A 72,089-nucleotide genomic window follows, 5' to 3' on the forward strand; every position below is an offset into this window, starting at 1 on the left:
AGCTATTCCTTCCCTCCTGCAAATTTAGTAGCACTTCTAAGAGGGCAAACATTGCAAAATCACTGTAATCCCATTGCAATCATGGCCTATGTTCTCCCCTGAACAAAGTGGAGGGAAGGGGAGAACAAATTAGAACCAAAATCCTGGAGCTGTAAAAGTATCTGAGAATCTGCCTATTCTCTCCCATAGTCTGTGGAATCCGGGATCCCAACCTTTATCTATTATAAGTCAGCTACATGTGGGTACTCTTTTTATGGTTTGCCTTGCAGCCCCCGTCACTTTTTGTGGTTTGCTTTGCAGCTAAAACAATGCTGCCATTGGCAGATGGATTTCTGCTGCACTATGGGAAACTGGTGGAAAGTCACTATACATAGAGAAAGTTAATATCACCTTAGAGGTTATTAGCTTTCGAAGTGTGCTCCTACAGAGCAGCCTGCAATTCCACTTCTTGTGCAGCTTTTCTCACGTGGTCCTAGGACCAGTGATACTTTCATTTGGGTTTTAGATTTGCTTCCCCCTGAACTGTACTTCAAGGAGGAATAAATCATTGGGATTACTCACTTGAGTAAGAATTTGCACAATCAGACTTTAAGTGCAATATGGCAGTCTTTTGAAGCAGCATGAGTTTCTACTGAAAGGCATGTTAAACTGCATAAAACAGTGGTAATGGGAAGCAAATCACTCTTCTACATGGACTTAGTAGTAATATATTGGGTTGATATCGACTGATGTCTCTAGCATCACACTTACTAAAAAACATGAGTCCCTGTGTTTGATGTAGCCACGTTCCACCGCAAATATTATGCTCAAAGGCTACAGCATAACCAATAATACGGTACCATACATATAAGGTCTGAAACATCATGGGTCACATCATATTCACGCAACAAAAGAGATGTGGACGAAAGGTCAAATGAGATTCTAGGGCAATTGTGTTCTTCAGGTGATACTTCTGTGTGCTAGCTTTTCCTGATCTAAATCAGTGATATCAGGAACATATATCATGTATAAAAAAAAGCTATGACAAAAAGCACACAATTAACCAGTTCCAAGAGTTAAAGTATTAGTCTGGGGATATGCTTCCTTTAGTGCACAGGCCACAGATTCTTTCCCACTGAGTAGGGTCCTATATGACTAAACAGCTCCTAAGGTTAATACATAGAACTATTTTGAAGAAAACAATGAACATAAATGTACAATTGACCTGTTTTATATTTGTTTCAGAAATGCGCAACGAGTTGCTTAATGATTCCATGACATATCATCACTGATGTTCATGGAAACATTTCTAAAACACAAGCGAACTGGAAGAAATGAATTTGAATTTCACATCTCTTGGTGAAATGTTAAGTTGCATAAAATCATCTGCTTATTTGTTGTGTTGCTCAAAGGAAATACTTGAATATTTACTTTTGAGTTACTAGTCTAATTTGCAGCCAGGGCAACTTCCACTATCAATTGTAGTTATGGTCTCCCTTACTCATCACACAGTACCTTGTAAATGCCAAATTGCAGCTCACTGCAATACAAAAGATTTTTATTTAATGATGGAAGAGCACTGACTAATAATAAAGTCTGGCATTTATTGTTATTTGTCTTAGAGAGAAATTCAATGCATAAACATAGCTAGTAAAGTTATTTAGAAATTCAACATTTATGTATGATCAAGCATTAGAGAATGTTATATTTTCTTTAATACTTTTTGAAGAGAATTTCTTACCAATAGTGTTTCCCATATATATTAAAAGGACTTTCTGACAAAGTTTCTAAAGCATTTTTAATAATGTTTTCAGTACAATTTATCTGTTGGAACATCCCTTTTTGAAGCTATTTAAATAAACATAAATGAGTTTGTTATTAACATATGGTGCTGATACAAGACGAATATTTAATCCACTGTGGTGTTTGTGTAGCAAACTTTCTTAATTGTTCCCATACTAAGATGAAAAGCTGTTGAGGCACCATTTGTGTATTAGATAATGTCTTTGCATTTTCCCTGTTATACAGTTATAAATAAATAAAATGTGATTAAAACAGGGTGGTTGGGTAAAGATGCAATATGCCCAACAGATTGATGGGGTTTCTATGCCATTCAGTGTGAAAACATGCAAGACGGGAACACTTACCTGAAAGCACATGCGGTTGAGAGCGGAAGTCCTGTGTAGCATCCCCTCCTCCATGTCTGAGAAGTGTATATAGACTGGGAGCAAGATAGCTGATGTAGCAGGGGAAAGGGTTGGCAAAAAAAAAAAAAAAAAAAAAGGAACTGTTATGGCAGTGTCTGAGGGCCCCAGCCCAGATTATGGGCCCATTGTGTTAGACCCTGTGTACACAAAGTCAGACACAGTCCTTGCCCCACAAAGCTTAAGTTTAAATAGAAGAGACAGGTATTATTCCCATTTCACAGATAGGAATCTGGGCAGAGACCAATTAAGGCTCCGATGTTTAAAGGTATTTAGCCATTGCTTCCCTCAAGGTTCCAAGGTTTAAGTGATTTAAATGGCCAAATCCCATTTTCAGAAGTGACAGACACTGAGGCGCCTAAGCTCATTGAAAGTCTTAGGGTGAACGACATTGAAGGGAGCAACACCTAAGTACCTTTTAAAAATCAGAGCCTAAGGGCACATAAGAAGTCAGGGGCAGGGTTGGAAGTTGAATCAGATCTCCTAGTCTCACACCATTGCCTTAACCACAAGATGATCTTTCTTCTGGGTGAATGATTATGCAAAAAAAGTGACTCTTCAGCCCATTTGAATGGTCTGTAGAGCTGGCTAGAATACTTTTAATGAAAAATAATTTCATCAGAATATGCTGTTTCATCCAACCCAAACTATTTTATGGAGAAGTGTCGATTTTAAGGACATTTTCAATGGAAAAGTTTGTGAGATCCTGGGCTTTCTTGTCACTTCTGATGAGGGAGAAGAGAGAGAGAGAGCTGAATCAAAAATCTAACCTTTTTGATTAGAAATGAACTGTTTTCATACAGTTCTAGTACATTAAAAGATTGGAAAGGTTTTATTTTTCTTCCAATGGAGAATGAAAACAAATTTTGAAACCTTGACAGTTGTCACAAAATGGAATTGTCATCCTCCAGCCAGCTTTAGGTGTTGGGAAATGATAGTTTTGAAAGATAAGCTACTCCATTGTGTGCTAGCTCCAGATTTTTCTAAGAAGATTTGAAAGGTGGGTGAGTGTGTGTGTCGGGGCTTGGTGTGGGAGTTGCAGAACCATGTGATAGAGAGTGATATCAGCTTAATGTGTCTGTATCCATTATTATTGTATTGATTTATATAGCAGTTTAAGTGTTTTGGAGAAATAAATAGATCCAAACCCGGTGATCATAATGTGCAAATAATGTAATGAAAATGCTTTCTCTTGGTGAGGACTTAAGATATTTATTACAGGAAACATACTGCTGCAAGTAAAGAGCTTATTCCAGGGGGTACTTTTCAGTTAGAAGTAAAACTATCCCATGCATGGAAAACTTTGTGCTAATGTCTATATATGTTACCATGGGAAATGATCTAGATACATTTTTTCCACTGGAAAAATATATCCCATGTATTTAGAAGGTTATTATTTCATATTGCTATCTAAGCCCACCTTGGACAACTTGGACCATATGTCTCTCTCTCGTTTTGCAATTTCCTTTTTCTGTCCCTAACAGTTATTGTGAGATTTCTTGAGGCTTTCTTGATCCTTCCGATTGAAGACAGTGAGTGTTTTGCTACTGACTTCAATCAGGACAGAACTGAATTATAAATTTGTAAAGAATGCAATGAACAGAGCTTGCCTTGTGGTGATACATGCTCCTGCTCAAGCAGGGCCCCATCAGCCTTTTCTTGTTTTATGCATTGTGTAGGGGAAAGAGAATCAAATATTAGGTTTCATGTTCTATGTGTGGTATAATCAGTAGCACCTTCTGACTGTTTGGTTCAGACTAGGATTTAGAGGGGTCTGTGAGGTTCCATTAGGTAGCATAGGTAGGATTCAGTTAGTTTATGTGTGAGAGAGCCAGAGAGAACTACAGGGTCCTGTCCAGTGGTGCTCATAAGGAGTCCCCTTTGTATTCAGTACAACTGAGTCGTGTTCATTCTCTGCCACAGTGGACACCGTACTGTACTGGTGTGTCCACTATCAATTGGACACACAGCAAGCTAGTCTCCTGCCTACACACTTCCTCCATCCCACCAACATATTGCTGATGTATTTCCCCCTTCACAACAGTCACTCAAACTTGCGCATGCTCATTGATATGCTCTTTTCCCTTCCTCCTTCCCCTCCAGCCCTGCAACTGCCCATGAGCACATCTCATCACTCAGATCTAAAGCATATATGCTGTCACTCAAGGTGTAATCGTCATATGCAGATGTTGCCATAGCTCTGGTACACCTAGTTACCAGGAACTAAAAGTGCTTTCTGGGTCTAGTATTTCTAGTGGGCAATACTAGCTGTCTTTCTGTTCTGTGTTTGTGCAGCACCTACCACACTAGGTTTTGGTCCATAACTAGGCTTCCTAGACACTATGGTGGTTCAAATAGTACTAATAAATGATAGTAATAGCAGTGGGAAGCAGACTGACCTATGGGCTAACATCGGTCTACACTACAGCTTTTAACCAAATTGATGAGTAATGACTAGCTACCCAAATTGTCCCACAATGCACAAATAAATTAGATGGACAAAATAATGTAAAGATGCACAAAAATCAGCTGTGCAGACATAACTCAGTCAAGTTTGAGATCTAAGGTCATATGAGCCTGCCCTTATCTCATTATAAAAACAAGATCAGACTACAGTGTAGACAGCCCCTAAGCCTGAATGAGCCTCGTTCACTGGCATTCAGCAGTAAGGATTCAAGAACTATATCCTGAAGGGAATAGAAGCCAAGTTGTTCATTTTCCCTATTTACCAATGGCTTAAGGTTCCTGCAAGGGCAACACATTGCATTGCTCTGGCTATTGCTCAGTGCTTTTAATGTAAACTCATCTTAAAAGTGAACTTTAATTAGCTTTCTACTTTCAGCCAGAACTGTATGTTAATTAAAGGCCTGGAGCAAAGCTGTATTTAAAAGGCTCATAATTCTCCCAATAGTGCTCGAGCTGTGATCAGCTCCTCATGCAGGTGCTTTGGCCAGCACATTTCCATTGCACCATTCAGAGTGATTTTCTTCTAATATTCTAATAAGAACTTTTGCTTGACAGTGGACGTTTCAGTGTTAGAGCCTAGATAGACAGCTTCACATGGAAGATGGTTTTATTGACGCAATATCCTTTGATTCACTCCCTGCTATCCCTTCTTCCCATATTTAGGAACAGGGTGAATTCAAAGTGAATGTGCAATTGTACATGTTATTTCACGTTTTAAAATGCAGTATTTATTCAGATTGTTCAGATTGCTAGAATAGTTAAGCTTAGCATTCTCTCTTGAATACATTACTCTTTTCCTTTAGGCAAAAGCATAAAACTTGCAATTAAACTAATAACTCTCTTTTGACCTTTTGGGTTACGTGCTATTAATTAAGTGCTAGACTGTGGCTCCTGGACAGAGTTCTGCACTCAGTGTGACGGGGTGGGGCAATGCTTCTAGAAGCAAAGTCCAATGGCAAAGTGCTAACTGGCGTTTAGAGAGAGAGCGCACTGGCAAGCAGACCAAAGCCTTGATTGCTGGCATAATCACTCCACCTTTCCTGGCTGCCCATTCCCCTCCGTCTCTCGAGTGCGGGAATTGGCTCTTTTTTGTTCTCCTAACTCCTTTGCTGGTTCCTCTCCAAGGCCGCCAAGCTCCCAACAGGGACGAGGAGGAGATTTACACAGGACCAGCAAGAGAATTTTCTAGCCTAGACTGAGTGAGCTGATCAGAAGCAGTGAGTTCACTGATGTCGGTGTCATGTGCTAGAAAGTAAATAGGGCCCTGGCAGCAATGCAATGGGCCCTGTGCGAATGCAATGGTAACAATGCCATGTTCGGTTGTCACTATGCTCTGCGATTTATGCAGTCTTCCAACTCCCTCTCTGTAAAAGAGAAAATCTGGGGTGAGTAGATAGAGAACCTGCAGTGCTGATGTACCCACTCCATCTTCCTTGGCACCTTGACAGGCCTGCTTTTCCCCTAGGATGCACATGGAGGGCTATTTACCTCTGCAACCTTTCAGATGAGTGTCATTGGCCCATCTTCGTCGCCCTTCCTCCTACTCCACTGTCTCCTTTTATTTATTATCCTTCATGGTGTGTCTCTCTCCCTCTTTCTGCACTGCTGCTTATGCATCTCCTCCCCTAATCCTCCAAATCAAAGGCTAAAATGGTTATCAGCTGGTGGCTATAGCCACCTGAAATGAGTCTTGCCCATAAGCTCCAAAATCACTTCCACTCATCTAAATAAAACTTTGCTCACCTGACTGTTCATGAAAAGCAACTAGAAACAAGGTGTGAACATAGCAAATGGAAATGTGTTTGGAATGTTTCTCCCCCACTGTTCACCCATCTCTAACAGCTATGAGCTACTTCATTGAGACTACCGAACGTTAAAGGGTCTGATAAAAGGCTACACATATCTGCAAAATGTACATACCAATGAGGAACAGGAACTGGCATAACTAACGAGTATAAAAAGAAGTCCTGGGATCAAAGTAAGAAAGGTAACACTTTAGGCTGAGTTATCAGAAAAAAACTTGCTCATAATGTAAAGTGGTCTCCCAATGGAGGAGGAGGTAGAAGCCTAGTGCTAAGCACAATTAAAACTAAGCTGGACACAACACTTTTAAATGTACGGATGGGAGGGAGCAATCCTGCAGCAGCACAGAGTTAAAAAAAAGGCTATGCTGTTATAAAAAAGGAAGGACAAGGAGAGGGACTGACTCGGGCTTGCTGGGAAGGGGAGGGCTGTGCAGTTCTGGTGGACCTTCCATGTGTTTACAAGTAAAATTTTGAATAAAAATCCCAATGTTTTTTGGGATGTTGTTTGACTCAAACAAAACCTCCGTATTCCTTATTACTATTTTTGAGCCAGTTCCAGTAGTCATCTAAATAGCAGAAATGTGCTTTCAGTGTGCTGTGTGCTCTGAACAAACACTGTGTTTTCCATTGCTGAATGTGTGTGGCACACCTGTGAAAGGGGGATCTTAACCACACCATTATATGTTCTCTCTGTGCCCTGGCAAATGTAGAGCAGAAGGAACACCATTCTGGCTCACATTAAAAATAGACCTCAGGATCTGGGTACTTTCTGTGGCCACCTGCATGTGAATTCATCCATTGCCATCAGATTTAATAAGATGGGGAGAAATATTCAGCATTGGAGCTGTAGTTTTTTGTTTCAAAGGAACACATTAATGAAACAAAATTGACTTAAAAATTGAATTTAAGTTTAGCATAACAACACCATAAAAATAGTAAAACTAGAAACTATTTGCTTAAGACCTTAAGTCTGACACTTATCAAAGGTATAAAATACATCCAGTGAAAACAAATCTCATGTGTAGAAATGTGATTAATCCATGACTCAGTTTAAATTTAAAACATAAAGTAAAATAGTTACTTCCCCACCAATCAACTTTCAAGGAAAAGAAAAAAGTTGAGATCTCTTGCCTAAGGATCTCCTGCTAGATTTTTAGAGGGCAGAATTGCTGTGGAAAGAACAGAGGCAAACTTAATAAGCAAACACACACTAAAAAAACCAAGCCCTGAGTTTTCAAACATTTATGTGTATACAAATCCCGTAGGCTTAAAATTTGGTATTCATTTTTTCAAGATGGGAGCAGCAACATCAGTGACTGCTGGAGGTTTTTGGCCCACAGCAGGTGCAGGCAATTAGGTGATGGAAAATAAGGTGCTACAGGACTTAGTTTGTACCAATGAAAAGATGGTAGGGACTGGCAACACGTAACTAACCCAATATGCTCAACCCAATATGCCAGAACTGAGTTTTCCAATATTTGCATGTATGCAGATGCCATGGGTTTAATTGTAAGCCAAGATGTGTTACAGTGCTAAAGTTGTTTAAAATATCCCATAGTTCCCCTGTGTGGCCTGTCTACACTGTAACATGTTTTACAGATGGAAAACAGACAATGGGGGCCTGCTGCTCTTCCTTCTGCATGAAAGGGTGTGCAGGAGAAGGGATGGGCATGCCCTTTCGCAGCACAGACCCACAAATGAGATAAAAACATCCACTAATCTTACTGGAAGGATGCAACATAACATGACTTTATTTCTTAGAATCCAGAACAATAACACCCACTAAATCAGAGAGACAAAGCAGACTGTTCCCTAAGGCAGAGAAGCACTACTCACCCTATCTTGTTTGAGGTTGGTTCTTTCCAGACTGATTCCGATCACACACTATCCTACAGTACAGAGCACCCAAACCTGCAAGTAGGACCAGGAAACCCCCCCCCCCCCCACACACACACACACACTCTCTCTCGCTCTAAAAATGCTAGCTTGTAATTCCAGTACAGTCCTTAATACATCCCATGGGCATGTCCCCAATGTGCTGGTTAGCACAGCTGTGCTGGGTCAGAGAGGGAAATAAACTATGCCTGGAGAAAGACTAGTGCAGTTTACCTCTCCTATAGAGCACAGGAGAAGTGAGGATTGAGTCACAGCTGGCTCCCTGCCCTGCTTCCTGGGAATGCACCGCTGTGTGTTGTCCATTGATTGCAAGATATCAAGCCAGCTCCAAAGGAGCACTTATTTTGGAGCAGTATTTTATCCCCTGAATTACTGTTGCATGTGAAGGCTGTAGATAATAGCAACACCCACTTGGTGCAAACATATACAGCAGGTTTTGCCTTTGGAGAAATGCCACTGGTAAGTGATATTTCTAATGGAGGGGCAGAGGTTTTTCTTCTGATAAGTTAACTTCTATTGTTATAGTGCATGTGCCTGTGGCTAAAGACTTGGGCCACAGACCTGGTATCATGTAGCGCATATTTATGGTCCATTTAAAAGCATGATGAGGGTTGTGATAGTTTGGGGTAGAATGGAAATAATCTGAAAATAGTTTTAAAAATAAAGTTAGTGAATTTTAGTTACTTGAGCCAAAAAAAGCAGATGTCATCTTAAAAGCAATGCTGGAGAAGGTCAAAGAAGTGAATCTAATTTTTAAAAATGATAATACTGGTTCCAAGTTTTCCGTGTTCTAATTCCAATGGGATCCTCATCCAACATTTCAGTAAAGTGTTTAGAACTGATCAACACTTTCTTTCTTTTCCACTTGTCTTCTTTAAATTCATTTTCTTTTAACAAATAGAAGAAACTCTAAAAAAACAACCAATCTACACAGTAATTTCTGTACTAGCTCAAGCCACTGGTCTGTCTAGTCCAGGAAAGAATCCTGGCAATGGCTGGATGTTTCTGAGGAAGTGGTAACCCCTGCAATCTCTATAAGGGACAATTTTTCAATAGGGAAGTTTTTTTTCTCATCCCAGGCAGCCAGTTGGTTGACTGAGTCTTGATGCCTTTCTCTAGTTTTATGCTCTTCAGCGCAACTGTGGACTACACTCTTCCTATACTTGAATGGGCCTTCATGCCACTATTCTTGTCTTCATTCAAATCTTTGTTTAAAGACTTACACCTTCCATGATATTCACAAGAAGAGTCACCAATAATAATATTATTAATATAGAGACAGAGCTTCAATTAATATGAAGTGGGGTAACTCTGTTGACTTCAATGTATTTAATGCAGTGAAATTCTAGCTGGTTCCTCCTTTTCCCAGTGTATCCTTTCTATTTTGTGTCTGCCTCTTTTCTGCTGTAAGTTCTTCAGATCAGAGACTCGCTGTATTTTGTGTCATGTACAAGAATCAATGATGCTAATGATGCTTATCAAATAGTAAAAAAAATAGAGAAAAACAACAGCGGAATTCTATATTAATAGTATTTCTCTTAAAAATAAATATGCCTTTCATCTGATTTTCTTCTCTCTTTTTTGTCTTGAATTGAATTCAGATATTTTTTTGTGGTGTAGTAAATTGAATGCAGTTATTTCTGGGCTGTGAAGTCAATCAGGCTGCTTTTATTACTGTGATGAGCTAGGCCTGCAGAGTAAGCCTGGGAGTGTTGGGGGTGGGGGCAAGGAGGCAATATTCCTGCAGCATCCACAAAGCTAAGGGTTGCTTTCCAGGCGATTATAAGGATTCATGAGTTTGGGCGAGGGATGGGGTTCAACTCTGCCTTTGCCAAAGGCTGCAAAACACAACCACTCTGAGGGGAATGAGCCTCCTGGGGGATTCAGCCCTTTCTATCCCATTTGTGTTTGTTTTTCCAAGGGAAGCTTTATTTGGCCCACTGCTATTTATTATCACATCCATCAGTGTGATAGCTGCTCTTGTGCTTTTTTGCCTGCATTTGTAAGTTGAGTAGGTTTTGGTCCTATGTCAACAACTGTTTGTTTGTTTTTCTTTACTGGGTTCATGGGTATAGATTCTCTTAGTTTTGTTAACTACAGTATGTAAACTTCGGTTGCAACTTGCGTGGTTATTACATTTAGCCGCAGAAGATAAGATACAATATTAATTCTTCCTTTGATAGATTTGTCCTATCTGCCTTCTGTCTACTTATGTGGCCCCACCACAATAGTAACTGAAAGCCTCACAGTCATTAATGAATTTTTCCTCATAACCCCTGTATGACTAGGTTGGGGGGAGGAGAGGAGACAGAGAGAGAGAGAGAAAAGAGAAGGATTAAGGAAAAAAGTTATCAATTCACTCATCAGAGGTAGATGGGGGAATATCTTTGTTTTCATAGAACTGATTTACTACTGCATTACTCCACTTTTACACCAGTGTAACTCATCAAAATCAGTGGAATTACTCCAGCATAAAAAGTGAGTAGCACAATGATAAATCAGACCTCATAATGTCTAAATATATGTGTGAAAATTAAATAGAGAGCATAGTTTCTGTTCACCAATAGATGAGAGCTGCACATAAATGTGAGGGTTCTAGATCGTCAATACCAAGGAGAACACATATTGCAAATATAGCTTTTTGCCAAATTGCTCCCTTCATAATATGAATATCTGCCTCCTCTTGGCCCCACCATATATAACCCAACCCTTTTTGTAAATGGTCCATATATAGTATTATCAACTCTAGTTTACAGTAACTTCTTATATATCAAGGAAACATTGTATTCTGCTTTTCTTCTTTATGTCTATGATAAAGGATATTAAAACATGTTAAAAACAAAAGTTCATAAACTGTATTTTGCAAACATTTATACCTTTTTAATGGTCAACTCAGTGGAATTTGATAAATGTGGTTATTTTTTTAGCACAACCCACTAATCTCTGTTCATCTATCCTTGTGCATATATAACACTATCATATTTTTAAATCACTTTCATGAAGAAAATTAGTACAAATTATGTCTCCTAAATATAAATATGTAATACCCATTTTAATACATCATTTATTTTATTATTTTCATATTTTATTATTTTAATTATTTTATCATTTTCATAATGACTTGCATGTTTTAATTTGTGCATGTGTAATTTGTGTCTGGGAATTATGCAACTTTTGCCATTTGGAAAGAATACATTTAGTAACATATTATAGGGAAAATATTACGAGCATATGACAATCATGTCCCATTATATATTATCCAGCTCCTGTCTACTTCATTTATTAATTTATATAACTTTAATTGTTTATAATCTGTTAGATATATATTATGTATATTTTATTTGTATATTTTTCTGGAAATAACCATCATTGTTATCAACTGTACTGTTTTATTATTAAAAATACATACTTGTAGAAACTGTCCTATGTAGGATTTTTACTCTGCTATCTAGGTATCCAAGTATCTAAAAGCACTTCAGAAACTGTTACAGCTAAAACTTGCCCTGGTTTAAGTGGCTGTAACTCTTTGATTTCAGTGGAATTACTCTTGCTTATAACTGACCGTATTTTTCCTTCAGGGATAAGTCCCACCTTCATTGAAATCAATGTGAGTTTTGCCATTGCAAAATGGGTTAGGATCTGGCCCTAACTGATTAATCATCACAGCATCCCCAAGGTAGGGGCATAGTTGAGAGAAAGTCCTGTGGTTAGAGCACCCATTTGGGATACAGCTAGCCCTGATTCTATTTTCTGCTCTGCTCTGTGTGACCATAGGCAAGTAACTAAGCCTTTCTCTGCCTCAGTTTGCCATCTGTGAAATGGAGAGAAGAGCACCACCCTACCTCACAGGACCATTGTGAGGATAAATACATTAAAGTTGTGAGGTGCTCAGCTATTACAGTGATGGGGGCCCATATAAGTACTTTAGATTAAATTTATAAGGAAAATGAGGTGCAGACAGTATTTTTCTCCACTGCTTTGCATTTTGTGTAGTCATTTACACTAGTCTAAAGTAAGTGTGAGTCTACTGTTCTGTTATGGTAGCTTTTCATAGCCATTGGCATTTACTGTTCACAGCTGTAAGTTACTATGCACAATATAGACAGTGAATCATAGAATCATACCCCGACTAAATCATCACAGGCAGGGCTGGGAAGGCTCAGGCCTAGAAAATTTAAGGGGCTTTCCTAAAGTCACACAGCAAGTCAGTTCAGAGTTGAGAACAGAATCCAGTCCTGAGCCTTAATTAGATCACACTGTCTCCCTGAATGTAATGTAAATGTGTGTGTGTGTGTGTGTGTGTGTGTGTGTGTGTGTATATATATGTGTATATATATATATATATATATATATATATATGTAATGTAATATAATAATGTAAACATTCCTTTGTTTCTTCCATGGATTCTGGATTATCTCTTGATAATTAAGGTCCAGATCCTGACACTGCCACTCATAGCGAGTAGTATTTTACTCCCTGAATAGTCTTATTGAAATTCATTAGACTGCTTCTGGAGTAAGGTGTGACTTAGCATGAGTAAGGGTATTAGAGTCTGGCCATGTGTGAAAAAGACTTCAATTCTGCACATAGGCATGCACAGCACATTTCATTAGGGAATTTTTGCTAGGGTGTGCACATTTTCATTAGGATGTGCACTCAGGTAATCTTTGTCAGGGGTGCCAAACTGAACTCCGCCGATGGGCAACATTTAAATTACCCGCCGGCGGAGTTCTCGCAGCGACAAATGCCACGAGACAGGGTATTTTGGCAGGAGGTTGCGGCATGCTTTCATCCGCCGCAAGATCGCGCAGCTCAGTCCACAGAGAAACCATGCGCTCTACACACTTTCGGCGGTGGCTTTAAACTGAGAGAGGTGGCTCCGCGGGCAACATAAGAAAAGTTCGCAGGCCTGATAAAAAGGGTATGTGTGAGAACCCGGCACACCCCGTGTGCATGCCTATGATTCTGCAAGCTTCTTTGTGCAGGCCAACACCCCCTGACTTCAGTAGGACTCTGTGTCAGTGCAAGGGTTTGCTTGTGCAGACCACTTGAGTGTGACAGGAAGAATGAAGAAAATAAATCTTCTTTCCCCCTGTTTGAGGTCGCACCTTTTGTGGACCAGATCCTAAACTGGTATACATCTATCTAGCACCTTTGCCTTCTATGAAGATGAGGACCTTGCCCTATATCTCTATCGTCCTTGATGTATAATTGACTACTTTGCATTAGTGATTTCATATACTGTGTGTCTAATAGTTTTAACCATGCTGTGTCTATAAAAAACACAATTCTGAGAGGCTGCATATGAAAACAATGTCCCACAATGATGGTATGTACAATTTTCTGTTTCCCATTAATATGCACTTTTGTCTATGATTAGTTCATTTAAATTCAGACTGTAAAAATCACTGATCTAATGCAAAATGATTTTGCTGCTGACTGAATCTCACACATAAGTTTAATGCAAACATGTAAATGTGAACTACTAGGAATCAGTTTTGCCTTCATGCAGGTCTTACAAGTGGCTGATTTCTCTCAGTTCTTTTGTTTTTCATTTGGTTATATTAAAACCCTTTGGCATAATATCTTCTTTCGATACATCAGAGTCCTTGAGAGAAATGCCTGGAAAATTAGTTCCATGTACATTTTAGGAAATCTTGCTAACAGCTGCATTTTTCCATTAGAAATGGTTTCAAAGGCAACATTAAAAAAACCAAAGCCAAATGAGGCAAAGTTTAAGTGAGAAAACATGTGTGTAACATTAAGCCAAGTCTAGGGAACAGAGTCACATTCTTTGAGAAGTACAGAAACTCTCTCTCTTTCTGCAAAACTTTAAAAAAAAAAATATTAAGAACCCTGGGCCAGATCCTCAGCTGGTGTAAATGTTTGCAGCTCCTTTGAAGTCAGTGAAGCCAGGTCCATTTATGCAGGCTGAGGGTGCGGCCCATTTTTGAACTTCTACTGCCCAAGACAGAGAGCTTCCAGTACCATAAAATGTACTGACCAAACTAATTTACTTGTTTGGAATAATGCCATAACTACATGGTATTAAATGTTGGGTTGTGCACAGAGCACTGCAAATGTAAAAGTAACTTGGAATGTACCAAAAGACATAGAATAAAAATATGACAAATAATTTCTTGACTAGCAAAGGAAAAAATAGGGTTGTACCTATTATTTTCTGCTTTGTGATCTTTGAAGAAGGCCTGAACCTTTATTTATTTATTTTAAATCTATTTACTTTCTCCCTGGGACTCTGTAGACAGCTGGAAAATGAGGATTAAGACATCACAAGAGGCTGAAACCAGAGCCATTCAGTGGGAGGGAAATGTTTTTACTGCTCAGGTTCTGAGCTGTTTCACACCAATGGGCAACTCAGGTGTTCCACAAGGTATAGATCAGCTCAGACTTTGGCCCACAGGTCAGATTTTGTACAACATGACCTCCTTTTCTGTACCTGCAATTTGCAGGCACAGACAATGTCACTTAGATGTTCAATAGCTTGGTTGCACCTGCTTTTCTTTGTCAGATGTGTCAATTTATTCGTTGGAGAGGACAGAATTCCATTTTTAATTATGGTCTCTGGGTCAGGATATAAATTTAACACCTTACAATAACTTCAGTCCACATCAGAATTCCCACAGATATCAAGAGATGGCTTGCACAAAAATTAAAGATATGGCCTTTGGGCAGTAACTAAACTTTTAGTTTTTTATTTATTTATTCATTCAGTGCTTTATTTCTGCATGCAGCGTCACTCTGGGAAAGTAATTAGAGTTGATTGAATAAACAGTTTTAAAAAAAACAAACCCCAAAGTGAATATTTTTCAGAAATGTTGACTGTTTATTCAGGATTTTGAGGGTTTGGGGGGCCTCTCTAAAATTTATTGATTTTTTTTTTTTTTTTAAATTAATGACATTTTTGAAAAATATTTTCTAGAAAATGTCCTTTAGGATCATCAGTATTTCTGCCCTTTGTTTCTCTTCCTTCCACATCCTTCTTTCTCTATTGCTCTTTCCCTTCCCTGTTTGTCTCCTCTGTTCTTCCATCTGCATTTTTTTCACTGCAGCGATTCACAACGCTGTAGGGCTTCACTTCCATCTTCTCACTCATTCGATCTGCCAATCAGCAGTAAAGTTAATGCATATTTTAAAGCAGTGGTTCTCAAACTTTTTGTATTGGGGACCCCTTTCACACAGCAAGCCTCTGAGTGCACCTGTCCCCCTTTACCTGCTCCCCACTCCCCCTTTACCCTAAGCTTTGCGGGGTCTCCACTCTCTCTTTGCCCCAACGCCGGCACTGTGCACTCTTTGCCCCTAACTCCTACACACCTCTTCCTGTGCCCACATGGGGAAACAGACCTGCATGCACAGAGTGGCTGGTATTGCTGCTTGCTCCCACCTCAAAGGCTGGTCCTCCATGCACCCCAGGGGATTGGGGGGGGGGGGGAGAGTGAGGAGCAACATCAGGGCTCCCTGCATCCAGGTCACTTTCCCCACTTGGGCTGTGTAAGAGGAGAGCAGAGAGCAGCAGCTCCTGATGCTCGCCTCACAGCACATCTGGGGGGTGGGGAGGAAGTGACCTGGATACAAGGAGCCTTGGTGTTGCTTCTCAATCCCATACCCCAGCCCTGTAGGGGGACAGGGAGAAATGTTTTTGGGGGGGATGAGCAGTAGCTATGTATCACCACTCACCTCCCTCCCCATGTTCCTCCGCAAGGAGGAAGAAGGAAGGCTCACAGCCCCGTACCCGAGCAGGGTTGGGGCTCACAGCCTGCGACCCCCACATAACCACATTATGACCCTCAAGCAAGGGGCATCACGACGCTCAGTTTGAGAACCAATGTATTAAAGTGTTGACATTACACTCAGGGTTATCACTAGACCTGGGGTGGGTCCTGGAATTTCCATCCCATGGGAAATTTCACATTTCCCAAATATTTCTCATTCTGGTTCAAGAATATAAAAATGGAAATGCAAAGTTTGCCGTGGAATGGGAAAGTTTAAAAAAATTCCATTTTGGAAAAAATGAAATGGAATTTTTCTAAAAATTCCAGGCCTCGCTCGCTGGCAGACAGGCCACTGCAGGGCTCGGAGCCTGGATTCCAGGGCAGTTTGCCGGGCTCAGCTCCAAGGGCTTCCTGGTACCTAGCTAGCTGACAGGTTGCCTAGGAGCTGCGAAGCCCTAGGGGTCAGCTCCGTGGCAGTTGCCAGGTGAGCTGCTGAGGAACCAGGGAAGTGGGTGAACTAGCAGGGAGTCAGGTAGGTAGGCTTCTGTCAGAAATCTGCTTTATTTCCATCAAAATCAACATGTTCTTACTGAACATTTTGGTTTCATAAATCAGGAAAAAAATGTTCCATCAGAAAATTTCTAAGAAGCTCTAGTTATTACCCAACTGAGGAGGAATACATCATTCTGAGTCATTGTTCCAGGCTGTTTTCAGACTCAGAAAGACTACACTGCATCCACTACATTTATCTTGCATTTGGGTGGCTTGGCTCACAACTATAATCACTAGAAAGCTGGTTTTCTTTTCAGTGACATCTTCCACATTGTGCATGCTGAATGTGGGCCATGTAAGTACACCAAGTACAGCACAGCAGCTGTTTAAGATGTTAACAGATTGGTCCTTTGCAGGAAGTTTCAGGTTTTCTTTCCTCTACAATTTGCTTTGAGGCAGTTATCAGATACAGGATCACATCAAAATAAGCCTCGTGTATTAGAACTAAACACAGCAGTGATGTAGTGAAACCAGAAATGGAGAAAATTAGGCTAGAATTTTGCTCGCCCCCCAAAGAAGGCAAGTTTAAGAAATAAATATTAACATTACGATTATAAACTTATATTAATCACCATTCTTAACAAAGCACATTGAAGATTATAATGCTGAATTTTCTTTGATTTTCCATTTCTTGTGACAATGGACATAAAGTAAGAAATCTCCCATTGAAAAAAGCACAGACAAACTACAGACAGAGTCTATATTAAGGCCTAAGATTTATCAACTGTGGAACTTTCATTTTATTATTATTCTCTTCTTAATGTGACATAACATAACATATTTATTTGGAGCATGGGTCTACAAATAAGTTCTAATCCAGGCTATGACAGGTTCTCGCTCTGCGGCCTGGAGCAACTCTCTCTGCCTCAATTTCACCAACTGTAAAATGCGGATGATAATACTGACCTTGGTGTTGCCAGGGTTAAAAGAGTTAATGATTTTGTACCAGAAAAGCGTTAAATATTATTATTACCAGTGAAAGCAGAAGGAGGCTGTCCAAATCTGCCCCTCTTCATTTGCACTGTGTATTGAAGGTGTTTCTGTTATGTTCAAGAGTCCCAGAAAGGGGCTCCTATCACTTTTCACTGGGAAAACAATTATACTGTGTAATTTTTGTTTCGTCAAGCTGTACTCTCCAGAACATCAATTACAGGTGCAGATATTCTGTGCACAGGATTGTTTTAATTTTAATTTTGTTTGATAATTGTTGAGTATGTTGTGTGGGAATCTTTGTATTATGTTACTACCCTTATTTGACAAACTGAGGCTTAAAACCATAGCACACTTCTAGTCCTGCTGAATTAGGAAAGGAGCACAGTGAGTTTCCCTAAAACATTTGAGGGGATTTTCTGCCTGGTACAGGTGTGCAGACAGGGAGGGGAAGAGTTGTCGTGATCTAGTGCATTAGACATCAGCTAAGGGGCTGGGCCTGTAACTTCAGCTGGGTAGCTCAGAGTTTAATGCAAGGCAGACTATGATCACACAAGGATTTTCATATCCTGTAACTGTCCCTCGAGCGTGTTAGATGTTTATGGAAAATCTTTGAGCGCTCCCATTGGCTTCAACCAGGGCGAGTGGGCAAGAGCTGCAGGACTGGACAACACATTTCGGGTCCCAGAGAACAGTTTTCCTGGTGGAAGATGCAAATATTTTAAAAGTTCCACAATGAGCACAGAATAATTCTGGCAGCCAGCAGAGAGGTGGGATCCAAAGGTGTCATTAGTCAACCTTTTTGTGCTTCTCTGCTGCTGTCGTAAGCTGGGGGCTGGGTAAGCCCCGGCTAGAAGTTGGAGCAGCCTCATGGCTGCTCTAATTAACAGGCATATGGAATAACCATGCTGGCTCAGACTATCTAATCCACTATTCTGTTTCTGACAATTTGACCAGCACTGTGCTGGCTTTTAACATCTCCCTGGAGTCAGTAGGCTGATGGGATCAACACGTTGCAATTGCTGTGGGGCACCCTTCTCATCTCTAATTTGCTCTCTGTTAAAGCTGGGTGTGAAATAGTTTTCCCATCCCAGGAAAATTTTTGTGATTTCAGAAAGTGTTGCCATCCTAAACCAAGACAAACAGCTGAAATCTCAAAAAAATATTGTAGAACCAAATAATAATAAGAATAATGAATATAAATTAATTCAGGTAATTCAAAATGCTTTGTTTAGATAATTTGAAATATTTTATTTCAATTTCAACCTTTTAAAAATATTTTTAAAATTGTGTACTATAATTAGCTTAAGTTTTGAGACAGTCATTTCAAATGGGAAAAAAACTTTTTTTTTCAAAAATTTCAAAATGGAACATTTAGATAACTTCAAAACTTTTTCCCTCTTTTTTTATTAAATTAGAAATTCCGTGAGATTGACCCTTTCCTGCAAACAGTTTCAGTTTTAAGGAATTGGCATTTTCCAGTGAAAAAACATTTTTGTCAAAAAATTCCTGCCGAGCCCTAGTCTACCATCTCTGGAGATTCTCCTGTGACTATTAAAGCAGCTTCTTAATCCATTTGTGCTGCAGCAATGATAAAAGGCACTGGAGTGGGGACGTGGATCTGGCTCACAGGATGTAGGTCAAAACAGAATTTGGCCTTTTGTTTTTGTTTTTATTATTATTAGTAGTAGTAGTAGAATCTGTTTTGTAGGTGAAACTTTCACTTCCACTCTGGAATTCACTGCCTTGAAAATGACATGGTCTAGAAAAACTATGACTTTAAGTCTTCATAGTTATAACAGCATACACACATACCAAATTATTTGATTATCATTGTCCATTAGCTATGGCATCTTAAATAATGGTTATTCATTTAATTAGTGCATAATCTAATATCAAAGATTTTCCACCCAGAATGAATCACAAATCCTAATAATAATTTTTTCAGGTGGCATTCAGCTTTGACCACAACATGCCATTAAATATCACAATGAATACAGACTAAGGATTTAATTAGATTACTTAGCAAATTGATATAAAAGCCATCAAATCTGGTTGAAGCTTCACGTATAGTGACAGGTTATTCAACTTTCTTGACGAGACACACAAACAGGCTCAAGAATATTTATCACTGAGGTTCTTCTGTCTGATAATGTAGCAATAAAGCAGAACTTTGTGTTCTCAGTGAGTTAAAATCTATTTACATAATCAGGAAATGTACATTAAAAAGGCTAGAATTCCCCAGGTGACAGTGTCTGAAATACTGGAAACATAGTGAACTATTTGAATTAATCTGCTAGAATTTTGGGGTTGGGGAGGGGGGATCGAGAGAGAGAGTGAGACACCTCCATTTGCTGTTGTTTGATCTCTCATTATGACAGACACTGGGTATCTTCTTGGAAGTACCTGGTTTCAGCATCCCATTTTATTAGGGTGACCATAGATCCTGTTGTGTCTGGTATAGTCTCCATTTTAAGCTCTGTCCTGGACATCATGACTTTTTTGGCAAAACTGGGCATTTGTCCTGTTTGCTTTTGCCAACTGACGACTTGTATGCTATTGAGAATAGACTATTCTAAATAGACTATTCTATATGTAATAAAACCATTTTTATTATTCAGACTGTCTAGAATACAGCAAAAAAAAGTATTTGGATCAATTAAGTGGTGACTTATGTCAACACCATAAGCCAGAGGTATTCAAACTGTATGGCGTGCGCCCCGTAGGGGGCAAGAAGGAACGTTCAGGGGGCTGGGTGGTGAAGACAGGTGGCTTAGGCCAGCCCCGCAGGGCTGCACACCCTGCAGAACAGCAGCAAATGAGGAACAATGCCAGTAACTGCTGAATTGTAAGTAAAATATATGAAACTATAAAATATATGTGCATATATATATAAAATATACGAAACTGCCTTATCTCTCTTGCATACTGTAAGTAAGCTCCCTTGAGTCTGACCATCTCCCTACCTTGTGTCCCATTTAGGGAAATATGGTCACCCTACATTATATGCTCTGTCATAATTCCATTACTGATTTCTGCCATGCTGCATTATAGAGAGCTAATTTCACACTGGAAGTCACGGAGAACATAGCAGAAAGAGCCAAAGTACCATTGAAAGAAGTGTGAGCTTCTAAAATAAAAAGACTACAATTAAACCTATTAATTTGAATATTCTATGCACACCATATGGCCTGGGATGGACCTATCTCCCTGCAATCCCTGCAGTCAGCAAGGGCATTTGTACACTGCAATGTAAGCCCAGGGTTAGTGGGACTCGAGTCAAGTTACAGAACATGGGACTTGAGCAGCTATACTCGTTGTCAGCCCTAAGTTAAGAATTTTTTAAACCGGGCTTGAACTCAGTCCTCTGGGCAGCCACCCAGCAGCACGCAGACCTGAGTCTAATTAACCATATCCCCGACTCTCCTGAACGCTCCCATAAAGTGGCTGCTCTAGCCATGGAATAGTGCATGAAAACTTGACTGTCCCCCCTAAATATTAGAGGAATTTTGAACAGCACACCAACACATCCTGCTGAGCAGTCATTTTGGTCTTCAGGCTCCCAGCACCCAGAGCCAGCAACATGGAGGAGGCATCATTTGAAGAGCTTCTCTCATTTGCACTTTTACTCCTGTTTCAGAAAATGGGCAGAGCTTCCATCAGACGTGGTTGGACATTTTGGTGGCATTTTCTAAAGCACTGAAGGCATCCGACAGAGTTTATGATGGAGCAGGAGGTGGCGGGGGGAACAGGAGGAGGAGGACACAGACATGGCAGACTCCAAGTGGCTCATGCAGCTTATGATACTCGGTACAGCTGCTGATTCCTACTAGGTGGACCGGTGCTTCTGGAGCAGGGACACCAGCCCAGACTGGTGGGACTACACCATCAGGCAAACCTGGATGACCAGCAGTGGTTCCAGAACTTTTGCTGATCAGGTCATTGTGCAGCACCGTTGGCTCTATGCTCAACATAGTGCCCTACACTGGATCAAACTCCTCATAAAACAGATATGATGTTGATGAGTTGCCCAAGGTGTGGTTCTGGTCCCTGGTTTTCCAATACCTGGTCTTGAGCCACTTAATCTGCTCCCTGCAGATCACCAGACCAGTGACTGGTAGATTTCCAACGCTGCCAGCTTCTGTGCTATTTGTTGGTATGCATGGCCATTCCTGGTACTTTTACTGAAGCCCACAGTTTTGCTGGCCTCCCACCAGAGATTAACCAAAATCTGGCTGTGCTCCGACAACAATGCAGCAGCACGCTTTGCAAAGGATTTATTCCCGCTAGTCTCCACTACAAATATAGAAGGCTCTCTGATGGTGTGTTCACAGCTCGGCGGTCAGAAAACAATGGAAGTGTTAGTCTGAGTTGCTTGGCTGCTGCACTACAACAAGGGGGATTGCTTCCATTCCCTGGAGTCAATTAATTATTTTTGGGATAGAGAGGACAAAGGAAGTTGGCCCATGTGATTGTGGGATACCTTTGGTGGACTCCCACAACCCCACTCAGGGGGACTACATCTATGTCGCAAAGCAATAGGGCTTGAACGCTGGGTCCACCTGAAGTGGACTTAAGTTTGTAGTGTAGACATGCCCTCAGACTCTGGAACTTGCTCTCCACGTTGATCTCCAGTAGCCTGAATTTGGTGACCTTCCAAGCACACTGCAAAAGACACCAGTTTGAGAGGGGTTTTGAGAGGGCTGAGGGTATTCTGTAGGTGGCTGGCTGAGTTCCTATTGAAATGATAATTTTAATGCTGCTGAGATTTAATTGTGATGTTAATGGTGTGTTAGAGGCTTGGAAAGACATCATTTTTAGTTCTTATTTAAATCAAAATAAATAAATATATGTATAAATAAAGAATAGCTGGATACTTTTTTGTCAGGAATGCCAATGTTGTAAACCTGTCCTGAACAGTTCCCGTGCTCATTGATCATCCAGCTGGATTTGTACCTATTCACCTTAAGTGGTCACATTAACAATTCCTTGACATGGCTTCTAAGAAAAGGATCATGGCAACATATGCAGTGTAGGAATCTGAATAGAACAGGGTATGTCTTGTGATACATTCATAGTTGTCAACATGTGAAGAAATTTGACAGAGAGACCTTTCTAAAGAAGTGAGGATGGTGATGTTTCCATTCTGGTGAATTGCAGGTATTATTTTCATTGAAAGTGAGGAAAAAAAGAGAAAAATAACCTTCAATTTGTAGACTGCACAGGAAACCATCCAGCAGCTCTCAAATGCCCTGCTATTTTTGGAAAACCATGCTTGTAAAAATATTGCTTCCTTATGTTTCTATCGCTCCTCCTAGCCCTCATGTTGTTCCCACTAAGTTCCCATGACTCACTCTTCTCCCACCATTAATTCTTCTTCTGCATACTTTCCTTCATGGCTGCTTCTCCACCTCTATTATCTTTTTTCTCCACTCCATTTGGCTACTTTCCTCTATTTTGCCCCTCTCTCCTTTTCCTCAGTGCCATATTTTCTCACCTTCAGCTAATCTAGCTGGAAGGATCAGCCTGATTTCAGTTTGTGCTGGAAAAGGGACTGTGTTTGAGTAATTTGGAATCATATTTGCCTCCTTAGAGGTAGGAAAAGCCATCCTTTCCCAATGGGAATATGAAACACTCTCTATCAGTAGTGGTATTGTAATATTTACCACATGGTACATTTTGCAGAGTTTGTGTGTCTTATGGAAATAATAGTTCCATCTAAATAGAAACTCAGCACAATTAGAAAAAAATCTTAACTCTGTTTTTATCCTGTCATAAAATACACATATCCAGCTAAGGGCATTTTTTTTTTTTGACACATTGCATCCATTTCAGTGACTCTGACTTAATGTGCTACACATGCCAGCATTTGACTTTCAAGTGAGATCTAATATGAAGTGATCTATGTCTTCTTTTGAAAGTTGTGCTAATTACAGATGTGCCAGGATAGGATTGTGAGGGGGTACACGACTAGTGAAGAAAAAAGACCCTTAAAGTTGCCTCACATCAGAATGTTTCAACTAGTCCAGAACTTTGACTACTACTCAGTGCTCTGAATCTTTTTTCGCTGCATTTTGTCAGCACCATGGCTTATTGAAATTAAAAATATCAGCTGAAACGTGTCAGATTGTGTTATTCTGTTCTACTACATGGCATAAAACAATATGAATGTAAGAAAAATGTACATGTCTTAGACTACAAAACATGTCATTGTAAACATGACAAAAAGCAAAGGTTTGCTCAAAAACCCATTCAAGCTACAGTGAATTATAAGGAAAGTGGATTTTTAAAGTTATTTTTTCCAAATCATTTGAGTATGGATATTGCAGAGGTGTTTTGCCTTGGAGGTTACAAACATGTATTCTGGTTTACTTTGGAGTTTTTTGTGATATCTTGGATTAGTTATTTTCAAGGTTTTTAGTTTCATATGAAACAAAAGGATGTGTGAATACATGAGTTGTGAGCAGGGTTATACTCATTATTATCACCTTGGGTACGTCAATCAACTTTGCAAGTAAATGTTTATGCTAACTAAAAGGCCACTTTTTTGCATGTTTGTGGATTGGAATGGGATATTTGTTGCCATAGAGACCAAAAATGATTATTTTCCTTCATGAGTGCATTGTATAGTTGGCATTATAATGTTTTGTCTTCCCCTTTGTGTATACACTAGAAACCTTTTTTGAGATTACGTTTGATTGATAAAGGTAACTGGGTTGACGTAATATACTCAGATTTCTGTCTTCATATTGCACAATATTTTGATTTTAAAAAACAAGCACTATACAAAATCAATATAGCACATATTTAAATAAATTAGAAATGGCTAACTGATAGAGCTCAAAGAAGTAATTGTAAAATGAGTAATTATCATCCAATAGACATCATTCTTATGTGGTCCCAATTGGAAATGTTCTTAATTCCTGCTATTCAATATCTGTAACAACAATCTATAAGAAAATATAATATCATTGCTGCTATAATTTGCAGATTACACAAGCTGGAATGATAAATAATGGTAAGGACAAGTCAATTTTATAAAGCCATCTAGATCACTTGGTTATCTGACCTCATATGAACAACATGATATGACGTTGGCCTCTAGGGGAGCCATGATGAGATAGTTTAAATAGGGCAAAACTTCAAAGAATGGGGCAGGCAAACCCCCAAATACTGGTGGCTATTTCTAAAACTTAGATTCACCAAGCCAGCAACAAACAGCTTCTAATCACCTCACTGGTTACCCAGAAGCCAAAAATTCAGTTCCTTTAAAACCATCTAGTCCTTTAGCTTTCACCCAGACAGCCAAGTCAAATATGATGGAGATTACTGAAAACCTTTGTCCATCATATGTAAAAAAGTTCTACCAATCTCAAAGGATTGGGCCCATTATCAACCAGGTCAATGAATATTTCAGATCTTACCCAAGTACATGATTAAAGTCAATGCTTATTAACTAAAACTTATATTTATTAAAAAAGAAAGAAAGTATTGGTTAAAAGATTGTTATACATACAGATGAACATAAAAGTCGATAGGTCAGTTTCTTAGTATTGAGGTTAGTTGCGAAGTTCTTTTAGGATCAGGTTTGTAGCAGTGGTGAAATAAACTGCTAATTTGTAAAAGTCTCTCTAGAAATTATCCAAACAGGTTGCGGGTCTTCAGTCTTTGTTTAGAGCTTCCTTGTTAGAAATCCAGTCCAGAGAAATGAAGCAGGAAATGAAGACAAAATGGAAATGTTTACAGGGTCTTATATACCTTCTGCCATGTGGGGGGATGCTTTTTGTCTTAGCTTGTGGAAATTCACAGGCACAAGATGGAGTCCAGGGTCACATGAGCAAGTCACATGTCCTTGCATGTTTTGTTGAGTCATAGGAGCTTCCATTATCCATATTCTGGCTAAAATATCCACAGGAAGGCTCACTGGATGGGGATAAGCTCTTTCTATGGTCCATTGTGAGAGCTAAGTGTCCCTTGAGGGGCCATCAAATGCCATTGTTCATTCACAATGTAGCTAGACACGATACAGACTGTTACCCCAGGAGCAAACACATTTGAAATCCAGATGGAAAGTCATAACTTCAGATACATAGATGATACATGCAAATAAACAGGATAATCATACTCTGCAAATCATAACTTTTTCACTGATACCTTAGATGATATACTTTGCATAAGATTTGTTGCAATTATATAACAGTGGTAGCAACAATGATATACATGGTCATATTTTAATCATACAATGTCACACACGGATTTTAATACAGTTAAATTCAAGGTGATACACAAAGGAACAAAGAACGTAGGTCAGACTGACAGGATAGGGGACTGAATTCTAGAAAGCAGAGACTCTGAAAGACTTAGGGACCCCAGTGGATAACCATGTGAACATGAACTCCTTGTGTGATGCTGGATGAATAAATAGGGAAATATCAAATAGAAATAGGGAGGTGGCATTATCTCTGCATATGGTATTAGTAAGACCATCACTGGAATATTGGATCTCAGTTCTGGTGTCCACTTTTCAAAAAGGTTATTGACTAATTAAAATGGGTTTGGGAAAAAAGCCATGAGAATGACCCAATGTCTAGAAAATCTTCCTTACTACAATATGAGACTCAGGAAGCACAATCTATTTAGCTTGTCCAAAAGACAGTGACTTGATCTTGATATATATGTACATATATGAGGAGAAGATTTCTGATAGTAGAGGTCTATTCAATCTAGTAGACAGAAGGCATGATGACGTTCAGTGCTGGAATCAGAAGCTAGATAAATTCAGACTAGAAATTCAGACTACAAATGTTTAGCAATGAGGATAATTAACCATTGGAACAACTTATCTAAGGATGTGGTAGGTTCTCCATCACTTGAAGTCTTAAAATCAGGATGTGTCATCTTTCTGAAAAATATGCTATAGCTATAATAATGATAATAATGACTGTGAATAAAAACACTAACACTGTCATCACCTGACAGATGAGCACCTTCACTAGTGCATGCACCTTGCCCTGACCTCCTACAAACTACTCTTCACAAAGATCACTGCCAGATCACTTGCCAGAGATCACTGATGTCAGCTCTCCCATAAGAGATTGCCACAAACACGGGTAATAATTTTGATTGATAAACTTTGTTAAAAGATAGAGACACTAATACTTATGTTGCAATCAAGGTCTTTATTTATTGGCAGCTGGAAGGTTGTTTTTGTTTTTGTTTTTGCCAGCCTTCTGTGCAAATGGCCTGCCTCTTGTCATAAAATTCTCAAATCGCCCAATAGGTAGATCTAATTGAGTATCACAGCTCTAGTGGGAGTCACAAAAGCCTTTCAAATAAAATAATTTTGGAAGCACTATGATATTATGGCAGACTGTTTTACATTTTTATTGCTAGTATAATTTGTGAGGAATGCAGAGGTCTCCCCATGTTGCCCCAAAAGAGCAGATTCCCATAAGAAACATTTAGCATGAGATATTGGACATTACCAGATCACTGTCAGGCGATTTCATGGTAACCCCCCCCCCAGATTTGCAGAGGTATGTTGAGCCGAACATCGTTAAAAGATTCTGGCTATTCCGAAGCTGGTCAGCATATTGAGTCCAGAAATCACAGTCCCACTTCTCTGAATTTTGCCTTCAAGACATCTGAGCTCTAGAGCCTTACAATTTCTAAGTTTATCAGTTTCATCAACAACTTTGCTTCAGAAGGGTAAGGTCCATCAGCAGAGACAACAAACAGATCACAAACAAATAAAAGCAAATCCTGGGAATTTTAAGATTCTCAAATTGTATTTTAAAACTTTTGATCAGATTGTTTAGGAATTCTTGCATCGGTTTCATTGAGGTTTCATCTGTAGGAACAACGTGCAATGTGGGAACGCGCAACATCTTTCCTGTTAAGTCTGTCTGAAAGATTTCAAGATTCCTTTGAAAGGCACATACTTTTTCAAACAGATCCCCAACACTGCTTGCATGGCCTGGGAGCTGCAAGTTGAGGTAATTCAAGTGATCAGTGACATTACACGGAAAAGCTACCTGTGACATGGAGGGGACACCATTCATAAGTTCCAGGAATTTGCAAGCCTTCATAGTCTTGTGGTTTGAAAGAAATTCTATTATTTTTTATTTAATTACACAATACCTCTCGAATATGTGCCCTGGACTTAACCAGTGAATGTTGCTATGCTGTAACAGGTCACTGTATTCGGCTGAAACGTCTTGTGAAAGAGCTTCAAAAAGACGATGCTGCAAACTAGAAGTTGAAGGTATGTAGTTCATTTATCTCATCACAATATCGATTGGGTTTATTTTTTTCAAGTTCCCAGACCATTTACTGCACAGGACAGTCTGGTGAATGATTCAGTGAAGTGTATTTAATGAAGGGTGTAACTCTGTCACATGTGAAGTAAAGCCCTTCTCTTTCCCTGTCATGGAGGGCCCTTTGTCTGTAACAAGCAAATTTACTTTCTGCAGAGCTAAACCATTTTTTTCAAAAAAGCCTTTTACTTTTTTAAAAATGATCTTTTCTGTGGTGTAACTATCTAATGGTATTAAGCATAAAAATTCTTCCTTGAATATTTCTCCATCATAAAATCTAATAAACAGCGACCGTTGGGCAGTGTCACTTAAATCAGTTGATTCTTCCTCTGAAAAAGACATGTATTTGGCGTTTTTTAAATCAGAAAACAGTGCTGACAGACAATACTTGTAAATTACCTTCAATCTTCACACTGCTGTGGAATCAGACAGCGGAACTTGCTTCACACGGTTCACAATGACATCTTTGTTTTTATCTCCAGCAGAAAGCTCCTCCAGCATTTCCAATGTGCACTCCTTTACGAGCTCGGCACCCAGGAAAGGCTTTTTTTTTCTTTTTAGCTACTACCCACATTATCTGAAGAGAAGCAGCTGCTGCTTTTTCCTGAACAGTCGCTGATGTTGTGGGAATGACATCTGAAGTGTGATACAATGACTTTAGATTTTCAATTTTGTCACATCTTGTAACTCTGCCAGGAGGATAGGCCACGTTGAAGTTACTGTGCTTTGATTCAAAGTGGCATCTCCATGTTGACGACCTTATAGACACATACAGTAGTTTGGCACTTTAAACACATACGTTTTGCATTTAAATGAAGTGGCATAATGAAAAGAAAATCCTCTGTCCATGTAAAGTTAAAGCTCACTGTTATTCTTTGCTCCATGTCTATCACTAATTAAAAAATAGCCAGCATTTTAGCTCAATCGTGGTCAATGCTATCGCAAGAACTTTATCTAGTAAGTTACTTACTAAGGAAGTTGTAGGCAAACAATAGGCAGTTCATCACTGTTCGTGAATTTAATTATAAATATTTTTTAAGGTGAGCTGGCAGGCCATGCAGGAATATTTGACCCGCAGGTTGCCTATTGAGTATCACTGCACTAGTGCATTTTTCTGTGCCCCTTTAAATATATTTTTTTGTGTATTTTCTTATTTTCTTTATTATCTGAGATTTTGCCCACATCTAATCTCTTCTTTTTTCCCCCTCCCTATGTCCACCAGCAGTGACAGCACTGTATAAATGACAAAACAACTATAACAGTAAAGTAGATCTGGGTCTAGCCAAGTTATTTTTCAGTGAGTAGCCAGCATCATTACATCTGCCATTACTCCCAGAGATAATAATAGACATTATTTGAACGTAAAAGAACAGGGAATGTGCTTCTTTTATGTGTGAAAAGCACCTTTCACATTGTGTGTGCTTCTGAAAAGAAACAAATGATAATGACATGTACAATGGATTACTCCACGGTGATGTTGCTGCTGACTCTGCTGGTTGAATGACATTAATATTTAATGATAATTATAAAAGTAATAACTAATGCAGTAATATTGTTCCTTAAGGTACATAGAGCTTCTGTTAAAAAAAGAACAGCAAGTTCATATGCCCAACACAATCAGCTTATTTACTAATGAATCAGGTATTCACAGGATACTCATATGAGTAGCACGGCTGGTTGTACAACAGTATGTGTCCCTCTATTAAAAAATGGTACTGCTCAAAAACTGATGGTTAGCGACATATTCAGAACATATCTGTAGCTTTGTCAGAGTATTGGGTACATCTTTCATTTCACTTCTATTTAAACATTCTTTTAATTCAAAAGATTTTTCTTGATTATTTAGAAAATCTCTGCTGTTTGCTTCCCATTCAGAACCTCTTCTTTCTGGAACGAAACAGACTTTGCTTACTATTTCCAACTCTATCAATATTAATTGTTCCATTATCCTCTTTAGATCCTTAAACATTCTTCTCCTTTCTCCCTTGTGTATCAGATTCATAGCACTAAGGGAATGTCTATCTCCAAACTTCACTTTCACCCTTTCCAAAAAGATTTTAAGCCATTTTTCACATAGATCTCTGTAGCAGGTTGCGCTCCGTTCCTGCCTCTTTTCCTCCACAGAAACTGTCTCGGACTGCTGGTCATATATCCAACATGCTGTATATTTGGGATCCCTCTACCAATACTTTTGCGTTGTGCTTTCGGCCCTCCCTTCCAAAGCTGTGAGGAGCACAGGTCTCCCTTCCTTAATGTTTCAGTGAGACTGGGATCAGCCAGGTTTACTGCCCTGTCCCTTGCACTTCCTTCCTGTGCCTATTCATCAGTCTTGAGCGGAGGGGCTAATTGACTGGTTAGCTTACCCAGCCCACCATCTTGATTAGCTAATTACGTTTATCTGCCCCAATCAGCTTTCTCTGGGTGGGGGAGGGGAAGCTAATTGGTGTCACAGTGATCAGAGTGCAGGCTCACCTGTTAATTCTCTGGGCTCTGCCACAACCTCTTTGGGGGGAAAAAATCTACTTTTAAGGAGCTGTTTTCTTCATTTCATTTCTTCATTTTCTTAAAGCTCATTGCTGTAGTTGTGAGTCAACTGTTTTCAAAGGGAGTTTTGCTCAAGCCAAATCCTGGTCCCACTGAATCCCATGCACAGTTACAGACTGGGGACCGATGAGCTAGGCAGCAGTTCTGCAGAAAAGGACCTGGGGGTAACAGTGGATAAGAAGCTGGATATGAGTCAGCAGTGTGCCCTGGTAGCCAAGAAGGCTAATAGCATATTGGGCTGCATTAATAGGAGCATTGCCAGCAGATCACGGGAAGTGATTATTCCCCTCTATTCGGCAATGGTGAGGCTGCATTTGGAGTATTGTATCATGTTTTGGGCTCCCCACTACAAAAAGGATGTGGAGAAGTTGGAGAGAGTCCAGCGGAGGGCAACAAAAATGATTAGGGGGCTGGAGCACAAGACTGATGAGGAGAGGCTGAGGGAACTAGGCTTGTTTAGTCTGCAGAAGAGAAGAATGACGGGGGATTTGAAAGCAGCCTTTAACTACTTGAAAGGGGGTTCCAGGGAGGATGGAGCGAGGCTGTTCTCAGTGGTGGCAGTTGACAGAACAAGGAGCAATGGTCTCATGTTGCAGGGGGGGAGGTCTAGGTTGGACATTAGGAGAAAGTTTTTCACTAGGAGGGTGGTGAAGCACTGGAATGGGTTACCTAGGGAGGTGGTGGAATCTCCATCTTTAGAGGTTTTTAAGCTGTGGCTTGACAAAGTCCTGGCTGGGATTATTTAGCTGAGGTTAGTCCTGGTTAGTCCTGCTTTGAGCAGGGGGTTGGACTAGATGACCTCCTGAAGTCCCTTCCAACTCTATGATTCTATGAAGTCAATGGGATTTTTGTCCTCGGATTGTGAAATTGGACCAGTCTTCAATGCTATTGGTTGCTCAGATAGCTATTGAGACTTCCACCTGCAACTGGCAGCTAACAGGAGGTTTTGGAGGCTGCGTTTTGCTATGTACTTGATTAGTTTGTTTAGAGAAAGGAGGTATGTGTTTTCTCTAGGATTGATATTAGTTTCTTTAGTGCAGGTTGCACAATTACCTGTGTCTATGTGTGTGCTATGTTTCTTTTATCAAAGGATTGGAACTGTGGCAAACACCATTAGCAGCTAAAGCCTTGCCTAAACTAGGATTTAAGATGTGATTTAAGTGACATAAGGTAACAGAAGATTTTCTGATATTTTTTCTTCCAAATCTTTCCAACTTAACATCCTCCACCCTGTAATCTTCCTTACACTTTCCTTTTGTTTCCTTCTATACCTGAAATTTTCATACCAAAATTCCCAGGTGTCTACTGTTCTCTGCTTAGCTGACAACGTTCAGACTAATGTAAAAATTGTACTTTGGCATAGATTTCTTTGTTATTTTTACTAGTGTTTTGTCTGGTGGTGTCCCAAAGAGATGATTAGGAAAACTAAAAACACTCATATATTTCCTTTTCTTTGCTGTGGTCTTGCTTGCTTTATGTTTGTAATAACTAGGAGGCTTAAGACGGAGTCTCTTAACCCCTAGATTTGAAGGATCTCTTCTCCTTTGCTATGCACAGGTTCATAACATCTATTAATTCAATTTTTCCTATATAACAGATACACAGAAACAGAGAAAAATTCATGCAGAGACAGGAAACTCAGAAACAAAGCCAGGATCTAACAGTAATAGTCCTTTGATTTGTATTTAAAGCCAAAATGTAAAGTCCTGCTAGACCATTCTTTTCTTCATCACAGTTATTCTATGCATAAAATGAACATTTTGGAAAACAGGAAATATCTCCAAAGTTAGGATTATGAGGAATGCATAAGCAAACATGGACCTGGATGAGCTGGCTTGAGAACTACAGCCAACAATATTCTATATTGGTGCTTTTGAGAGTCTGAACATCCTGTGATTTTTTTTAATGTCATTTTATGTTACATTGTCTTGGTGTGAAGCATTTGTAACATATAATGATGTAAGTGGCCAGCTGGCTGTTAATGGTAACAACATACTTTACCGGAACTGTCATCATAAGGGCTGTTGAAGGCAGATGGCCTTTTTTGTTATTGTTGTTGTTATTTTTTCCTATTAGAGATCTTACCAAGGACAGCCATCCTACAGCCATCACAGTGATAGGAAGAACAACTTTGCTTTATTGACTATAAAACCTCATTGAAAATGGCTTACAAAGTAGAACATAGCTGCTAGCAGATACAGTACCCATACAGTGATTATAACAAAAAATAAAAGATGGTTAATTTAAGAACTTTAAAATGATTCCTATGTCTTGGCTGTAATGATTTAGAGGGTTCATTAAAGAACAAACTATTGAATGAGTAAGGAATAGAACTTTAATAGCACAGATAGATGTGGTTCCCGGATTTACAGATCTGATGTAGGGCACATCTCCCAATTCACACAACACTGTCCCATGCTAGGGAGTGTCTCTAAATCACAATCTTCTACAAGCATATCTCTACATCTTCCCATCTAAAGAAAACAAGCTAAGCCTTAGTTACAAATAAAAAACTATCTAATGAAGCATACACTAACATATAATAACACATAACTAGCTAATAATACATGCATTATACCATTCCATAAACTCAACGTGTCAACTACCTAGATAGGAGAGGTTACTAGCACATTACTCTCAAATGAGTCTTTATCATCCACTTTCCTCACATATCTTAGCAAGTCTATGAGTTTTTCCGGACATTTGATCACCTGATCAAATCTTCTCAGTACCAGCCCTTCATTCGAGTCTGCGTTGTTCCCTCATTCCCCGACAGTTTCTTCACCATGTGTTGATGATATTGGATCAGTCAGAGGAGATATGCTGGAATCTACCTCAACTTTCACGGTGTTGGAACTCTCTGGGATAACTCATAGATACCATCAATTACATTGAAATGTGGTCCCTTGGTCTATCTGGACCACATAAGACCATGGATACAGCTGTTCTTTAATGGTACCCTCTTGGCCCCAATAAATAAATAAATAAATAATGCATCCCCCTCCCTGAGCAGTCTCTCTCTTAACACATCATTTGTAATACCATGAATGAGTCTGTCTGTGATCAGAGATTCTGTCAAGTCACCAAAGTAACAGGTTTTACTGAGTTTCCTTAATTCTGCGACATATTACTCTATGGTGTCATCCAGTTTTTGCATGCATGTAAAAAATGTATGCCTCTCAAAAGTCACATTCCTTTTTGGCATGAAATATTCCTAAAATGTAATCAGCAACGTGTAAAAATATAAATGATTTTAGGTTTTCATCTTTGTTCTATGCCCCAATGGCAGACAAATACAACAGAAGTCACTGCTTAATCCTTATCCAGTTCTCTGCGACATTGCATTTGTAGAGTGGAAGAAGGTTGTAAAACTTCCATTCTTAGAGCTTTCACTTACTTGCTGAAGGCTTCCTTTATTTGTCTTTGTTTTCAGATATCCCCTACGTTTGTCTGTATTTTCAGTTTCAGACACAGTTTTCCTCCAAATCCATGTAGTTTCTGAACTCATTCACCACTACTAACACCATGTAACGATCTTGAGGGTTCATTAAAGAACAAACTATTGAATGAGTAAGAAATAGAACTTTAATAGCACAGACAGACCTGATTCCCAGGTGTGCAGCTGGGAGCAGTCATGTTAGATCTGATGTAGGGCACATCTCCCAATTCACACAACACTGTCCCATGCTAGGGAGCATCTCTAAATCAAAATCTTCTACAAGCATATCTCTATATTGGCCAACATTCTACATGGGTACTAGATATATTTTCTTGAAAATCAGAGTACTCAAAGCCATTGCTCTACAGGGAGCAGCATAAGTATCTTATTAATGGTTGATTCAGAAATTATAGTAGTGGATGAATCTGCTCATTTCATGTTCATACGGAAAAGAGTTTAAATGCAAATGCCAAGGAAAACTAACTTAGATTTAGCGGGTCTTAGGGAGATTAATTTTTATGGCAACATCACTGAAACATGTTCTACAGTTTGGTATCCCAGATGCATGTTTTCCCTGATAACAAAGGAGTTCAATTGGCTATGCTGCTTTTGTTTCTAGAGCTATCAAAAATAACAACATCATAGTTTCAAATGTTTTGTCCTGCTTACCAAAAATGGCTTCTTTCTAAATACTGTACCATATTTTGGATGCTTGGCACTTACTTATGAGTCCTTAGTGGACTAGTCGTGTTGTTGTTTTATTTTATCTTATTTTATTTTATTGTTCCATATCGTAAATGCCTTTAAGGTCACACTGTTCCCTCTGAAGTCAGTAGCAATACTCCCGTTGACTTCAAGTGCAAAGAGGATTTGGCCCTTAATGCTAACGAAAGTGGCATTGGCTACTACTAGGCACAGTGTAGGCATGTTCTGTACAAATTTCTCTATTGCAGTTCACCTTTAGATCCTGCACATCTTTTTTTTTTTAAGCATAGGCAGCTACTCGTATTGAGCTACATGCTGATTCTGTGATGTGCATAAATGAGACATACATGTTGATTTTCACTTGCGTCCTGCTCTTTGATGGTTTATTAGGCCCCTGTAACATGCTCAGAACCATACAGAACACAGAATAAGACTGAGGGCATGATTCTCTTCTTCACCAATGATCTGCCTAGTGCAGTGATGTGACAAGGGGAGGAGCAATTGGAGAACTGGTTCTGGTTTCCTGATGGAGCCTGCCCCTCCGCTTCTATGACTGAGAGCTGCTTTTGCGCAGCTCTAACTAGTACCCCATGACACAGAGTCTTTAATGAATCCTCCTCTACTAAAGAATTGCCTTAGTGATGTGGTGGTCTGGTATGCCCCATTCCCCTTTCCAACAAGCCTACTGTGTTGAGAAAGAAGAAGATGGAGACATGGCACAGCTGTGACGCAGACATGCCAGCAGGGAGTTCACCTATATCAGAGAAATTTTCTGATAGGCATTTGCAGCGGGGTTAGAGGGGTGGGGGAGATTTAGGGGATAGGGTAATAGACTGGGACTCAGGAGACCTGAGTTCATTTCCAGATGAGTGGCAGATTCTGGTGTCTGATGTCAGAACAATATACATTAATGATTCAGTTGCCCAGATACTACAGTAAAGAGGGCCACATAATTATCCAGGTAGATGGATTACAGCTCTTTCTGCCATAGGAGCAATGCAGATACATTACAACCCCTTTCGGCCATATGTGCAATGCAGTGGCTCCATAATGCAGCTGCCAAACCTGGCTCACGGCCTCGGCCCCAAGGAACTTACATTCAGATGAGAATGCACTAGCTGTCAGTGGGTGGGACACTGGACTGAGTGTTAAAAGACCTGGGTATTAGTCCCAGCTGTGGCTGTGACTTGCTGTGTGACCTTGGGCATGTCACTTAACCTCTGTTTCTTCATTTGCAAAATGTAGATAATGATACTTCATCTCTTCCATCCTTGTACTGACTTGTCTGTTTAGATTATACATTTTTTGAGGCCAGGCCCAGCTTTTACAATGTATAGGTAGCATGCCTAGCACAATGGAGCTCTGATCTCTGTATGGGTCTCTAAGGCTGTTGTAATACAAATAATAATAATATTGATTTTTATATCCCCCAAGGAAAATAACAACTGATCTATTAGAATTTGAAATTTGCCTGATGCTCCTGAATAGAGCCTGCTTTCATAGTGCTTGCCTACACAGCAAAAAGCACAGTAGGAGAGAGGCCGTGATTCCAGTGACATAATAGTTTTAAACTGAATTAATTAAATAGTGGATGGTAATTTTGATACTAGATTAAGACTACAAGCTCGCTGAGATGGGGATCATGTCCCATTTGTACTGTAAAGCAGTTACCATGCAGTAAAATAATAGTCATAATCATAAATAAATAAATAAAATCAAGTGAAAGCTGTTCCAAAGCACTTCCTGTAACACTTTTGCATTCCCACAGCTCTCTTGAGCAGAGATTGCTAATTGTGCTGAGAGCGCTAAACTGTGTTTTGGTTTTCTGCCTGGATTGTTTACCATTGCTAATTTATTATTTAACTTGGGAAGATAACGTTACCGTAATTATTATGGATTTGCCTTGTAATATGTTTCTGTGGGAGCAAGGAGTTTTCCTTTATTTTAATGTTTGGGTTAAGCTGCACTCAGACTTTAGTGTAGTGCCTTGGTTTAGACAATTAGTTTCAGTGTGATCCTCAATGAGAGGAGGTTGCTTGATTAAAAAAAGGAGGCCTGTGTCAGTAGAGTAGAAGAGAAAGGGACCTGTGATGTTGACTGAGCCATGTAAGTGTTCAATTCTCAGGCCTTTGAAATGAGAGACGATGATGGAATTAGCATTATACATATATTAAAGCTTTTTTTTCTTTTACTAATATATTTATGAAGAAACCCAACATCAGTGGCTGAGAGTCCGCCGTCTAGTTTTGTAGGAACAGTTCTTGCTGCCTAATTGGAAGCGATCACAGTTCCCCAGGCAGTATCCAGACCACAACCCCACTCGATAGTTCTCTGGAGCCAGCAGGTGAGGGGGCTAGTGCAATTCTGGTCCACAAGAGGCTCTGCCCACGAAGCCCCGCTGATTGGCCCAAATTCACTGCTTAAGCCAGAAGGAGGCACAGAAATTGAATGAACTCCTGACCTGCTGCTGTACTGGACCCTGACTCTGGATGCTGACTTGACTCTGGCATTGTTCCCTGACTCCTGCTTGACCCTTGATATTGCTATCTGACTGTGACTCTGGCTTGACCTTTGGCTCTTCCCTGGTTCCTGACTCCAGCTTGACTGTTGGAACAGCTGTCTGACTCCAGTCTCAAACCATAATATGACCCCTGACACTGATTCCGCTCAGCCTTTGGTGTGACTTCTAACTCCCACCCCAGCCCTGGTGCTTGGCACAGTATTAACTCTGACAGACTCCAGTTCTGGCTTTGGTTCCTGGCTTCCAAGCTGCCCATGGCCTGGTCCCTACACTAATCCTACATTAATCCTAGATTTTGGCTCCCACCAGTTTTAAAACTGGTTTAGTTAGACCAGTTTTAAATCCAATTAAAATTACTGGAGAATTCTCCCTAATGTAGCTAATGCTCCTGACTCAGTTATATTGCTGCCCCTCTTCACCCTACTTCTAGTATGCCTTAAACAGGGTGAGGTAGAATTTTGCCTGCTTGTTGATTGTCAGATTGTCTGGGGTCTGCAAAGTTAAAAAAAAATCTTGTGGAATTTTGGAATCAAGTGTTCATTACAAGAGTTTAGAGAAAGGAACTCTAGTACATTTTCAAGCAATCAAGTAAAAAGAAAATACTTCAGCACGCTAAATGTCTTTGGGATTTTCCCAGCCCTAATTTAAAGGTTTGATTTTTTTCTAGAACATCCATTGTATAAATAATGTAATACTCAATACCCTGCAGGAAATACAGTGAATTTTAAAAATATTTATCATATTGTACTTTCTCACTGTGTTTTTATTAACTGTAATAATTGCACTGTAAAATGATTTCTCTTTACTTCCTAAGGATAACATGAGACTGTATTGGAAAATTCACTCAGTAGAGGATTGAAGCAGTGCATGCATGCATGCGTGTGTGCATGTGTGTGTGTGTAATATAAAAGTACTTTTTGATGAGGAGAAAGAAATCTATTTGCTCTGGGCTGATCCTGCAGTGTGGTTGCTTCCCACCAATTGGGGAAATTCATGTCAAACCCCCAGTCCCCATTAAAATATTTGTAGTGATGAAGCAGTGAGTAGTGTATGTATGGGTTTTTCCTTTTCAGGGGGAGATCACTCTTCCATCTAAAGTTAAATAAGAAGGCAAGAGAACTCTGCATCCTTTTTTGTTCAAGCAAACAAAGACCATTTTGTAAGTAAATGGAATCAGATGGGGTTACCAAATTATTCTGCTAAATGAATAATGCCAAGCTAAATTTCCCAGCTAAAGTTATAGGAAGCTAAAATAGGACCTAATAATGGAAGCTTGATTCTATTCTATTTTATTCTATTCTGTTCTAAATCGGTTCTTATATCACCTCATTACCATAGTATCTGAGCTACTTCCAGTAATGCATGTGACTAATGTGTGGTTAGTCACATGTGTGGATCATTCCTTCTCTCACCCTTTCCTCAGGGGAAGAATTAGGTGTGAAGTGCCATGTTACATTTTTGGTCGGATTTTTGGTTGGTTGGTTGTTTTTTTTAAATCTGTAAATCTATGGGAAACTACTTTTGCTCCATAGCTTTGGTTTGTTTAATAACATTTTGAGGTATTTAGCAGTAATTATACTCTGTCCATCTATTTCTGTTAATTTATTTTTTGCCATATCAACCAACTGTGGGCTTGAAAGTCTTGCCAATAACAAGATGTGTTTTGAATAGGTAGATAGTTTAGCTTTGTTTGAATGACCTAAGGAAAAATAATACAAAACTAGTATATTGGATTCCTGCAGTTTTATTCAATATAGTCTGTTGCACAATGATATATGTTGGCTATATGGACATAGAGTGGTGATTTCACACACATCATTTGGAAATGTACTAATATTAGACATGTGTGGTCAAGTCTTATAAGAAATGTAGAAATAGTATTAAATTGTATATATTATTTAAATAGAAGCATGAGGAAGACCAAGGAAAGGGTAGGCCCATTTCTCAATGAGGAAAGACAAGAACAGAAAAAGCAGCAATGGCTAAAGTATTAAATGTCTTTTTTGTTTTAATTTTCACCAAAAAAGTTAGCAATGACTGGAAACTAACATAGTGAACATCAATGAAAATGAAGTATGATCTGAGGCTAAAACAGGAAAAGAAAAAGTTAAGAATTACTTAGACAAGTTAGATGTCTTCGAGTCAGCAGGGCCCGATTAAATACATACTAGAATACTTAAGGAATTTGCTGAAGAGATCTGAGCCACTGGCAATTATCTTTGGGAACTCATGCAGTAGGGGAGAGATCCCAGAGGATTGGAAAAGGGCAGATATAGTTCCTATCTAGCTATAAAAAGGGGAATAAGGACAACCAAGGGAACTATAGACCGGTCAGCTTAATTTAGGTATCTAGAAAGATAATGCAGCAAATAAACAATCAATCAGTTTGTAAGCACTTAGAAGACAATAAGGTGATAAGTAACAGTCAACATGGATTTGTCAAGAACAAATCATGTCAAACCAATATAATATTCTTCTCTGACAAGGTAAAAAGCCTTGTGATATGAGGGAAGGAGATATATTATATCTTGACTTTAGTAAGGTTTTTTTTTATACTGTCTCACATGACTTTCTTGTAAACAAACTAAAGAAATACAGTCTAACTGAACCTACTACAAGGTGGGTGCATTTATATTGTTTGTAGATGATACCAAGCTGGGAGGGGTTTCAAGTGCTTTGGAATACAGGATTAAAATTAAAAGTGATCTTCATAAATTGCAGAAATGGTCTGGAATAAATAGGATAGAATTCAATAAGAACAAATGCAAAGTACTACACTTAGGGAGAAATAATCAAATGCACAAATGAAAAATGAGAAATGACTGCCTAGAAAGGATCTGGGGGTTATAATGGATCCCAAACTAAATATGAGTCAACAATGTAACTGTCTACTACTGTCTCACTACTGTCCACAACAATGTAAAATCCAGAGCCTTTGCCAACCTGCCCTAGAGGAAAATTCCTTCTTAGTCCTAAATATGGCAATCAGATAAATCCTGATCATGTGGGCAAGACTCACTTGTCAGACACCCAAGAAAGAATTCTCTGTAATAACTCAGAACCCACCCCATCTAACATCCCTTCACAGGCTACTGACATATCTACCACCAGTAGTCAAAGATCAGTCAATTGCCAAACTAGACTGTCCCATCATACCATCCCATCCATAAATTTATCAAGCTCAGTTTTGAAGCCAGCTAGGTTTTTTGCCCCCAATGTCCCCTTGGAAGGCTATTTCAGAACTTCTCTCCTCTGATGGTTAGAAACCTGCATCTAATTTCAAGTCTAAACTTCATGATGGCCAGTTTATATTCATTAGTTCTTGTGTCCACATTGGTGCTGAATTTAAATAATTTCTCTCCCACCCTGGCATTTATCCCTTTGATGTATTTATAGAGAGCAATCATATCTCCCCTCAACCTTCTTTTGGTTAGGCTAAACAAGCCAAGCTCTTTGAGTCTCCTTTCATAAGGCAGGTTTTCCATTTCACAGATCATCCTTGTAGCCCTTCTCTGCACCTGTTCCAGTTTGAATTAATCTTTCTTAAGCTCAACTGCAGTATTGTGTCCAGTTCTAGACACAACACTTTGGGGAAGAGGTAGACAAATTGGAGAAAGTCCAGAAGATAGCAACAAAAATAATTAAGTGTCTAGAAAACATGACCTATGTGGATAGATTGAAAAAAGTGGCTTTGTTTAGTCCAGAGAAGAGAAGATTAGTGGGGACATAAGTCTTCAAGTATATAAAAGATTGTTATAAAGAGAAGAGTGACAAATTGTTCTCCTTAACCACTGAGGATGGGACAAGAGGTAATGGGATCAAATTGCAGCAAGGGAGATTTAGGTTAGACATTAGATAAAACTTTCTAACTGTATGGGTAGTTAGCACTGGAATAAATTATGTAGGGAGCTTGTGGGATCTCTGTCATTGGAGGTTTTTAAGAACAGATTAGACAAATACCTGGCAGGGATGGTATAGATAATACTTAGAGCTGCCTCAGGGCAGGGGACTGGTCTAGATGACTTATTGAGGTCCCTTCCAGTCCTATACTACTTATGAATATGTGATTAGTGCTGCCCTGTAGAGGCATCATGCATTTAACCATGCAATTTTGAATTTGTGATTAAGTTATGTTATTTTAGGTTTTTCTGATATTAGATTAGAAAAAATTGATTTTTGAAGACATATTTGATGTTTCTTCTTCTTTTTCCCATCCTCTCTGTGTCACTTCAAGACTGAGTAAAGAATGTTTGTGTCCTCACAGCATTTCCATAACTTAACACAACTGGATTTCTTCTAAGTTTAACTTTAACTCTGAATTTCCTGAGTTTGTAACGCTTGATTTAATGATAATTGCAACATCCTTGTAATGTACTTTACCCTAAATTACTGAATTTTAACTACATCCTAATGTCGTTTGTGTGCAAATTTCCAGGTGTTTACTTTTAAAGTATAATTTGCATACATGAAGCAAACAAGAACCCCAAAGAGAATATTACCATGTAATTGTGACAGACTGCACCTCCATGTACACCCTTATAGTGTAATTGTGTATCATTCATGTTCACCCTTATATTGTAATTGTGTATTGTTTTAATGCAAAGTATGTCATGTAAGATGTTTTTGGAATGCTTATGATCTACTGAACATTATTGTTATAGTAATACGTTTGTTGCAATGTCATATGTATGGTTATGAGGCTTTGCTATGTAATGTTCCCAAAGGTGTATTTCATAGCTTGAAGCAGAGTCAGGCAAAACCTTCCAGGAACAGAGGGGCAGTTTGCGCCTCACTAAGGCATGCGTAAAACAAACCAGCTCTTCCAGGAACAAAGGACTGGCCTATGTATCAACAGAAGATCAAAGGGACTCTTAAGTGAGCCACTCCCCTTTTCCTTGGCCAGCTTGGAGCCACAATAAGGTAATACTCACTAACTCAGGACATGGATGAATGCATACAAGGACATTGGTTGTCACCTGACTCTGAAGGGGAGGGCAAAGCCCCAGAGGGAAGAAGGACTATTTTAAAAAGGGGAGACATTTTGCCAAGCTCTCTCTCTTCCACCTCCATCTACAAACACTACCAAGCAACTGAAGTACTGATCACAGGAGGAGGGCCTGGCTGGAGGCAGACCAGCTAGCCTGTGGGGAGAATCATCTGACTTTGCAAGGTTGCTGAAAGTGTTAAGCTTAGTTTGGAATGTGATTTGCCTTTTATTTTCTCTTGATCAAATCTGACCTGCTTTCCTCTGACTTTATAATCACTTTAAATCTTTCTGTATTAGTAAATTTGTTTGTTTGTTTTATCTAAAGCAGTGCATTTAGTTTAAAGTGTGTTAGAGACTCTGTTTGATGTGACAAGGCTGTTGCATATCCATTTCTTTGATAAATTGCTGAACATATGAACTTGCAGTGTTCAGTGGGTAGCACTGAACATTGTAAGAAGGCAGTTCCTAGCATTGCGTCTGGGACTGGGGATAATGACAGGGGTCATACCATTGCATAATCCCATGAGTGGCTGACTAGAGCCACTCACTCACTGAACTGGGACAGCTTGCTTGCTGGATGCTGTGCATGATCTGCCCAGGACTGGGAGTACATACAGCAAAGCAGAGTAAGATGGGCTCCAGGAGTGGGGAACTGGGGTGACACAGTAATTCTCCAGTCCAGATTGTAGAGGGGAAAGTCACAGTAATATTTCTAATGACTTCAAGATATGAAATATCAACCTTAAAGTATTTTTTGAAAGAATGTATCTTTTATGCCAGAGTCACAGGTATGTTCTAGCTCCTTTACCTCAATGAAGTAGCACAAATCAACTGGCCAAAGTATACTGGTCATTCAAAATGAATCACCAGAGTAGCATAAAGCAATTGGGACATATTTACCTTACCCTCTTCCCCGCCCCCCCCCCCCCCACTCATCATTTGTCCACCAAATTCCACTTTCCTCCTGAATCCTGCATTCCCTTACACACAACCCCTCTCCACACACATCTAGTTTCTTCCTCCTGCCTTCCCTGTTGAGTAGATCTGGTGCAAAGAACAGCTTTTGAAAAGAAATATTTAAGAATCTTAATAATTTTTGCCATTATTTTCATAACTGAAAGTTTATTTCTCAGCAGAGGCTTGTGCATAAATACCTGCTTCAGAGAAACACATCAAATGGCCATCTTTCAAATGGCTGCCATCTTCTATTGTTCTCAATGGGACTGAGGCCAGACCTGGCCTCTGTTAAAATGGCCTCTTTCAAAATGGCCACTGCCTCCTATTGTCTCTAATGAGAGGGAAGGCAGCAGACATCCTTTTAGTCTTCAGCCATCTTGAAAATAATGAGGGATAGATGATCTCAAAATGGCCACTTAATTGCATACAGTTTATTAACTCAGTCCCATTGAAAACAATACAAATGGCGTCCATTTTGAAAGAAGGCTGTTGTGCAACAGCTTTTGTGATTTGATTGCGAGTCTCATGTGTGATATTTTATGTTTGTAAGGTGAGTATGTAAGAAGCAAAGCTTCATTTTTAAGAAATAAAATTTCTAGCCCTCATGGTTACAGAGAAAACCTTGAAAATCTGAATCCAAATCCAGAAGGTAAATAAAAGGAACACAACTTTATTATGTTTAAAAATCTAATTATTTTTAAGTCAATATCATGATTTTTTGGGGCCTAACTTGGGATTTTTTGAACTCTTGGGTTGGCTATCTTGCAAAAGTTATTCATCAGTTCCGATGAAGAAGCTTTAAGTTACAAAGAATAAATGGGGTGTAGGGGAGAGGGAAAATGAACATTAACACTTATCAAAGATTTCAATGAGTTTTAACTATAAGGAAAGTTTGAACTATGTATATTGTTCAAAATCATGCAGGAGAAAGAAACTATCTGACACTGGCTGGTACTTTTTTTACAAGAACAATGTTTTAATTCATTTTAACTCATAAACTAATAACCAAATTTCATCCTGGGCCCAGAGAGTAAGTGCTATAATTTTAGGCAGGATACTCTGTATTCTTCAATATAAAGTGGTTAAATCCCTGCTTCAAGTGCAAAACTTGATTTTAAGTATGGAACGGTGAACCATAATAACTAGATATACAGCACTGTTTACATAAATAATACTGTTGTGGGCTTCTAAGATTTTGCAGTTACTGGAACCATTGCTCACTGTTAAGAAAATGTCAGAGGAGGGAGATGTCACATTAATTCTACAGTCTAGGCTAGTTTCATAAAAATTCCTATATCTATCCAGTTGAATCTAGCGCACTTATAAAACCCCCGTCTGGCTTGTCATCACGACAGCCTAGCGTCAGAGTTATTATAAGGTATTCCTGTTGGAGCCTGTGTCTGCCAACACATAACACGGTTTCATAGTTTCTGACCTTATTTCTTGTAACACTGTTTGCGACCATAGTCTCAAAGAAAAAGGCAAAAACTACAGCTGGCACTTTAGGTACATCAAGGCACTAAAGGAAATGATTTCAAGTCTGACATTTACAGCATGGTATGAATTCAAAATCATTGCATATAGCAATAGCTAAATTAATAACGATGACCAATGTTCCGATGCACAAGCCATCAATTTTCACTGCAAATTTTCCCTTCTCCCTAGTATATCAGGTCTAAAAGAAAAAAAGCAATTTGTTGTTTGTGTTACAGTTGCAGGCAGCCAACAGCAACATGCACATAATTTAGAAGCTGTAGAAGATTTTCTTGCCTTTAATTGTATCTTTAAACAACACAAGGAGAGTAACATGACAACCTACAGACACCTATAACTCATGACTATACAATATTATATGAAACCACATTATTATGTCATAATACCTGTTTGTCAAACTTTTATTTCCCCTTTGGATTCACTGTTTAAGTAAGATAACTTTTTCATTTGAAAGAAAAGGGGTAAAATATAAAGATTTCCTTATTTGTTCAGTCTGAAAAAGAATTGCAGTGAGTGTCTTGAGTGTCCACTACTGAATTTCTCTCTGATTTAGCAAGAATAGGGAGGGCTCTTTTTAAAAAATACTAACAGAAATCTGTATGAACACACTTTTTGAAAAAGTGTGCATGATAAACATGCTTGAAACACGTTATCAAGCTGTTGAAGGTGTCACCCTAGTTGCTAACCCTTAGAACACCCAAAAACTCAAAACAGCTTTCCTTAGCTTCTTCCTCCTCCGTCACATTCCCAACTGATGCTTTGTCCTGTCCTCTGTGCACATCCTTTTGTCGCCTCTCAACAAAATGAAAACCTCACCTCTCTAATCCTCTCACACCCTTAATGCTTCTCCCCCTTCCCAAGGAAAAAAACCTACCTCACAAGGACCAATTGCCACTTCCTCCCCAATCACCACCCACCTCTTTCCTACTGCCTAGTTACCTCCCTGGTTCTTGAGCAGAGCCCATGAAGTGACCCACCTGTTCTTGCTGGGTTTTAGTTCATGAGATGTATTAATGAATGAGAGAGGTCCAATCAGAAGAACAAACTGCTGAGAAGTAGTTGGTACAAACTGCTGAGAAGTAGCTGGTACCCATAGCATCATAAAACTGTGGATTAGCCAAGTTACAAAGGTTTAAGATGATGGGTGCTATTTTGGCTTAATGTATATACAATATACATGCAGGTTCTTGACTAATTTAGAGCATGCTTGGAAATAACCTTTACTTGTGTTTTTTCTTGCAGACTTTCCAACCCACTATTTGTCTCTGAATAAATGCAGTTATTATTAGCTTCTTGTTTTTACTTTCCTAAGAACAAGACAGAGTGTCTTGTAGCTAAGTAAAAATATTGATTTTTATTGTAAAACATGAAAGAAAATAGGGACGAGAGAAAGAGGAGGAAAAAAAGAAATAGGAAAACCATTTGAGATGAATACTTCTTTTCACAATTCAAAGACATGACTGAACTTGGCTTTGAACCTGTTCTTAATTCAATCCATCTGCTCACTATTTTTTTAGTCTGCTTAGTGCCAGTACTTTGAGCAAATAGAATAGAAATTGCAGCTTGAATTTGCAAGAAATGTTAGCGCCAAAATTCATCCCTTGGTGGAATTCAAATGAAATTTCTCTCTCTTAAGTACTTGTATCCCTTCTCTTCCGCCCACGCCACACACAGTAGTATCTGAGCATGTCACAATCTTGAATGGATTTATTCTTACAATACCCCTGTGAGGTAGGGAACTACTATTATTCCTATGTTACAAGGTGGGGGACTGAGACACACAGAGCCTGAGCAACTTTCCCAAAATCGCACTGGAAGCCTGTAGTGGAGCAGGGACATGAGTCTGGGTAACCCAAGTACCAGGCTAGAACCCTAACCCACTGGACCATCCTGCCTCTCTGACACAACTTGAAATCAGTGGAGTTACTCCTGGAGAGGATATGACATTAATATCCAATAAGTATATTTAACAATATTTTTCAATATACTGTAGTTATTATTTCTGTAATGTCAGATTTTATAGTTCACATAATAAAATATTGTCCACCTCCCACCCCCATGCAAACTAACCTATAAAACAACCCAATCTGAACATACTTTGCCAAGAAAACCTGACCCTGAAGGTCAAATTCAGCGGTAATGAAAAGATAAAGGAAGGAAAAGCAGAACTTTTATGTTGTTATTATGTATTAAATAATGCATCTGCACTGTAGCACTCAAAAGTGTGTTAGGCTTTCTGTAGACATACAGGGCATAAGCTGACTTCATTGAAATCAATAGGGCTTTTGCCCTTCACTTCAGTGGGGCCAGGATTCCACCCATAGGATCTAACACATAACAGTCAATGCTAAAATATCCATTGCCTTGAGTGGAACAAGATCATAATAATGATTAGACTCATCACTGCCACAAAAAACATGTAGTAGGAAAAAAAAAAAAAGATAGAAGCTGTTACAGGGTTACAGTGACTGAGGTGCTATTTGGGTCCATGACTTTTTTGTAGCATTTTGGGTCTTTTTCCCAGCTCCTTTTGCCAGTTGATAACATCCCATGTTTTCTCTCAAACCTTTGCCCATGCTCTCACAGCCTTTTTCCAATCCTTAGCCCACCCACTGATTTAACATACACACCAATATAACTGCACTGATATCAATGTATATTTAACAGCAGTGTACTTGCATTGGGGCACCAGAGATGAATGTGCCCCACTCACTGATTTTGCGGCTGCAAAATCTGCACACAGACATTTGTCTTAGTGCATATGCTTCCCTGAAGGACCACATGTCCCAAATATTCTAACCAAATTCTAATAGTCTTTGACTATTAGCAGTGCAAAAGAATGCTACTAAGATACAGCCTGTAGCAGTGGCAAGGGAAAGCACTGGGAATTAGAGGCTTACAGAGAGTAAGATTTAGCTTCAGATACCAATCTATCCTTATGAAGTACAAAATCCTTCCCACATGGTGCTCATATTTTTAGTAGAGCTGGGAAAGTTGTTCAAAAGAGCTATTTGTGTTGCTATAAGTGCAATTCTGCATGTTTCACAGTTAAAGCTTCTGGTTTCAACAGGTATTTCTGGCATTTCGTTTTAAAGCCAAAAATTAAGTTTTGCCAAGATTCTAAACACAATCCTGCAGGCCTTGCAAGAATTTTGTTCCTAGAGAGGGTTTGCCAGGTTAGATCTTTTAGCTCTATATACTGCACATTATCTATCTATCTATTTATCTAGCATGGCCCTCATTTCTATAGTACTTAGAGCATGGAGCAAGGAGGGTTTTAATGCCACGATTGAAGAAGAAGCAGCAGCAGCTAGAGTTAGACTCCTAAATCTATATTCAGACACCTAAATAAATGGTCTGATTTTTCAAATGTGATGAGTACCCAATAGTTTTTCACTGAAGTTTGTAGGCATTAATAGGAGCTTTCACTTTAGAAAACCAGGCCGCTTAGATACCTAAATATGGATATATGATCTAATTCTAGGCTCCTATTTTTGAAAATCTTGTCCTGAATCAATGACTAAGTGTACACATTTTAAAAAAATAATCTTAACTTTCTGAATGATAAATAAATGTATGAGACAAATACAAAACAATTAACTTTTTATAAGGACACTAAACACTGAGACTAACACTAGAACAGGATTTATCTGAGGCGCAGTCTGTACGGTTTGTAAAGTGTCTTAAATTTTTCAAAGGGTGCTGCATAATAAATAATTCTGTGATCCAGATTTGTTTACCATACACTTTCCTCCCCCCACCCCCACTGTAATTATTTACCTGCAAAGAAGTTAGAAATTATTTTAAAATTCATTTTTCAGATCTTATCTTAAACATCCTTTCTTACATAGTATATTATTTTATTTTATTTTATTTATAGTTAAGTCTGTTTGGATGGTGTCTCTTTGACTTATACTGCTCTTTTATGCTCTGACCTTCACTGTCCTGGCTTCTTCACTCTTCTCTTCTGTTCTCTTCCTGCTCAACTCCCTCTGCCAATGTCACTTTGGATGACAGTTTTACATCTGTGAACAGATGACTAAGAAGAGGTGCAAGAGGAGTGAAGGGCCCATAACCTGGATCCTCAGACACAATCCTGCTGAGTGGGTGGGGCATGCAGTTCCACACCGTCCTTAATGTAGGCCTTTGCCTTTCTGTCATAATCTAGCGCATAACTAGCTTTCATTGGAAAAAAGAAAACTCTGACAAACCATTTTCTTTCAGAAAATGCAGTTTCATCAAAATGAAAAAAAAAGCTTTGCTAAAGCATGTCAATTTTGCTGAAGTTTTGCTTAGAAGAAAAACTATAAAAAATTTCCAGCAGTGTTGAAATGTTCCACTTTGACATTTTTGGAATGAAACATTTTGATTTTTCATTTTTTAAAAATGATATTTTGTTTCAAAATTTGTGTTGTTTTGTATTAATTGAATTTTTTTTTTAATTCCAAACTGAAATGAAACATTTTTATTACTCCAAAACTTTTTTAAAAAATGTTCCTACTTAGTGAATTTTGAAATTTTCAAGTTTCATTCCTTTTCTAAAGAAAGTCAAATTTTGAAATCTCAAAATCCTTCATGAAACAGAATTCCAGTCTTCTGCACAGCTCTACCCATAACATTGGGGTATCATGCCATTATATATGTACTTTATTCTTCATTTCCTTTTTAGTTTTATAAATCTATGTTCATCATGTGGTCTTGCCTAAGCCATTTCTGACAACACTAATCGGGCCCTAAGGTATATCCTCGAAAGTGTACAGTTTATTACAAGTCTTCTTTAGATTTGTTTTCTTTATGCTGCAAAGTCTGGCTATGTTCCAGCTCCTAACTTGCCATCTGATGGCTGAGGAAAAAGAGTCCAATAGTTAACTGACCTGCCAATTTTGACACAATAAAAACAGATTAGCCATCTAAAATAAATGGATTTACAATTACCCTTTTAAGAAGATAAGCACCTTGCTATCTCCCCGTCTACTTCTCCATCACAGCATCACAGTCCAAAAAAGAAGAAGAAAAAAGAAAAAGAAAAGGGCCAACTAAGCACTGTTATTCTCCAATATCTGTCCACCCTTTGCGCTACTGGCAAAAGAAGAAAACAACAAATGTTTTCACAATGTTATTTACTTTAGGTCATTTAAATATATGTTCAGTTTTGTATGCATTTTATATAGCCTATTGTATGTTCTCGGGCTTATTAAATAAGTACTCCATCTTCTCTCAAATGCTGTACGGATGATATTGTTTTTATTTTACATTTTTAATTATCTCATTTTAAAAGCTATGCCTTTTGCTTAGTAATTATGTGGCAAATACAAAATGATATACATGATTTCTGCTATTTTGTTGCTGTTGATACCTAGATCTATATGCTCTGATGCCAAAGGAACACAACAAACTATTAGGTCAAATAATTTGCTATATGGACTATACCAGTATAGGGACCTGGAGACTCTGAGCTTTGACTCATGGATTTTCCATAGATTCCCACCTTAAATCCTCCTCCTCCAACCTTCTCCATGTGGGTCTGGCAGGAGATTCAACACCCTGTAGATCCTGAGAAATGTATGTACACCTGAGCCATCTATGTGAGTAGATGTGATATTTCCAAACAGCATTCACATCTCACAGGCTCCTTAGCTTGTGATTGCACTCATGCCTCCCCAAAACTTACATTGAGGTTAGTACTGACAAAGTGAGCTCTCTATTATGCTGAGAACCACTGCTGGGCTGGGACAAGCCGACATCAGAGTCTGCAGACATCTCCTGGTTCTATCCTCTCCCCATTTGTGGAACCCAGGCTGTATTAATCAGTCACAGTTTCAGTTCAGGTTTGCTCTTGGAGCAGGACAACTATGCACTGCCCTTACATAAGGCTGGCAGCCAAGTTAAAATGTAACCACTAATTCTGCTTACCAATATTGCATCAGTTGGGCACCTAAATCAAACAGAACTGATAGTTGTTTTCTAGCCAGCCATCCTATTTAGGATGATTGCCACTTAGGAAAAAATTGTGAGTAGGCTTTTTTAAAAGGAATGAAATCAATACATTTGTAACATTATACTCAACAATCGAAAGCCCTCTACATTTTTGACATATTAGTGATACTGAGGTGACTGGAGGATGGAGAGAGAGATTATATAGAGTTAGACAGAATCAAATACAACAGAAGTGGACAAGGTCATTTTGTTAATTCCACTATATAATAGACATTACTGTTAGGAAATTTTTCCTGATGCTCATCTCAAATTTCTGCTTTCTTAATATTATTTCATTATCCCTGGTTAAGGACAGACATAGCTCTTTGGACCACTCTTAATCATTCTCCTTTCTTGATGTTTACATTTTGACAGAATATATAGGTAATTGTCATATTCCTCTGTTTTTGTTTACATGAGCTAGACATATTTACTACTGTTTCCTAATAGATCCCTGTGATGGGGTGTACCAACCCCACAATGGAGGGAAAGGGTTAACAAACTGCTCTGGGCCCAAGAGGCAACATCCTCTTATCCCTGATAGGCATGCTCCCTGTGGAGCGATCATTCAAAAGGGAGCAGCTCAGCCCAGTCTGGATGGACTGAGGAGGACAGAAGTTGGGTACTGCAGCCTCCTGCTAGGGAGCTGCCAGGGCTCAAAGTCTCTGGGGTCGAGTCGCCTAGCCATGCTGCTGGAAGCCATTTGACAGTGAGAACTGAAGGAGACGGCTCACTGTTGCCAGCAGAGGAGCCTCTGGAGATGAAGCAAAGGAACCCCACACCCATCCCCGCAGATGACGCCAGAGGGACTGGAACAAGGGTAGGAAGTGACACAGGATACGTGCATGGGGGTATTGGGACCTGCACCTGGTGTCAGGGTCTGTTGTTTTATAGGGCCCTGGGTTGGAACCCAGTGGAATAGGGTGAGCCTGGGTTCCCCTACGCTCCCGACTCTTACCAGTGGGTGATGCTATGCCCAAACTGTAGCCGCTAGATGCGGCAGTTAGTGGTAATGTCGCCACTAGGTGGCCCTACCCCGAACTAGACAAAGGGCCTTGGGACTCTCACTATCAGGTGATGCTACTTCTGAACTCTAGCTGCTAGGCACAGTGGCCTTTGGACTCTCACCAGGCGGCAACACTATCCTCGGAGATTGCCACTAGCCAAGCGGCCTTTGGATTCTATTAGGCATTATATCCCAGAGCATCACCAGTAGGTGACACTGTTATCCTGGAGCACTCAACCAGCCCCCTGACAATCACTCCTTTTTCTTTAATATATATGGATTCTTTTTTCTGAATCCACTCTAATTTCCTGATATCCTTTTGGTCTAACACAATGGGACTAAGTGAAATTAGCAATATAGGCTTATATGAAGTAATAAAATGAGATTCAATTTGGAAAATGTGCAAGCTAGTACATCCAGGGGAAAATTAATCTGAAACACAGATATTCAATGGGAGGGAGTTACTTGGAAAGCTCTAATGCCAAGAAAGACCTGATACTGAACAAGAGTTTGCATCTGTACCAGCAATATAATTTGATGACAACAAAATCAATTTGTGTATTGAATCACACAGCTGGGAGGTGAGAGTCTGTTTCTACATAGTTCTCCTGAGATTACATCAAGAATACTGCATATAGTTGTCTTTAGGACAGGGAGGAAAAAAATAGCTCAGATAGAAGAAGAACCAATCCAGCTCTTCCCTCAAAACTTGAACTGAATCCAAACCTTCATGGGGCTCTAGAATACTCAATCATTTTTATTTACTACTTATTTCAACTTTGTGTTTCTCTGCATTTCCATGTCCATTTGGGCCAATGGGTAGAAGTGCCAAAATCCTGTAAAAGAGCAAAAGCAGGGAAGTACTGGAATCTCATGAGAAAAATTTTTCTCTCATGTTTTCCATCCCAGTTTTTCAGCCCCAGTCTCCAGATGATTGGATAAAGTTCAGCTATTGCATCCAAACTTCTGGGTGCATCTGTGAACCAAACTGAACCTCTGAATTCTTTGCAGTTAGTTGATTGTTGTTCTTATTAAACAGTTCCTTTAACAAAGCTGCAAAATCAAGGAATCTCTCTGGATTTTGCTCTTTTCATTTCCAGGTCTTTCTATAGAAAAATTCTGAAGAGCTTATAGCTCCTAAAAACCTATTGCTTAGGATAGCATTTCAGATATTTAACAATGCTTTGAAAACTTTCATTTTTGCTGGCTGTATTTCAGGTTTCCTTTATTACTTAGGGAAATAGCTTAGGCCTGGTCTACTGTAAAAGTTAGGTCGATGCAGCTACATCACTCAGGAGTGTGAAAAATCCATATCTCCAAGCGACGTATTTAAGTGAACCAGTGTAGACAGCAGTAGATGGAATTCTTCCATCAACCTAGCTATCAACTCCTGGGGGGTGGATTACCTTCAGTGACTGGAGAACCCCCTCCTGTCAGAATAGATAGTGTCTACATTGAAGCGCTACAGCAGCACCACTGCATCTGTGCAACTATAGCGTTTCAAGTATAGACAAGCCCTCAATCACATTTACCAGCTGTGTTAAAGGGCTCTGAGAGTTTTACAATACAGTGATGGAATCGCCTTCAGAATAATGCAATGTCTTTTTTTTTTTAATTACCCCTACCTTCTCTAGAAAATGAAATGATACTTGATATTGCTGGCTACTGATAGACTCTTTCATTGACAGGTGCTTATATTTGAGCTGAGGATATAAACATTTGGTAATGGTTGGAAACCTTAGCTGAGGTTTTACCAGCAGAGAAAAAACCAGGTACTTGCTATTAGTGATATATCCATTTTGATTTCTCATTTGGATGACCCTTCACATTCCAGATGGTGAAATTACAAGTGGGCAGAATAACTTTTGGCAGTGTTGAAAGATGTTGTAATAACCTGAACTTGCTGGAGAAAAACGTGTGTTATGTACAAAGTGCAGGACAACTGGCGTTGAAAGAAAAAATCAGTGTTAAAAGCTTTAAGTTACTTGTAGCATTCTGCTGTCCTGAATATCTGAGAAATGCTAGTAAATATGTAGAACCTAGACTAAGCAATTCTTAAACACCAGTGCAGCCTGCACAACTACACAAAATTGTGATTATTTTATAGCAGTTCCAAGTCAATGATCTGAATTAGAAGCTCAGCCCATGGAGGGTTGTATGTCAGGGAAATTCTCAAGTAGAGGTTTGCAGAAAGACATATATTTTTATCAGCTCTTCATGGATAGTTCAAGAAAAAAATACCAAGTATGTGACTAGCTTCTAAATTCTGCAAGAAATGTGCTTTGTTGGACACTCGTGTCAACATGTCATAACATGTCAGCTCACCTGATCAGATATAATTCCTGTAAGACCTCATAAGGTGTCAAGATCCAAACTGTATCATTTTTTTTTCTCAGAAAAAGTAGTATTTGGTAACAAATTATTGTATTGCCAGCGATCTAGAGGACAGGTCTGTTTCCCCATTACTAGTCAGGCAGTTCTACACATCAGTACTCTCACCTAACATGAAATGTTGTTGAGTTCCAGAGGGGTAGCCGTGTTAGTCTGTTTTTAGCAAATCAGCGAGAGTCCTGTGGCACCTTAAAGACTAACACATTTATTTGGGCATAAGCTTTCATGGGCAGAAACCCACTTCATCGGATGCATGAAGTGGCTGTGTGTCCATTATTAAAATTGTCTCTGGAGATCACAAGGATTGCCCCTTCCATGTTTCCCTTGCTGGGAACAATACGCCAGGAGGGATTTGGGAAGGCAGAGCACTGGTACTATATTCTCCCACACTATTCTGCTCCAGCTGACAGAGCTGGCCCGAGGCAATGTGGAAATTTCAGGCTGCACCATTCTAAATCATGCTGCAGCCTGCACACTCCCCAGGCATATGGGGCAGCTCAAAACTCACTGAGAAACAATAGCTAACCCTAGGGTGGTATAGCTCCATTGTGCTCTCAAAGCAAGGAAATTTTATGCAAGAGAAGAGAATGTTGGCACTCAAAGGACAGGGAAGTTAATATTTTGAAACCCTAACTCTGCCTCCTTGGGCACATGTATTTCAATAGTCATTGATTACATGATCACTAGCTTTCATGTAGGCTTGAACCTTGCCTTGTTCATAGACATTTTCCATGAAACTTGTCAGCACTCTTGAATGTTTCCATTCCTATTTTGTAGGGACTAAGGGACATTTAAACTTTTTTTTATATGAGTGGATGAATGATATTTAGACTCCTGATGTACTATAAACAAGCAAACCAACAGTATAATTACAAACAGATACTTAAGTTGCATATGTTCTGTGATAAAGTTAGCCAGAGGGCCTCAAAAGGGCATACCAGGGCCAGAGTGTGAGCCCTAGAAGGCCAAAAACCCTTTTTCCTGCAAGCAGGGGAGAGATGATTGCAGGCAATTAGAGACACTTGGACCCAATGAAGGGCTAATCCAGGTGTACTTAAACCCTGCCTTCCTTAAAGGGAAGGGAAGAAGCACAGGAGGAGGAAGTTGCCAGAAGGCTGGTAGCAGCAGGAGGAGAAACTCCCGCCCCCGGCCAGGAGACAGTGTTTCTCTGCAGCTACAGAAGGAGAAACCCCCTGGCCCCAGCCAGCAGAAGGAAGCTGGAGCAAGGTACCTCCAAGGAGAGACAGGGTTACTGGGGACTCCCTGGCCCACTACAAGGGGTTGAAGCATGAGACCCACTAGGGAGAAGCTGGCTGTTTGCCACACATGGTGTTAGAAGTGGGATCTATCACTCAGTGGACTTAAAACAGGGCAGTCCTAACCCACCCCACTCCCAAAATGGATGAGGTTGTAAAAGCCTTGGTGCAAGCTACAGATGCCCAGCAGGAAGCTACCCGGGTCCAGGCGGCTGCCCAGTAGGAGGCTGTACGGTTACAGCAGGAGACCAACCGCTTGCTGATGAGCCAGGATGCCCAGGACTGAGCCCTACTTCAGGAGGTAGTAGGGCAGTTGAAAGTCCTGGTGGAGCAAGGTGGAAGCCAAGATGGGGTGTGGACCATACGGGCCAGCAACTGCCTACAGAAAATGACATGGGAGGATGATATAGAGGTATATCTTCTGGCCTTTGAGAGAACAGCCCTAGGGGGAGAGGCCCAGAACGCCTATTATGTTATGGCGGGGGAAGCTGCTGCAGACTACCCCCAGCTGAAGGCTGAAATCCTGGCCAGGCTGGGAGTGATGAGTGGAGGTACCAGGAAGGCCAAGGGCCGAGGTCCCAGCTCTTCAATCTGATTCACCTGGCACGGAAATGGCTGCGCCCGGAGGTCCTCAGCACCGAGAAGATGTTGGAGCTCCTGGTGATGGACAGGTTCATGAGGGGGCTGCTGCCAGACCTGCAGGGGGTGGTTTGCCGGACTGGCCCCACCTCATATGATGACTTAGTCGCCCTTGTCGAGAGACAGTTGGCGGCCAGGGAGATTTCACGGACTGCTGGGGAAGAAGGGTGTTGGAACAAGAGGGTATTCCACGCCCCAAGGGCTCGGACTCCCGAAGCAGCAGGCAAGCCCATGCTGGAGAGCAGGGGGGCTGGAGAGTGTCCTGGGCCCGCAATGGGGTTTGGGGACCTCAGAGAAAGGGGTTCTAGCCTGAAGCCTGGCAGCCCAAGGGACAGGGGGCTGTCTTGACCAGGGTACAGGTGCTACACCTGTGGGGAGCTAGGGCACCTAGTCGCCCAATGCCTAAATGGAAGGGAACCCATGCAATGTGGGATGGGTGAGTTTGCCGGACCCTGCAGCCTGGTCTACCCGGTGGGGGTGGCGGAGACCGCCCATAGGTACACTAGGCCAGTCAAAGTGAACGGCATAGTAACCACTGCTCTAGTGGACTCGGGGAGCACCATCACTCTGGTCTCAGGGAAACTGGTGGGCCAGAACCAGCTGTCCCTGGCCAAACACACTGGAATAACCTGTGTGCATGGTGCAGTCAATTTGTACCCGTCCACTCCGGTCAAGATTGGGATTCAGGGGCAGACCACAAGGGTAACGGTTGGTGTCGTCCCAAAACTTCCCTACCCAGTCCTCATAGGCTGGGACTTCCCAGGGTTTGGGTCCTTACTCCTGTGGGAGACTCCCCAATGGGTAGCGACCCTGAAATCAAGTAGCTCAACCCCATGGTGTTGAGCAGGGGGGGGAGGATATGTGACAAAGTCAGGCCAGAGGGCCTCAAAAGGGCATACCAGGGCCAGAGTGTGAGCCCTAGAAGGCCAAAAACCCTTTTTCCTGCAAGCAGAGGAGAGATCATTGCAGGGCAATTAGAGACACCTGGACCCAATGAAGGACTAATCCAGGTGTACTTAAACCCTGCCTTCTCTAAAGGGAAGGGGAGAAGCACAGGAGGAGGAAGCTGCCAGAAGGCTGGTAGTAGCTGGAGGAGGAGACCCCCCCGGGCCAGGAGACAGTGCTTCTCTGCAGCTACAGAAGGAGAAACATCCTGGCCCCAGCCAGCAGAAGGAAGCTGGAGCAAGGTACCTCCAAGGGGAGACAGGGTTACTGGGGGTTGGCCCACTACAAGTGAGGCCCACTAGGGAGAAGCTGGCTGTTTGCCACAGTTCATTATCCATGTGAAAATACAGCAGATAATTGGGCATGTAAAAGACATAACTGCAGGGGCAAATGGATACCTGCACAGTCATTTACACAAAGCTGTGCTTGCATCCACAGCTACCAGTTTGCATCTTTGTGGGTATGTTTTGTGAGTGAAATTTAGGGTGTGTCTACATTTGCATGTGCGTCTACACTTATAGATGGTTACATATGTGGTGCTGTGCCATACCTCCCACTACTGTCCACATCTGAAGCATAGTCCTGAAGCACAGTCTAACACATGAAAACTAGCACATAAGAGTGGTATGGGTATGGACAAGCCTCTGCTGTGGCATAGCCCCATACCTGTTCTACAGTGCAGTGTGGATGGGGGCAAAGGGCAGTGCTTAATTAGTGCCAGGGCTGAGCCCCAGCACTTCTAGGCTTGGCACTTCATAGCCCCGGCACCTCTGGACTTGCCGTGTCAATTATTAAAGTTAAAAAATTGCTTGAGCCCCGGCACTTCTTTCACTACAAATTAAGTGCTGGCAAAGGGCATATACCCAGGTCATGGGTATTGATAGTCCTTCAGGGTCATTTCCACAATGCAGTGATCCCTTTGCTGCCTGACCTTTATCCAAAAGTATAAAGGTCCCTGACCCTCCATTGCCTACTCTCCCAGCGATCTGCACTGAGCACTTTTAGCTCTCCAGTGAACAGTATTGATCAGCTCCAGCAATCATGGAACATGTTCCAAGAGCTGCTGACTGGTCTCTGGAGCATGCTGGGGTGCTGATCAATGTGTGGGCAGAGTACACCAGCCTCCATGACTTCGCCTGTACCAGCAGGAACATACACCTGCCCCAGGAGATTTCATGGAGGCTGGAGGAGGCAGGCATTCACTGGACTCCATTCCAATGCTGGGAGTGCATAAAGATTCTCAGACTCTGCCACCAAAGACTGAAGGACTCAAACAGTCGCTCTGAGAGGGAACCTAGCACATGCTTCTGCTACAAGAAGTTGGACCAGGTGCTCTTTGGGGTTGTAAGTCCTAAGTCTGAATTCAGTCATGACCCCCTGCCTGACCCCTCTGCCCTCATTGTCTGGTGAGACGCCAATGAGGGGCAGGGTGAGAAGACAGCAAGGACCTCTGAGAAAGTCCCAGAAGACCTGGGAGAATCGGAGGAAGAGGAGCACATTAGGCTGTGCCTTTACTCAGCGGACTTGGCTGAGGAAGCCCCCTCTAAGGAGCCTGAGGAGGATCCAAGGCTGGTAAGTTACAATACACCCCCACATGCCTTAGCAATATCCCTTCTTGCTCTGTTAATATATGCCTGAAGCCAGTCCCCGCACCGCACCGTGCCCCTGGTCCACCCTGACACAGTGTCTGAGCAAGACATGGCTGTAACTCCATGTTCTTCTTAGAGTGATTGCTCATGTCCATTCCACTATAGGTGAGTGCATGCCCCCGTGCATGGTTCCTGGAACTTTTTTCCCCTTAGCAGACCCCGTAGGGCCAACTCTGGTGCCCCCTGGAATCCCGCATACATGCTGCGGTATGTGAGGCATTGCCGGCCCTACGTCCCCTCAGTTCCTTCTTACTGCCTGTGATGGTTGCTGGAACTAGCCTTGCTCTCTGCAAGTACTATTCCCCTTCTTTGAACTCTTTGTTATTCGAAGTACTTTAGTTAGTTTTAAGTAGTTGTTAAGTGGTGTTGTTAAGTGTAGTTAGATAAGAAGTCCCTGAGGGACTTAGAGCGGCCAGGCCATGCCCCGGTTGCCTGGATTTAAGCCATGTACCTCCTGCGGAAAGGCTTTTCTGCTCAGCAACCCCCATGATCGGTGCCTTAAATGCCTGGGGGAAGAGCACAGGAAAGATAAATGTAAGATCTGCAGGGCTTTTAAACCACAGACTCAAAAGGACCGAAAGACCCGGTTTAAAAGCCCTGCTCATGGAGGCAGTGCTCCACCCGGCGTTCCGAGCCGTCCTGCTCCACCTTGGCACCGAGTGTAACTTCGGTGCAGAGTGCACCGCCGGCACTGACCTCGACTCAGCACTGAGCAACATGCCCGGTGCCGAAGAAGAAGAAACAGCGTGCAGAGTGCGGACACTCCCCTGCGCCGTCGGGACAGGCAGGGTTTTCAGGTGGCAAGAGCCTTGTTGGCCTCATCTATGCCACCTCCGCCTCCTCCTTCTCCGAGGGTGAAGGGGCTGGTGTCCCAGGGCAAGCCCGCGTTAGGTCCCCCCAAAGGGCGGTGGAGATCCCCGGTACGGGGAGGAAGATCTCCCCCCAGACAGCCACCGGGGGTAGAGTAAGGATGCTCCCCCAGCAGTCGCTCCAGGTCGGCGTCATTGAGCCGGTGCTTCGGTTCAGGATGCGGAGTCTCCCTGCCAGCACCGACATCAGTCCCCAGCACCGGAGGCAGCACAGGCCAAGAGGCGGCACCAGTCGGGGTGTGCCAGGCAGCGCTTGGACAGCTCCTGTTCCAGATCCCCGTCACCAAGGAGTTCGCCCGCACCGAGGCAGCACAGAACCCAGTCGCCATTGGAGGACCCAGCACTGCACAGTCCACAACGTGGAACCCAGACGCCAGAGTCCAGCTCGGCACCATGGAGTTCGGAGCAGTGCCTGTCTTGATCACCAAGGGGCAAGCGGCACTGCAAGTCATCAGTACCGAGACGCCACTCCAGTACCGAGAGCTCTTTGGAGTGCTCCTCTGTCCGTCGGCACCGCTCACAGAGATGGAGGCGGTCCTCGTCGTTCTCCATGTCAGAGGCGTCAAGAGGACGGTCCCCAGCACAGCACAGCACAGCACCCGGGACCGAGGACGGGCACAGCACCGCCGGTCTAGTGGCTCAGGGTTCCACAAGGGGTACAGTTGTCGGGACAGCCGACACCCCCACAAGGTGTCACAGCAGGTGGCACAGTCAGCTCCGGTTTGGCCCTAGGGACAATAGCTGCAACACTGGCCTTATTGGGCCCCATGAGGCATCCAGATGGGACTGGGGCCCCAATCCACCCTGTCAGCGGGGGTTCAGTCCGTGCCCCCCGTACAAGAGAAGGCCCATAGACACCAAGGAGTCGGACCCCCTGGAGGGACCCTCTACGGGTGCATCCCTTTGTCAGGTAGGGGAGCACCCGCAGGACATGCCTCGGCAGTCCTCTTCCTCCTCCCCGGATGAGGCAGTCTCCGGGGACCACATGGCACCACTGAAGGATTTCAGGGTGTACCAGGAGCTTCTCAAGAGGGTGGCCTTTAACTTGGGGCTGGAGGTCAAGGAGTTAGAGGAGGATGATGATACCCTCTTCAATGTGCTGGTGGCAGCTGCCCTAGCGAGAATGGCCCTACCAGTCCATGATAGGGTCATCAAAATTGTTAAGGCCCTGTGGCAAATCACTTCCTCACTCACCCCTATGTCAAAGGTGGCTGAGAAGAAGTATTATGTCCTGGCCAAAGGGTTTGAGTATTTGTTCACTCACCCGGCCCCGGGAACCCTGCTGGTAGATGCAGCCAACCAGCAGGACAGGCAAGATCAGCCTGGTTCCACTCCCAAGACAAAGACAACAAAAACCTGGATTTGTTTGGGAGAAAAATTTATTCCACGGCAGTCCTGCAGTTCAGGATTACCAACCATCAGGCCCTCCTCGGGATATATAATTTTAATTTGTGGGACTCCCTCAGGCTGTTTGACAGTCTGTCCCAGGACCAGGGCGCAGACTTCACCACCATCCTGGACGAAGGAATCACGGTGGCTAGGGCAGCACTCCAAATGTCCAGTGACACTGCTGACTCGGCGGGTAGGGCCATAGCTTCCGCCATTTCCATGAGGAGGTGCTCGTGCCTGCAATCCTCAGGCCTGTCCCAGGAGGTGCAACAATCGATCCAGGACCTCCCCTTCGATGGGTTGGCCCTGTTCTCCAATCAGACCGATGCAAAGCTGCACGGTCTGAAGGACTCCAGCGCCATGCTTCACTCCCTGGCCCTGTACACGCCCCAGGCTTCCAGGCGGCAGTCACGGCCCCAGGTGCAGCAGCAACCAAGGCCTCCGCCTAGGCCCTTTAAGCCCTACAGAAATAGGGACAGAAATAGGGGGTTTAGAAGATGAAATCAGCCCCCATTCCTGCAAATGGAGAGACAGCACAGGCAACTGGAGTGTTGCCACAGGGAATGGGAGCGTGCACAAGAGGGAACAGGATCAGACACCCATGCTGTATCTAGTTCAGATGGTGTGGAATGCTTTTGGGGCATATCAGCTAGTGTGGCCATTGCTCCTATATGGGAACAGGCACCACCTTTTTCTCCTCAAGTTGCCACTCAATCTGCTGCAGAGGTGGTAAATTCTGGTTGCTCAACTGTCAGGGAGAAGCATGCTAGATGCCCAGCACCACATTCTCCTCAGTCACCTAAAACCCCTCTCAGGAGAACCCCACAAAGTCTTCATCTCAGGTTTCCAAGACACTGTGATCACACCACACTATGCTTGTTCTCAGGGACCAGAAGTGGCAGTCCACCCAGGGGCATACTGTGGCAATCCTGGCATTTAATACATTTGTTCCATGGAACCTAAGTGATTTTCATTCCCCTTCTGGATCAGCCATCGTCACTGTCCATCCAGTATCCAGTACTGCACTGCATCACCATTTGTCCCGGGAACAGGAGCAGAACATCATCATCATCAACTTGCTCCATGTCTCTGGACAGGGTACAATCTGGACAGTGGAACTGCTGTGACCCATAAGCTTCTAGACCAGAATTCTCCAAAACTGCTATGCTAGTGACACACAGCCCTCCAGGCTTCCCTCCGACACAGCCATCAGCATGTAGAGGCACACCCAGCCAAGTTACATGAATGCTCCCTTAGCCACTCATGAACTGTATAGAGGGAGACACCCGCAAATCTCCCCAGCCCCAGCCTTGCACCCCAAAAATGTGCATTTTACACTGCTCAAGACCCTCTTGATCAATGCAAATCTCCCCAGCCCCAGCCTTGCACCCCAAAAATGTGCATTTTACACTGCTCAAGACCCTCTTGATCAATGCAAGCTCATTAATTAGTTTGCCATTCCATCAATGGGTAATGGATATGCACCAGCCTTTGTTAACCTGAGTAGACATTTCCCAATCACTTCAATAAAATGCATTGTTTTAGACAAAACATTAAAACAAGTTTATTAACTATAGTACATAGATTATAAGTGGTTTAAGCATAAGAGTTAGAATTGGTTACAAAAGGAATAAAAGATAAAATTGCAAGATAATTCCTAAACTTTTCTCCTTGCTAAATAAGATTTGACAGCAAAAAATTCAGCTGTTCATGTTAACTGGAAAGCCTTCCAGTTAAGGCCACCCTCCACACCCGCGGTTCACTGATGGGTCCTTGTTTTCCAAGTGATCTTGCCTGTTGTGTAGAGATGGGGAAGGAGTAGCCAAATGCTGATGTCACTGTCTCTTTATTTTATACTCTCCTCCTTGCCTCCAGGAATATCCCACTTTCCGTTGGAGCACAGACAATGAGTCTGTGGTGTATGTGAAATTCAAAATGTCTCTCAAGTGAATTGTAATTTTCTTGCTCACGCCTTTTGTGTATGTGAGGCTTGAGCCATCTTCAGGGATTACATGCAAGTCCTTTGTTTATAGTTCTTTTGTTATTTCTAAAGAGCTAATCTCTGGGCATTTCCCAGATTCTCAACATGTTTCAATAACAAATAGATAGCAAAATTGCATAACTACATATCCAATGATTATGCACACATCTAAATCAGACAGTGATGTTCCCCAGATTATGGCTTTTCAAATGACACCTCACAAGGCATACTTTGCACAAAATATATCATAACCATATACAAGTGGTGAATATGGGGGTAATAGGATGATATTTTGAGGTACAGTGTGTCACAGTTTCCAATGCAGTTTGGCAGAAGGGAGAGTTGACAAACAGCTGCCATTGTCACATGCATGAAGGCAGCATAGCATTCCAGCAACATGCAGCAGCATGGTTCCTAGAGTGTCTCCTGTGACTCACAGGACTCTGGGATACCTCCCTTGAAATGGTAGCACTAACATCATATACAGAAAAGGGGCAGTGTGGACTAAAGTATACACCTGTGCACATGTATACTTGTGAACAGCACAGAATAAATGGACACTCAGTGTGGGTAGTGAATGCTGGCTTTAACAGTACAGGAACAAGTGACTGCGTACACTCATACGTGTAAAAGTAGCCTTATACTCATATTTTTTTCCAGAGCTGACCTTTAAATGGACAAAAGAAGAAAATTCTGATTTAATGCAGACATACCTTTTAGAACATACCCTGCTATGCCTAAATAATTCAGTACATTTGATGTGATGTTAATCAGTCACCCATTGTGCTGAGATTTTTTCACTAAGTAGTAAAATTAGGTGCATTAAGGACTGAGTGGTAGTCTTTATTTCTGCACTTTTCTGCTTTTGTCAGTTTAAAGCACACCCTAAATTTTATTTTATTATAGCCTTTTGTATTTAATTATTAAAAGATTTAATAACAGACTGTAGCTAGATGTACCCAAAGGACAACCATCTGCACATTCACCTTTGTGCCTCTATCAAGCAGATACTTCATTCCACAACCTGCAAAATACACTTAGAAAAAGAAAAACAGAAGAAATAATGAAAGAGACTTTTTCAGGTAGTTCAGAAAAGGATATCTGTAGGTGAACTCATACTGTCACCATCATCTAATTTCTCATGTCTCTTATCAGTTATTGACAGTAGTTATAAGAAAAGGGCACCAAGCAAATTACTTCAGATTCCATTCTGCATCTAATAATATATAAAGGCATGAGTCGAAGTGTAAAAGGTTTTCATAACTTGTTCATCATGGGACCTTTGGGGTTTGTTCTGCTGACAGAGGTTGGGATATATATTTTTTTATTTTACACTATGGATTTTCTAGTGTTACTGTTGTCAGGGAAAATGATTGCTGTTGATGGAACATTTTTTAAAAGAAACCTTTAAAAATATTTTATCTAATGTAAAACAAAAGAAAAATTTTTCCATCAGGAATTCTTGTATAAGAAAAAGCATTTTTTTTGGAATTTGGAGAGTGGCAGTTCCGTCTTAATTCCTTTCCATATTTATGACATGGTGTAAAAGGAAAACACAAAATAATAAATAAACAAAGTGTTGCATTTATTTTCTTTCAAAACAACAAAACAACAGGGGATTTCACCTAGTATTAGTAGATGTCCTTGAACGTAGAATTCCAACCTTCAAAAGTATATTGCTAGTGGTTTATGTGGGGTTCTTTATCTGAGGGTGACACTCATTTTCTTGGTACTTGATGGCACATGACTAATCTCACAGCATTAGCTTGCCTAGAACTAGAACAATTTAAAATTTGCCATTTTGTAATCTTAAGAGATGACATAAAATATAGCCGTCTCAAAACAGACAAGTATTATGTAATATATTACATCTTTTACATCACATTCATCATTGGAAGAGTGATCCAGACAAACTTCTATGGTATCAGGAAGTGAAATAGATCTCTGGCCTTGAGCATGTGCCTAGCTAGGGTTACAGCTAGTTCATATGGACCTGATCCTGCACCCTTAAAACCAATGGGAGCTTTGCCACTGATTTCAATGAGCACAGGATTAAGCCCTATGATACTTCCAGTAAAACAGATTTTAAATTAAATTTCATGTGGGACTGTTTGATTTAAATCAGATTACTCACAGAGTAAGGTACTACTCCACACGAGTAAGGGTGGGAAAATCAGCCCTCAGTTTTTTACTCAGGCATATTCCCATTGACTTTAATTAAGGAACCAGATCTTAGTTTTGCAATGTCCTATAAAAGGTGTGATTTGATGAAATACCGCATTCCTTATTATTGTTCAAGCCAGTGAGTGCTGCTTTATATTTTATTTTAGTTACTCTTGGATGTGGCAACGATTTCTCCCATTCCGAGGCCAAACTAATGAGCTACACGGTAGATGTTGTGAATAGAGTGAAACATTCTATTCTAAAGTATCATAGTCCTAAATCCCCTTGAATTTGAGACTCTAGGCACCATGTACTGTAATTAAATTCACACGAATAGGTTTTGGCATATTTGTTTGACTCTATATTATGGTCCATTTTTCCAGACCAGATTAAGGTAATAACTTTTTAATATTATGCCTTCAGATTGCCAACTGTTCATTCTAATAGTAGTGTGTAATTGACTTTCCTGAGGATCACCTTCTTTAATCAGTATGTGTGATTTTTTTTTATATTGGCTAAGTGTGTAGGCAGTTGGCATACCAATTTACAAATAATTTCCTTTCAAATGGCTGATGCTCTGTGCATCATTTTGGCACAGCAACATGTTAAGTGATTCAGCACAAAATGACACAGCATAACTTGACAATGAATGGCATGCAAAAAAGCACAGTTCCTGAGAAATGTTTGGAAAGTTCTTATTATTGTTTTGACTCTGTTATTTTATAAGCATTCTTTTCAAGTATTCTCCCAGCAAGGCCACAACTGCTTAGTGTTTAGCCAAAAAAAAAAAAAAAAATCCAGTGGATTCCAGCACACCATAAAAAATTCAGGAATAAGGCCCACCAGTTTCCTAGGGACAGGAGGTTTATCCTTGTCCTGCACATAGTGCAGACTGGATTGAATTTATTGTTCCTCTTCTGCCTCTCTCCCCTGACAACTTTATCACAGAGATAATATGATGGTGACAGAGGGTAGGAGGAGGAGGAGAAGAAGAAGAAGTTGGACATTCACTTTACTGAAAACAATCTCTGTTACTTAAGAATACTGCTGAGCTACCTGCAGAACTACATTAGCTAAATGTTTTAGAGCCTGAGTATTGTCCCACTGCCTACCTTGGGAGCAGAAGCCAGCCCATAAAGAGAAATATTATGCTGTCAGAATGTTGTAATATTCTTCATCTTGGACAGAATCAGCTTTATCCTGAGGCAGAGAGAGAGAGATGTTGACTTCACTATTGCATTATGTTGTAGATTTTGTGTGTTTACTATGCCAATCCATAGGAGAAAGCTGCCAACCGTAAAGACCTAATTCTCTTCTCAGTTAACCTCAGGCAATTGCCTTAAATTACTTTGGTTGCATAACTCTAAATGAGAGCAGAATTTGGCCCAAAGTCTACATCCATGGGTAATTTTCTCCAGCAGTAAGTTCTTATCCTGCATTTTTAAAAATGCATATTTTATAGAAATGCTATAAATATTATTTATACTAGAATCAGAGCAACATATCTGAGTTAAAAGTAAAATGCATCCTTTATTTGGTTTCCAGAAGCTCACTGGGTTTGTGTGTGCAACAGGCCTATTCAAAAATATTTTTTGCAGTACTTGTAAAAATGTTCACAGGAGCTGGGAGTTAGATTAAGTGTTTTCTAAAGCTTATGATTTAACTGCATTGACTCTTGAAATTTACCAGTGCAAATCACTTGATTTCTATTTCTCAATTTTCCCATCTTTAAAAAGGGGATTATAATATTCCTCATCTTTGTAAAGTACTGTACTAAAAAATCTTCAGATGAAAAGTGCTAAAAGGGTCTAATCCAAAGCTTTATAGAATGTCTCCCATTGCCAGACCCTGTATTTGTAACTATTATGAATCTTCTTGAGCAATTTTCCAAATGGAAATATTTCAGCTATTTTAAAACACCCAGTGGACTCAGTTACAGCTTGTGAAATGTTTGACTTTAAAGCTGAGAATTATCAAAATTAATCTTCATTTAACACTGAACTGCATCTGTAAACCAGCTGTGGTTCATTACAGGCTGTACCAGTGAAGCAGACTTCTGTTAAGTTCCAGAGGGGTAGCCGTGTTAGTTTGTATACAGCAAAAACAATGGGACTCCTGTAGCACCTTAAAGACTAACAAATTTCTGCGGGCATAAGATTTTGTGGGCTGCAACCCACTTCGTCAGATGCATGAAATGGAAATCACAGATAAGAGGTGTGTGTGTGTGTGTGTGTGTGTGTGTGTGTGTGTGTGTATATATATATATATATATATATATATATATATATATATACATACACACACACACACACATCCAAGGTAAGAAACAACAATGGGGAGGGCAAGTGCTAACAAAGTCAATTCAGTTAGAGTAGATGAGGCCTATTCACAACCGTTGATTAGAAGGTGAGAATGTGTGAACAGTGACAATTACTTCTTGTAACAACATAACCATTCCAAGTCCCTATTCAGACCCAGTCTGATTGTGTCAAGTTTGCATATGAGTTCCAGCTCTGCAGTTTCTCGCTGAAGTCTGTTTTTGAAGTTTTTTTGTTGAAGTATGGCAACTTTCAAGTCAGCTACAGAGTGTCCTGGGAGATTGAAGTGCTCTCCTACCGGTTTATGGATGTTACCATTTTTATGTCTGATTTGTGTCCATTTATTCTTTTGCATAGTGACCATCCGGTTTGGCCAATGCACATGGCAGAGGGGCATTGCTGGAACAGGATGACATATATTAGATTAGTAGATGTGCAGGTGAATGAGCTCCTGATGGTGTTCCTGATGTGATTAGGACCTGTGAGGGTATCACTAGAGTCGATGTGTGGGCAGAGTTGGCAATGGGGTTTGTTGCAGGGATAGGTTCTTGGGTTAGTGTTCTTGTTGTATGGTGTATGGTTGCTGGTGAGTATTTGCTTCAGGTTGGGGGGCTGTCGGTAAGCAAAAATAGGCCTGACTCCCATGGCTTGAGCGAGTGAGGGGTCATCTGCTAGGATAGGTTGTAGATCCTTAATGATGTGTTGGAGAGATTTTAGCTGGGGACTGTAGGTGATGGCCAGTGGTGTTCTGTTGTTTCCTTTGTTGGGTCTGTCCTCTAGAAGGTGACTTCTGGGTACCCGTCTGGCTCTGTCAATTTGTTTCTTCACCTCCCCGGGTGGGTATTGTAGTTTTAAGAATGTTTTATGGAGATCCTGTAGGTGTTTGTCTCTGTCTGAGGGATCGGAGCAAATCCAATTGTACCTTATGGCTTGGCTGTAGACAGTGCATCGTGTAATGTGTTCAGGGTGGAAGCTGGAGGCATGAAAGTATGTATTGCGGTCAGTTGGTTTTCGGTATAGGGTGGTATTAATGTGACCATCCTTTATTTGCATTGTAGTGTCCAGGAAGTGGATTTCTTGTGTGGACTGGTCCAGGCTGAGGTTGATGGTGGGGTGGAAATTATTGAAATCCCAGTGGAATTCTTTGTCATCAATGTAGCATAAGTAAAGAAGAGGTGCTTGGGAACAAATTTCAAGGAAGAGGTGTTCTAGGTCAGCCATAAAAATGTTGGCATACTGAGGGGCCATGCATATGCCCATAGCTGTGCCACTGACTTGAAGGTATAGATTGTCTCCAAATCTGAAGTAGTTGTGGGTCAGGACAAAGGCACAAAGTTCAGCTGCCAGGTGTGCCATATTATCATCAGGGAAAATGTTCCTGATGGCTTGTAGTCCATCTTTGTGTGGAATGTTGGTATAGAGAGATTTTACATCCATAGTGGCTAGGATGGTGTTTTCCGGGAGATCACCGACGGATTGTAGTTTTCTCAGGAAGACAGTGGTATCACAAAGATAGCTAGGAGTGCTGATGGCATAGGGCCTGAGGAGAGAGTCCACATAGCCTGACAGTCCTGCTGTGAGAGTGCCAATGCCTGAGTTGATGGGGCGTCCAGGATTCCCAGGTTTGTTTATCTTGAGTAACAGATAGAATAACCCTGGTCGGGGCTCAGGGGGTGTGTCTGTGTAGATTTGTTCCTGTGTTTCTTTAGGGATGTTTCTAAGTAGATGTTGTAATTTCTTTTGGTGTTCCTCAGTGGGATTGGACAGTAGTGACTTGTAGAATGTGGTGTTGGAGAGTTGAATGGCAGCCTCCTGTTCGTAATCTGACCTATTCATGATGACTACCGCACCTCAGAGTTGTTATTGAGGCTGTAGATGGCCTTGTGTTCTGCACGGCTGAGGTTATGCGGCAAGCGATGTTGCTTGTCTACAATCTCAGCTTGTGCATGTCAGTGGAAACACTCTATGTAAAAGTCTAGTCTGTGGTTTCGACCGTCAGGAGGAGTCCATGCAGAATTCTTCTTCTTGTAGCGTTGGTAGGAAGGTATCTGTGTATTAGTGTGTTGTTCAGTGGTGTGGTGGAAATATTCCTTGAGTTGGAGGCGGCGAAAGTAGTATTCCAGGTCACCGCAGAACTGTACCATGTGTGTGGGGGTGGTGGGGCAGAAAGAGAGTCCCCGAGACAAGACAGACTCTTCTGCTGGGTTAAATGTATAGCTGAATAGATTTACAATATTGTTGGATGAGTCAAGGGTATCACAGTTGTGGTCCCTTGTGGCATGTAGGAGCTTAGATAATTTAGAGTCCTTTTTCCTCTGTAGAGAAGCAAAGTGAGTGTTGTAAATGACACATTTTGTTTTTGTAAAGATCAGCCACATGGAAGTTTCTGTGGAAGTTTGGCTTTTCATGAGATTATCCAGCATTGAGAGTTCTTTCTTGATCTTCTCCTGTTTGCTGCACAGAATGCTGATCAGGTGGTTCCATAGTTTTTTGAGAGTGTGTGACACAATCTCCCACCATGGTCTGTATAATATGTCTACCGTAAGGGATTTTTCACTTTCAGTCCATTTGGTATGATGTCCATTTGTTTGCACTTGGAGAGGAAGATGATGTCTGTTTGTATCTGTGTGAGTTTTTTCATGAAGTTGGTAGATTTCCATTTCATACAGCTAAATTCAGTGCCTTCCATGGTGAAAAGTTCCAGAGGGTAGCTGTGTTAGTCTGTATACAGCAAAAACAACGAGACTCCTGTAGCACCTTAAAGACTAACAAATTTCTGCGGGCAGACTTCTGTTAGATTCTGCAAGCTTTGAGTGATTATTGAATACCACACCATTCAGGCTGAATGAGGGCTCAGTTAAATGCCCCTTTGTCTAATTATAGCCAAAACAATAGACACCTCTACCTAAAAAGCAGACCTGCATGGCAAGGCGGAGCAGAAGCTATGTCATGTGGGTGACAAGGTTTCCCAGAGACTGATATAGCAAATGCAATGGCTAAGGCATTGATTGCTGGAGCTGTGTGTCTCTATAGGTACGTCTACACTGCACACTTCTTTCAGCAGCATGTAGTATATATACATGTGTAGCCCACCTAGCATAGGCATAAATAGCAGTGTAGCCAGTGAGGCATGGCTTACACAAGTAGTGTAAAGACATACCTGAAGGATGTGAGTTTGTATCCGAGTACATATCCTACTTGGCTCTCTACTTTCCCAAGCTGTGCCTCTATGTCTACACTGCCTCCCTGCTGCTGGAGACTTTCCTCCAGGAAAAGACTCCAACAGCAGGGAAAGGCTCTGGAAGGTGGGGCATCAGCAGAGAAAAGCTCCATCAGTTGCCCACTGCTAAAGTCTCTTTTCCCAACACAGGGAACACTCTGGCAACAGACAAAGGCCCACTGCAGCAAAAGACTCTGGCTATGGGGAGGCAGCAACGAAAGGCTTTGCCATCTCTCCACTGCTGGAGCCACTCCCCATCATGGGGAAAGATTCCAGCACATGGAGGCAGCAGGAAGTGACCTCTCTCTGTCTCCCTGTCACCTGTCTCTGAGTCTAGAAAATCATCTCTCTGTGAAGTCCCCTCCCGCCCGGTGGGGTTGGCTTCTGGATGGTTCTCTGTCTCTCTGGTCTGTGATAACCTCTGTAAGCTCTTTCAAGTGTTGTGTCTACTGGCTCATAAATGCTGCCTGTTCCTTTAGATCACATGTCCCTCTTGCATAGTCACCTCGTATGACAGGAGTGTCATTGCATCCCTCATGACTTCTTTAGTCCACTGCTTCTGGTGTCTGACTAATGACTGGATCCACACAAGAGTGACTGTCTCCAGGGCCAGTAGGTCAATGGCTGTGTTGTACTCTAGTGCCTGCTTTCTCTGATAGTTGGCCATTTCCTTTCAGAGGTGTCTCCATGTTTCTGGCTGCAACAGGTCTTCCCTCATTGGTAGCATGGTTTTGGTCCTTTGCCCCATCAATGTCTGTGCTGGACTGTTCTGGCATGCCTGTAATTTGTCAAAAATGCTAACTAGGGATCTGAATATAAAGAAACAGCCTTTTGTGAAACAGTCTCTTAGCTGTTTTCATAGCTGATTCCACTTTACTGTATACTATGTGGATATGCTGGGGAGGAGGTGTGGTGGTCAAACTCTCTTTGTCTGAAAATTCCTTCAGTTCTTCTGAGGCAAACTAGGGTCCACTGTCAGTGAATACAGGGTCTGGAATGACATATCTCAAAAGTGGGCCTTCACTTTGCCAATCACTCACTTGCTTCTTGTTTCAGGCAGGGCATTCACCTCACAAAATGTGAGGAGTAGTTGACTGTAATCAAGCACAGCTATTCACTGAAGGCAAATAAGTCCAGACTCACATTTTCCTGTGGTGGGGTGGGCAGGTCAAGTGGTAAGAGTTTCTTTCTGATGGTGGTTATCATACAACAGGCAGGTCCTCACACCCTTCTACCGAGGAGTAGATTCATGTATTCATTCCCAGCCAGTAAACATGTTTTTGAGCTTGTCTAGGACAGCTGTCAATGTACCATTGTGAGGCATGTATTTTGTGCATGACACCCTTATGTAATGAGGTAGGGACAGCAGCTCTCTGTTCTTGAAAGGTGATTCCTTCCTGCACACACAGCTGATCTTTGATTAGAAAATATGATTCTGCTCTTACCAGTACTTGGCTTTTGTCTTCTGGCCACCCTGCAAGTATCCCTCTCATCACTGCATGTAGTTCAATGTCCTTTTCTATAGCTGCTTGGATTTCCAACAGCTTTGCTGTTGAAACTGGGAAGCAGTGCAGCATGTTAATGGATTTAGTGTCCTGCTCTCCTTCCCCCTACTGATGCTGAGTGTTTATACCTTACTCAGAATGCCAGCTAACACCAATAATCATAGACTCATAGACGCTAAGGTCAGAAGGGACCAATATGATCATCTAGTCTGACCTCCTGCACAATGCAGGCCACAAAACCTTACCCAACCACACC

General features: G+C 41.0%; 1 long non-coding RNA gene across 1 annotated transcript; it reads left to right on the plus strand.

The window, feature by feature from the left end:
- Positions 1-8,530: 8,530 nt before the first annotated feature.
- On the plus strand, positions 8,531-28,792 carry LOC137163649 (uncharacterized). The gene is made up of 3 exons (XR_010922759.1): positions 8,531-8,809; positions 27,757-27,827; positions 28,362-28,792. It is a non-coding gene; the product is annotated as an uncharacterized lncRNA (long non-coding RNA).
- The last annotated feature ends 43,297 nt before the right edge of the window (positions 28,793-72,089 follow it).

Source organism: Emydura macquarii, unplaced genomic scaffold, assembly GCF_026122565.2.
Source record: "Emydura macquarii macquarii isolate MOO-44397 ecotype Brisbane River unplaced genomic scaffold, CSIRO-AGI_Emac_v2 contig_2636, whole genome shotgun sequence".
NCBI lineage: Eukaryota > Metazoa > Chordata > Testudines > Chelidae > Emydura > Emydura macquarii.